This window comes from Hoplias malabaricus, chromosome 13 (genome assembly GCF_029633855.1).
Source record: "Hoplias malabaricus isolate fHopMal1 chromosome 13, fHopMal1.hap1, whole genome shotgun sequence".
Taxonomy (NCBI): domain Eukaryota; kingdom Metazoa; phylum Chordata; class Actinopteri; order Characiformes; family Erythrinidae; genus Hoplias; species Hoplias malabaricus.
The window spans coordinates 24,449,728-24,521,816 of record NC_089812.1 but is presented as its reverse complement, the minus strand read 5'-3'; the positions used below and the strand labels follow the sequence as shown (position 1 = coordinate 24,521,816).

The window sequence follows — 72,089 nt, the reverse complement described above, 5'->3', positions numbered from 1 at the left end:
ATGGTTTGATTAAACAGAACCCTTGTGTGAATGCTGTGATCTGATGTTAATGCTGTGAAGCTTCAGTTATTAGTTCTGCTGCAAACTCGCTTCTTATGGTTCAGTGATGATGACGGAGAGGGAGAGAGACACAGCTCTACTCTGTTCACTGTTTCAAAGCTTTAAGCTTTACTTAACATTAGTAAGTGTTATTTTTTTAATGTTTTACATCTGAGAAATATACTCTCACAATTCTTCTATAGTCATTGCAGATTTAGTTATACTTCATTAAATGTTTGAATCTGAGTGTAATAGACTCACAGTTCCACGGAGGGACTCCAGGTCGCAGGTCAGGGCCTGGATCTGTCTGCGATAATCATTGGCCTCCTGCTTCGCTTGCCTCAGAGCTTCTGCGTTTCGATTGGCTGCGTCTGTCAGATCTGCAAACTTGAGTGAGAGTCATAATTACTGGGATTGACAGCGTCACAAAACAGAACAGAAAAGAAGTGCGCCAGAGAAAACAGGACAAACCGATGGCACCAATAAAAGACTCCAGGCTTTGTAAAGTGCTTTTTCACAGACACTCAGAGTCCCATTTGTTTAAAAAAACAAACCGACTAAAACCATTCTTCTTGGATTATTGAGATTAAAATTGAGGAATACTGTTTAAAAGGTTTATATGAAACATATGGAACATTGCAGTATTACATATAAATGCTGACATATGTACATATACTAAATGACCAAAGGTTTTTAGACACCACCCCATCCAACATTTCTTCTAAAATGAAGGGCTTAAATACAGTTAGAGCTTCTACTCTGGGAAGGCTTTACAGTAGATGTTAGAATACTATTGTGTGGATTTGACTGCATTCAGTTGTAACAGTTTTGGTGAGGACAGGCTCTGATTTGTTCTGAATCACAAACAGTACTCAAACAAGTCTAAAAAGTACCGGATAGAAATCCATCACTCTAGAGAATATGGTTCCACTGCTCCATTGGCAAGTAGCCCTTCAGCTCAAACCTGGCGTTTGGAACGGTGACCTTAGGCTCATTATTTCTATTACAGGAGTGCCTACAATTGTGTACTAAATATGTTACATATGCATGACCTTGTGTCCAGAAAAGCTACATCAATATTTATATGTTTATGGGTGTATACCTTTGAACGGTACCACTCCTCAGTCTCCTGCATGTTGGATGAGGCCATGGATTCGTACTGAACTCGTATCTCCCTCAGAGCAGCGGTCAGGTCCGGCTTAGAAACATCCACGTCCACATGGACCTGCTGAGCTCTCAACTGCTCCTGGAGCTCCCTCAACTCCTACAGAGACAAAGAGAGAGAGAAAAGGGGGGTGATTATTTAGCACTGTGAAAAAGTGTTGCAGATGGACTGAGAGAATGTAAATGAATGGGGAAGGGGTGACAAGACAGAGACAGTGTACCTCCTCATGGACTTTCTTCAGGAAGTTTATCTCATCCTGTAGAGCTTCAATCTTCCTCTCCAACTGCACCCTGTTTAGAGCCGCCTCATCCACATCCTGAGAGAGACAGACACAGAGACAGAGAGAGAGAGAATGAGAGAGATTCACAGATCCAAGGATTATATTCTGCATAGTTCATATGTGTACGTGTGTGTGTGTGGGGGGGGGGGGTAGTATCAGTGTCACTCACTTGTTTGAAAGCATTCAGGTTGTTGTCAGCCTCTTGTCTCAACGCAATCTCATCTTGAAGTCTGTAATACAGTAGTAAACAATCCTGTTTACACCCTCTACTTGACATGCGTAAACATTACCTAAACAATATTAATTACATCATCTCCTGCATGGCTTTTTAATAGAAATGGGAAAATGACTTGGAAAAGCAGTGATCTGAAAATGGGCTGTTTTTACAGCTTGGTTTCCACATGTGAACTGCTAAAGCTGAGAAGTACACAGGCCTCTTTGAAATAGTCTTATTACAATAATCACAATTTTCAACTGGAAAAATATGACTAAATCAATTTTCCATGATGTCCATGTTCTGTAATGTTACCATTTTGTTTAAATGCACATTATACCACAAGATACAGCCTTATGCTGTTATAATTTATAATTATAATAAACTAAGAGCTTCCTGTCATTTTGTGCTGTATTTGACATTCTGTTAAAACGTATAAAAAACTAAATTTCAATAATTCTTACTGAGGCCACATTTTCTATTCAATTGTATTTAAATGAAAAAGTGTAGAAGTGTGCTCTGTGAAGACGACAAATGCTTAGTTTCACTTGGAAAACGCCCAAGCTGTTGCACACAACTGTAAAGACAGTTCCTCTCAAACAAACACTCAGCATTGATTCCACATGTGTTAAATCAACAGGTTTTGGGGTGTGTGTGTGTGTGTGTGTGTGTGTGTTTGTGTAAGAACCTGATGTGTGTTAATGGCTGGTGTGAGGAGCAGGTGCAGAACAGCGTTCTGATGTGAGAAGATTAGTGTGTGTGTGTGTGTGTCAGATTGAATGAGACATTAGCACATCATTAGTCCTCCACTCTCACACAGTGAGTCACCACTGCCGCCAGTGTTCTCCAGAGGATGATGTATGGAGTACACACCTTCTCACACACACTATACACAAGTAAACACACTTTTATACATTGGAACGCAACACTTTTTTTGAAACTGATTAATCTGATCAGGAAATAAGCAAAACAGGCTTAGGTATACTTTCGCAAACATTCAAGGCATTTCCCTAGAGCCACTACTGGCTCAAACGTGTAACATGTATTCGTCTATGCTGCCTTTCTTCATAGTCTTGTGTTTATTTCTGTAACATGGCAAAGAAGTGCCTGCTTTGCCAGAAAAGTTTAGCGTTAACAAGGGGGCAGATTACACCCACTGCCCAGAAGTGCACACACACAGGCAGAGATGAGGAAACCCAATCAGAATGGAACTAATGACATACTAACACATGTCCAAGCAAGCAGCAGAATAAGATGCTCTGGAGCAGCAGCTCAAAAGCCTAAGGCCACTTCATTCATTCTCTGTAACCACTTATATAGTTCACGGTAGCAGTGGGTCCGGAGCCAACCCAGAATCAATGGGCACAAGGCAGGAACACACCCTGGAGGGGGCACCAGTCCTTCAAAGGCCGACACACACTCACATATTCATTGACACCTACAGACACTTTTGAGTCGCCAATCTACCTACCAACGTGTGTTTTTGGACTGTGGGAGGAAACCGGAGCACCCGGAGGAAACCCACACAGACACAGGGAGAACACACCAACTCCTCACAGACAGTCACCCGGAGCGGGACTCGAACGCACAACCTCCAGGTCCCTGGAGCTGTGTGACTGCGACACTAACCTGCTGCACCATGGTGCCTCCACTACAGCTGTGTAAACCTCAAACACAAAGCACACTGTGGTAGATTCACCTCATTTGTGGCTATGGGAGAAAATATGTATTTATTTTGAGGCAAAATATTGCTTTATTTAGTGCAGAGAAGGATAGCCACCATAAATGAAGCCTAAAACATCTTTGTGTTCTTCTGCATCTTCCGTGTCGAGCGTGAGAACATTTTAAGAGATGGTTGGAGTGTGTGGCTAACGCTAATACACCCACTGTGAGTCAGCGGTGGCAATTGTTTGGGAGTCATTTGCCTAAAATATGGGATGTGTTGCCGGGACAACAAGACATCTGCAAGGTGGGGGTTTGGGGGGCTTTGTTGAGGGGCTATTGTGTCCTCTCACTACCCCCACAGTACCCACCTCTGGAATGAGGAGGGGCAAAGTTTCAGACTCAGGCTTGAAAATGTAAAATGAATCAATAAATTAATGAATGAATAAACGGACAGATGAAAACTTCTCAAGTGCAATTACTTAGTTATAAATCCACACAGACTTTCTCAGAGCATCCAGATTTACTGCTGAACTTAAATCCAGCCTATACACTGCTGCTCTCAAAGCAGCGTTACCCTGGCAACTTCTAACCTATTCACTGAGCTGGGTTTGAATAGATGCATTTCTGTGGCCTCACTGCTAAAGGATTCTTTAGTGATCCTCCCATCTGTCCACTCCTCTGGTGCTTCGAGGTCCTGCAACTGCACTCTTTACTTGTTAAACTGCTCTCGAAATTTTACCACAAGCTATTTGTACTAAAGCATACAGTTTCTCTAAATATGTACACAATGTGACTACATTTTGTTATTAACTGTGGAGGCTGCTGCCCAACAGTTTACTGTATCAAATACTGTATGGTTCTGTATAAAAGAACTAAGCTTAGTTTCTTTTCCAGAAGTGAGTGGTGTACTGTAGTCCACATAGCAGTTAATTCACCATTATTTACCAGTTGATTCTCATCCTTATTCTGCAGTTTCTTCCTCTCTTCTTCTTTCTTCTTTTAAGCAGGTGTTCAGAATGATTTAAAATGGTATTTGGAAGTGGTATTAGAAGCACAGCTCGGGATACTGCATTGTTGCCCCCATTCTAACACCTTACACAATTATCTTGTGCTAAAACCTAATCCGAAACCTTTCATATTTCTTTAATATAAAAGCTCTAAAGATGTCTGGTTCCTATCACAATCACAGTGAACATTTCTGACTTGGTACTTTCACTAGGACTGAGCTTTTCACACCAAACCATCGTGGATGGCTGTGTTTAATGAATGCTTCCTTAATTTTCTTGTGTCGAGCAGAAAAATTCTATTCTGCAAAGTTTATTTTACTTTAACTTTTTTTGAAATTTACAGTGAGAAAGAAATAGTGTTCTTTTCATTGCCAGGCCTTAACAAATCTCTGAATAAGATCTGAGCGAGTTGAGAGAAGAGCTGGAGATTAATTTATGGAAAAATATAAACCACTAACAGTTTTTCGCAGTCTATTTCTAAAATGGCAGATTGGAAAGCATTGGAAGTAAGAAGAAATGTTTGCTATAGTACTGACGAATTAGTACATTTTTGATACTATGTGGCTCTCTAGTCTCAACACTAACTAATCCGCTAACAATCATCAGTTTTAACAAAGACAACGCTACAATGTGGATCAGAGAGGGGAGTGGGCGTTATCCAATACTCTGTCCTCACCTCTGTTTGACTGTGGCAAGGTCAGTGGCGAGGTTGTCTCTCTCAATCTCGAGCCGGGCCTTGCCTGCATTGAGGCCATCCACCTGTCTGCGCAGCTCTCGCAGCTCGTCCTGGTAGATGTCACCCAGGCGGCTGGGCTCTTTGCCCCGGAGCTGGTTGAGCTCAGCCACCAGCAGCTTGTTCTGCTGCTCCAGGAAGCGCACCTTCTCGATGTAGCTGGCGAAGCGGTCGTTCAGCCCCATCATCTCCACCTTTTCGTTGGTGCGGGTCTCACGGTACTGAGCCTTCAGCAGCGAGTCAGTCGAGAAGTCCAGGGACAGGCGAGAAGGAGACGGGGCGCTGGTGGTGGACATGGTCAGGAGACGTGGTGCACTGTGAAGGGACATTCGTCCTCCACTCAATCGGCTGGACAACTGCACTGGAGACCCCCCGGACCCCTGAGGGCCAAAGCGCCTTCGGTATGAGGAGACGACCCTCTGGCTTTCCATGATCAGAGTGCAGAGAAATGAGGTGGACAAGAGGGGATGGGGGGGCTTTTATAGATTTGGAGAGAGCGAGAGGGCGTGTGTGAAGGGAGGAGTAGAAGGGGTAGAGAACTGGGAGAGGGCAGAGGGAGAGAGAGAGAAAGAGTGGGATGGAGGGGGGAAAAGAGACACGACAGAGAGAGAGAAAAGTGGGTGTAAAAAGTAGGTGGGGGAGAGAGAGACTAAGCAAGTGTGGGACAGTGAGAGATAAGAAAAACTGAGAGTCAGTGGGTACAGGGCAGTAAGAGAGGGCAGAGAGAAAGTTCAGAGGAAGGACTGAGCGTTAGGAACAAGAGACTGTGTGGGACAGAGAGAGAGTGAGAGAGAGAAAGTGTGTTGAACAGGGTGTGTGTGTGCAACAAACTGTGCTGGGAATAGTTCTCCAGTCTGGTTTAATATTAATTTTTGTATGAACTGAGACATAGTGTGAATTTATCAGCATTTTCGCATAAGTCAGTGTTAACTGGTGGAATGTGAGCTGATAGCATTAATAAAGTTCAGTTAAAAGCTCTCTCTCTCTCTGGGCGGTGAACTGGGGGCTACATTCAGTCACTAAAATTTCTATTCATCTCTGGAAGAAAGCAAAAAAGAGGCAGACAAAGAGGGAGAGAGAGGGAGGGGGGGAGAGAGAGAATGCCAGTTGTATTTGTCTCTACGTACCTCCTGCTGCTTAGCTCCATCACTACAAAATGAGAGAGAGAGAGAGAGAGAGAGAGAGAGAGAGAGAGACAGAAAGAGAGAGAGAGAGAGAGAGAGAGAGACAGAGAGAGAGAGAGTGTGCGTTTTTAGCTCCGTCTAATTTGTGTTGTTGGGGGAGGGGGTGTTTTCACTACTGTCTGGGTTTTACAGCAGTTTTTTCTCACTCTGGGACTTTAATGATGTCACGGAGCACTGGTGCGATTACGTAACGTGTTGATTAAAAAGAGAGAGGGAGTTTGGCCGGTTGCGAGTCTGAGTCCCTCTTCAATCACACAGAGGAATAAGTGCTGCTGAGTTACTGCACTCACAACAGGTCTGGAAGCCCTATTATGAAAACACGCCTGTTACTTTGACACCAAGATGAATTGTTTATCTTTTTTTGGGGGGTGGATTTTGGTTGCAGCTAATGCTCATTAATGAGTAGATTCATGTGCAGGCAAAACATGATAATACAGGCCAGTACAAATCAGGTGAAGCATTAAGTTCTTTAAAACTTCAACAAATTGAACATCACTGATGAGTTCAACACACTAGCAGCCAATTCTCGTGAGTTAAAAAAAAAAAAAAAGATGCAAATATTGGCTGGCATTGCAGATTGTGGGAGAAGGAAGACCATTCTACACAAAAAAATGTAGACAATAACTAGGACATTTCCATGTCCCAAGATAAAAAATTGCAATCTCCAGACAAAAGGGCTAGTAGCATTATTTATTTTAATAAACTGCTAAATAGAAAATACCATTTATTTGGTGTATTTTACATTTGATTAGCTAATGAATCTATTATGTCCAAAATGTTATTGCCAACTCTATCACAACCCTATGAAGAACCACATAAAAAGTTCCTAGTGTAGTTACAAAACAGTAACAAATTCCCACCTGCCTCATTAGGGAAAAAAAAACAGCTGGCAGAGCAGAATGCAGCCCTAATTCTTAGAAACTGCACTGCAGTTGTGCCAGGTGTCCATAAAAAGTTATTTCTCTTGTAGAATGCAAAATGGCAGTCTCCATTCATCACCTGCCACCAGGATGGGTTACTGAGCAGGGCATTGAGGCATTTTCCTGAGGATTTTTAAGGCCAGGCTTCCAAGGGCCAGTAGGTCAAAGCAAGTGCATGCTGAGCTCTGCTCTCCAAACAGCAGTGTTGAAGAAACCAAGAAATGGCTAGGGCTCAATTAGTAAAATGGATAAAAACAACAGGATTTCAACTCTCAATGCACTGGTCCTGTCATCAGGAGATTATGAGATCGATACCCTGTGATGCCTTAGCTTTCTGGGGCCCAGAGTCCAAGAGCACAACTCATTCTGCCTGGATGGAAAGGACAACCCTGCATTTCCCTTTAATTCAACATAATTCATCAAGATACTAAACAATCCAGCTGTCTGTTAGCTATCAGAACAGAGCTGAGCAGTGCTCCCCTCATAGTGCGTTGATCTCTAGTGGCACTGTTCTAGCAGCTGTCAATAAGGAAAATGTGTCTGACTTCACACACCTCACAGGAAGACAACTACTCACTAATGCTGTTGTGCCCAAACGCAATAAAATCCTCAGAGAAATGTTCCAACATCTAGTGTAAAGTCTTCCCAGAAAAACTAAATGTTTCTGCAGCAGCGAAGGACAAATATTCCTGATAAACATGATTACAGGAATGTTGGCTGAGCTGATATCTGAAAAACCTTGGGCCATGTAGTGTACTTGCTACCGTTTACAGTGTTGTGATGAAAGACTGTAGCAAAGCAGACTGCGAAGGTGACATTCAGAGAGCTGGGTGATCCACCAGACTGAACGCATCACACACCCTGCTATCATTGTCTGGGCAGATTTATGGGAAATGAGGTCACCAAAGGGCAATGCGGATGGCCTGAAAACTGGATGTGCTTAGAGGCTCTGTTGTCCATAAAACTTAGGGCAGTGGTTCTCAAAATGTGGTGCGTGAATGAAGCATCCTGAGGTGGTGCACCAGGTGACATCTGAAAGTTTAAAACATTCACGAAAAAGGATTCACAGAATAATTGAAAGTCTAAAGTTTTCTTGTGTAAATTTCACAACCTCTTTCAGATTTTTCACAATTCTATTTAAATGAAATTAATTTGTGTGGTGCCTGGAGAATTTGGTTTGAGAATAGGTGATACCTGGTCTAGAAATTTTGATAAAAACTGGCTTAGGGTTTTGACCACAGAGGTGTGAGGAGAAATGAATACAGCACATTCAGAGCACAATTACATATGCATGAGGTAACAATAAAAACTAATGACCAATATAGATAATGTAATATAGAAATATATACATAATGAAGGTTGGGTGGCAGGTAGTGTCGCAGTCAAACAGCTCCAGGGACCTGGAGGTTGTGGGTTCGTTTCCCGTTCTGTGAGGGGTTGGTGTGTTCTCCCCGTGTCCGTGTGGGTTTCCTCCGGGTGCTCCGGTTTCCTCCCTCCCACAGTCCAAAAACACACGTTGGTAGGTGGATTGGCGACTTGTCCGTAGGTGTGAGTGTGTGAGTGAATGTGTGTGTGTCTGTGTTGCCCTGTGAAGGACTGGCGCCCCCTCCAGGGTGTATTCCCGCCTTGCGCCCAATGATTCCAGGTAGGCTCTGGAACCACCGCGACCCTGAATTGGATAATCACTTACAGATAATGAATGAATGAATGAATAATGAAGGTTGAGTAATTTTCTATGGAGCACAGGCTCCATATGTTAACTTCAATTGTCAGCATAAGACAATTGAACACAATTCTAGGGTCTTAATGAAACACAAGTGATATGCTTTAGTCAAAACACCAAAAGGATCAAATACCACAATAGCATTCTCCCTGTCTAAACAGCCCTGTTCAGAACGGTCAATTTCAGTACACTAAACACCTCAGTCAGTGACCCAAGGTGGGGTTTGAACCCACAACCCCAGGAACTTGGAGTTATGTTCAGGGATTAAAGAAAACGTATTCTATATTCACATGTGTTCAGGTCAAAAATGCAGAGGCAGTGTGTTTTTATTTCATCATATTGTAAAACCAGACATGACAACAATGACTTTAAACACTGCTAACAGCCGCAGTATTAAATAACTTTGCTACACCTGATACCTGTTTCAGGGTTTCTACAGGTTCTAGCGGCTATGACTCCAGAAGTGGAGGATGAGGAGGTATCAGAAAGAAGAGGCTGTGATTTCTCACTAGAAGCCCCGAGCACCGATCACAAAAACATGTTTTGCACTGCATTGATATCCAGAAAAACCTCATTCATGATTTTCCCCAGAATTTACGCTTTTATAAATTAGGATCTGTAAATCCTTGATAGTTTCTCCTGCGTTTCAAAAGTTTAATTCTCTTTTTCCAAATGTTCGCTTGTTCTAATACTCTGTTATTCAAACGCACATTCAAGGTGAAGTTCACCATTGTAATCAAACACTTTATAAAAGTCAGAGGATGTTTTCTCATCATGTGCTGCTCACCTGTCTGCTTGCATGCTTGAAACCTGCCAAATATTTTTACTAAGGCCTTGTGTCAATAAATGGTTAAAAAAAAAAATTAAATTAAATTAATTTAAAATAAATTAAAAACAAAAGTGTCTCATGGCAGAGAAAAGGCATCTGGAGATTTTTTAGACAAAGGAGACAACTCCAAACGTTGAAAAGCACCAACCGAGATGAGGATATTGCTCTATTCCTGCTCCACAGGTGTATTGGAATATACCACAGGGAATATTGACATATTATTGCTGTTTCGATTTACAGCAATGTGGAAATGTTTCCGAATTCAAGAGTCCATTACTGCAAAGTGCAAAGGTTAAAACTTCAGCCACCAACAAACAACAGTGATGTTTTCCCCTAAAATATACCATTCCACCTTAAAACATGTGGAGCTTCTGCATGTAAACAAACCAGAGAGAACAGGGTATCCTCACAATCATAGGCATTGCCTTTAAGATATCTAAACACACACCACGTCATCAACAGTCAACTTGACGTCCCTGATCCGGGAATGGCTGACTTTGACCCGTGTCTGACAGCAAGAACGTGCGACCCTGACCGAGGATTTCTATTCTAAAAATATAATTGCTCACTGCAAAAAAAAACAAAAACAAAAAAAAACACAATACCCACAGATATCTTGTGCAAGCAATAATGGCAAGCTGTAGATGTGGGAGGGAGTGGTGAGACCTTGAATACAATTCTCATTGGTTTCCCCATCAGCTTAAATGGGGCCTGAAAATAGGAGTGGTCAGAGAGCATTAGGGTGAACATTGGTGTGAGGAGAAGGCTAAAAGCGCCTGTGGAGTGATGGAGTGTCTCCACTGTACGTCCGGCCTTGATGTGTGAACTGTTTGGAGTTATAGAGCCAGGACTAGTGTGCTACCATCATCAATAAGAAACACCTCACACCTCTGAGTGGAATCCTGCAGGAGACAGCGTGGTTGCCTTAGAGGCTGTAACTGAGGGAATTCTTTTCAGAGAGTAAACATTTAAAGAGAAAGACTGAGAGTGAGAGAAAGAGGAAAAAAGAAAGAAAAAGAGAGGTTGTCTAAGTCTAGAGTCAAAAGTTTAAAGCCGCAAGTCAACCCAGTACAGTACGACCATTTTCCAAAACAAACTCTCTCTGCTAACTCCTTCCAGCTCCCAGTTTTCTGTTCTCAAATAACCTTCATTCTCTCTCCTTTCATTTTGTTTTCTCTTTCTTTTCACTCCTTCAGAAGTCACTGAGCTCAGATGTAGTGTCTGATGTGTGAATGAATGCTGAGAACATTTACTGAATGCTAATGCTACATCTACCGAGTGATCACTAGCCAAGGCAAAGCCACAGCCAGACTACCAGACTACTCTTAGCACAATTACTCTCACACAGTACTAGTACATAAATATGGTCAAACTTTTGTGGACACCTGCTCATTAAAACATTTCTTCTAAAATGAAAGGCAATATTCCTCTTTGCTAAAGCAACTAATCATCTATAAATGCTCTAGTGTAGATACTGGAGCATTGTTGTGAGTTTTCATTGCCATTCAGCCAAAAGAGCACTTATTTTGGAGCATTACGGATGATGGATTATCAATTCTGCATCACAAACACCACTCCAACTCATCACAAAAGGTGTTAAGTAGTGGAATCAACACTTCACAGAACCTCCACACACCAATGCTGGAAGCATCATACCCCTCTAGACAATGCTAGGCATTGAGCGTGAGGGCCTGAGGTATCAGGTCATGTTGAGTTAAATAAACTCATAGAGACAGTAACGCTGCAGGCCAGCAGTGGAAGGGTGAGTGTAGACAGAGGCAGGGACAAATTGCATAGATTCAAAGATCCACACATAACTGGATGTAACTTTGTATTAAAAACAAAACACTTCATATAAAATTCAGATGATGTTTCCTCACCATTTGCTGGTGGTCTAATGTGTTTGCGAGGCCCCAGTGTCTGTAAATGAGTAAAAAACAAACTGTCTTGGCCCAGAATGCTAGGCTTTTTCTCAATCTCTGCGCATGGCAGAGGTATTTGGGGTTTTTTAGACAATGAGAAGAACTCCAAACACTGAAAAGCACACACAGAGATGACGATAGTGCTCTATTTCTACTCCATAGGTGGGTAATATTGACTTATTATTGCTGAATAAATTTACAGACAAGTTAATCTTCAGCCACATACAAACAACAGTCATTATTCCCCTCAGACATACTGTTCCACCTTAAAAGATACATGGCTTAGAACTGCGTTTCCCCACAATTGTAAAATTGAGGTTTTTGTTTGGCTGATTTTGGAAATAACCTCAAAACCTGTAATTCTGATGAACAGGAATGAGTTTTTAGAGGACATTCAAAGTCCAGAGGAGGACTTTAACACATGTATAATGAGTAATGAGTATTCCTTTAATCTTCTCTAAAATACCTAGGAAACCTGGATGCAGTTTTGACGTGGTGTGATCTAAGGCCTTTCACTCAGACGAATGGGAGTCAGTGCTGGTAGACTGTGGGGGAATGGAATGACTCAGCACTGGATCTTCCAAGCTCTAGTCCACTCACAAAGCAGTAGACAGACCCCCTGGCCTGCCTCAATACCCTGCCTAATGCTGAGGAAGAACTGGCCTGCTCCAGTTAAACAGGGCCTAGAAAAACATCTACACAGCCCCGATTACGATACTGTATAAGACAGAAAAGAAAAAATGCTATTAAATATATTTTTACATGTGTCTTTTAAGCTGATAAAACACACAAGTAAATGGAGACTAATACCTTCGGTGTGCTAAACTGGCCTCATTGTCAGGATTCTGCTAGTTGCATTCTGACTGGCTCTCTGTACATCTGCGTATATATATCTGTGTATTGATTTGTACTGGTCCAATGTGTACACGTCACGCTAAAACAGACTTCTGATTGGTCCTTTGCGTGCAAGTCAAATTTCTTTTCCTGCAGCAGTAGTTCGTGAACACATTAAAAAACAAAAAAGTACCCGACTCTCCCTTGAGAGATGCTAAATAATGAAAAACAAGCATAAGTGTGGAGATACGTGTACTAAATAAATATGGAGAAAGAAATAAAGAAACCAAGTGAGAACCAAGTGAAAGTGACTAAAACCTATGTTCCTGCTTCTCACTACTGGGTTTCTCGCATGTGGTTTAGAGAGGCTTGTTCTTAACAGGGACTGAAATTGTTTGTTCTAAACAGAGATGCTGTTTGATCCTTCTGGTATTTTGACCAATGTAGGTCAGAGATATTTAATAAAGAAACCAGAACTGCCTAAACTTGTGGAAAGGGGTAATGATTACACTTGCCTCAACTCATAACAGGATTGATCCCTTTTTAAATTTCCAAATATTTTGCCATTTATCTTTAGGTATTGATTTATACAAACAGTCCAGATTTTCATGCTTCGGTTTTGAGATGCACAATGGCATCGTAGTTGTGTTGTCATCAACAGATACACTCACTATACAGCCAAAAGTTCTGGACATCTATTCATTTGTTTCTTCTAAAAGGATTTATCAGTGCTTCATCGCGGCAAAGGATGCAGTTGCACTTCTCCACTTAGTGTTTTATACCCCTCTTGGTCAGCCCTGTTCTATGGGAATTAAAAAAAGTGGGTGCAACTGAACTCAGTGTTAGCACTGGAAGCACCTACAAATAGTTGATGTTGCTATATATATATATATATATATATATATATATATATATATATATATATATATATATATATATATATATATATATATATATATATATATATATATATATACACACACACACAAACCAAATACATTACATCAACATCAGTGTGAATTAAATGGAGTCCACGGCTCTGGAGAACAGCAGTCTTTTCTCGCAAACTCCCAGGAGCCATCAGACTGTATCTGGATCAAAAAACAGAGCAATAAAGCAGCAATAGCAAAGCCATTAGGCCGTTTACACCAGTCACGTAAAGGAACCTTTGTGTGGGTCTCCTACCATCTGAGGTTAATGTGTCTCTCTTTCACTCCATCTACCCTTTTATTTCTGCAAGAAAAACGGAGGAAAAAAGACATCAACTGAGCAGCTTCTTTACGAGAGACACAATAGAGTCTATTCATAAAGTCACTCAGTTATTTAGTGCTTCTGCAGCTTTACACTGACTCCAACATGAACAGAGACAGAGATGGCCCTGCCAAGCAACTCAGCAACTTACTGTCAAACAGGATACAACACACACACACACACTCACACAGAGCATAAACACTGGGAAGAACAAGAAAATAGGACAGTGATTTGAGTAATCAACCAACTGTACATGGAGGTAAATAAAAAACCCTAACCCACACCAACACAATAATTTCAGACTTTTTTTTTTTTTTTTTTTTTTTTTTTAAAGGCCTTGAAAAAGACATTATTTACAGCAATTGTGTGTCTGGCAATGTATCATTGGTGAAGCTTTTCCAACACAAACAACAACACCACCCTCACTGAGCATACAGTTATTTTATTAAAAGTAAATAACTTTGATACATTGGACTTTGCACTGCAAGTCCCACGTCAAGATACATATTCGTATATATTTAACCTATTGGTCCATAATCTTTTGCTTACCCCAGGGTTTTACAAAATTCACAGAAATAAAGAAACTAAAATTTTCTGACTCTCCATTAAGGCCGGATCTGTAAGACTGGTTCAAGACCATTTCCTAGCTGCCCAAAACACGTAGCAGCCATTTTACATCTCACCCGATCCCTTAATAATTCTTTGTAGGAGGTCAAAATAACTTTCAGAATAATAAGAGTTTGGCAGAAAAAAACAAAACAAAATAAAACAAAAGCAGACACTGCTTGGGCAGAGCATGTTTGTGCCCGTGAGATGGGCACCTGTCACTCAAACCCTGAGCTAAACAAAGTCGTCGAGCTGAGTGGAACGCTGTTCTCTGGGGCTGACCAGCTCTTTTACATGAGCATCAGCTCTTTGTCTCACTCCATCTCATAGCACTTTCACACAATACACCAAGTCCCCACTTTTAACATTATACAACCTCATTCCAAAGCAGGTACAAAACATCCCAAAACCTTCTGAATCTCTCTCTCTCTCTCTCTAGTCTGCATTAGGCTACTATACAACATGTAGCAGTCAACAATTTCAATATTCTATCTGAAAAACTAATTCTCTAAACAGTGTATGGAGACGTATGGAGTTTGCTGTCAAATGACTTTTTGAATTCATCCCATCAGAGTAAATTTGGAGGAGAGGGAGATCTGCTATGTGCCTTTTCCTTAAGTAACTGTAAGGCTTTATATTTCACAATGAATTACTGAACTACAGAAATAATCTGTTATAGCCTAAAACATAACTGCTGTCAGGGTCAGGTTCCATTTCTAACCAACAGTCAAACAGGACACATGCACAAGAATAAGCACACACACACACACACACACACACATATAACAGGTTCCGGCTGGGCTCAGATCAGAGACAGGTGAAGCCGCCAGAGTCAGTTTTTCCACTCAGAAAAGAAATACGCTGTAAAATCTCTGCAAAACCAGCTGCTTACATGATTTCATTTCTTTTTTTTTTTTCCTTTCGGTTTCTAACTTGTCTCAGATTTCATATTCCAAAAGACATCAATCCATTTCAAATAGTCTAGAGTCCATATATAAAAATATATATTTGTACATGAATATTTGTGTATATAAAAAGATGGCAGAGCACTAGGATATAAATAAAAATTTCACATTATGACAAATTTGGTAAAATATGAAAAATTTGGTAAATACAACAACATTCATTTTACAAAAGTGCATCTGATCCAAGAGAGTTCAAAACACCGCCTCATCAGGCACAACACTTTTATACACTTTTCCAAAATCTCTTTCAAATGGTTTTCAGAAAGACAAAAAAAAATAAAAAATAGATTGTAATCCTAATGTGCTTTAAACCTCCTTAGCCAAACCATACAGTATATAATCTGGCAAGTAACATGTCTACAGTCCTTTCATGTTATTTGGCTTATTCTCACACGTAGTAGCTGCTTCTAAAGCACTCTGATGGTGCCCTCTACAGGAGCCAACACAATGCAGTGTAGCTTAACTCTAAAAAAGAGTAAAAAAACAAATGTCTTGATCAACATTAAATTTGTTCTTTTGTTTAGTTTTTCTGAAGTCTGAAAACATCTTCATGTATCAATTCTCAGGTACTTTGGAAAAAGAAGAAGACAGGCATTTACTGTCTGTGCTAAATCTACATACCCTGTCACAGAGAGCATTTAGTCAAACAACAGCCTTTAAGTTTAAAGGCTGTGCTGTAAAATCTGAAACGCAGCCAGAGTATGCTGTATCGTGCAGCAGACAACAAATGGCTGAACAGATAAGTAAGCCAGTGCTGGCATGACCCCAAAAAGGAGTTTCATCTTAGGTCTCTTTCACATGTACTACCCCTGTGTGTGGCATGAGCAATGTGGCATTGTTACTGCAGATACAGATATGCATGCCATACATGGTAGGCTTCCAATCGTAAGTGCTTGAAATTGATTCTACCAAGGAAGAATATCTGGAAACTGGTTTTGGTTTAGCAACTGATACAAAGCTAACAGCAATCTATTACTGGAGTTTTTAGAATTTTAAGGTATGTAAGTGCATTCTAATTGCAATATGACATGTGTTTGGAAATATTTCAGTGTTTGTGATAAGGATGTAAAAAAATGTAGTCTGGAATAGAATAGAAACCACTCCCAGGTGCGAAGAACTACTTGCACAAGAAATTTTGTTTACATACTAGCTCAGATTTTCACTGCTTACTTTTTCCTATATTCTGTAAAACCATACATTACTCACAGTCGTTTTTCAGCAAAATACTACTGTCATAAACCAGTCAAACAGAATCATTTATGAAAACTGACCAATAAAACTGTTACTGAAGTTCTTCTCATTGGTTTAAAAAAATGTGCTGTTCTAACGCACATATCTTCAGTCAGCTATTTCCACTTCTCATAACAATTTAAAAAGCCAGCTTGACTGTAAAAGAGGGTTTTTTTAATATACAAATAATTGTTTCAGCATATTCTTTTCTATCTAAATGGTAACACCATTAGTTCAGAATGGTCGCACCATTAGTTAAGAGCATTATCAGAGTAGTTTTAAAGAGTAATGTTATTTAAATTTCAGCTTAAATGTGGGTAATAAGTAGTACGGGAAGTGCTAATGGATTCATGCATTTTTTGGAAAAAAACATTATACAACTCATGTCACTGCAGTTCATTTAGGTTTACTGTAGTCTTTACAGTATTTTTGAGATTGTGCTACAAATAAAAAATATATAGGCACATGTCACTTCATGGAGGCTGTGCTGTTCATAGTGAGTATGAACACTCTAATCTAGTTGTTCCATGTGCAAAATATAAAGCAAGTGATGCCACAGAGAGGTAGCAAGTGTGAAACAGGCCTTACAGTCCCATGAATTCTTTGAAGAAACTAGCACAACCAAGAGAGCACACAAGAATATTACTCCAACTCACTAAAATGCAAGACTTTGGCAGAGGTACAGATACAACACTGGCAGCTTAAGAGGAAGTCTCTAGGTCCCACAACAGATCCTGGAGGTCATGACTTTGAATAAAATTAAACTCAAATCATAAATCATTTACCTTCCAATTTGTATAAACTACATAAAAAAAAACATTCATGGGGTATGATGTTTTGTTGCTTGCATGCCCTTCCACGGCTGTCTGAATGTTAAGCAAACCGCATTAACCTTGTGTTTAAGAGTTGAAGCTTTAGCACCCTGGATTCTTAAGGCACTTTACAAAGTACAGTCTAGTAAAAAACAGTTCAAATTATCTACCATTTTGTCGCCACTCACCACTGACTTGCCTGTTATAGCACTTGATTGTCCTTTGTTGCCCACTGCTGTCATAGAGTGAACATGGAAAGATTGCCCTCTACAGACAGATTTAGGAAGGAAATTTGTTTGCTGCTGACTGGATGATGGCAGGTCAGATGTTTTATTCATGATGAGGTACAGACTGTCTTCGGAGCCATGGTTTGTGATCATTACTTGAGTTTTTGGACAGATAGCACTCCATACAAGAGTTACTTTGGGAAAGTGTATTCATTAGCAGAGGATCTGAGAGAAAGGGTGTCTGAGCAGCTCCTCTGCACTGGGCCTATGCTTGGCCTCCACAAAGATGCGGCGGATGAAGTCTCGAGTCTGCTCCGAGATGTAGGAGGGCAACACGGGATTAGTGGGTTGAGTGGCTATTTTAAAGATAGCCGCCATGGCCTCATATTCCGCCCAAGGGGGCTTCTCCGTCAGCATCTCTACAACAGTGCAGCCGAGGCTCCTTAACACAGAAAACACACATTACACACACAAACAAAGACAAAAATGTCATCACACAGTATCACATGCATTTGACTTCATTCCAGATGAAAATGCTTTCAGTTAAACTTTGCAGTTAAATAAAGCAATACGTCACGAGAGGCCATGCAGGTGTTTTTGGTACAATGAGAAGCAAAAGTGGCTAAAACATCTTTCAACATGGTAAGACCGGTGTAACGTTGAGTCGCTTATTGCATTTATAAAATGGTAGTCAATATAAAATATTGTAAAATACATCTATATTCAATTAAATAAAAATAAAAATATTCACAATAAACTATTCTTACACCACACAATGCAGTCCATTAACAGGGAGCAATAATGCTAGGCGACATGAACACGAAAGTTTAATATTGCACAGCCAGTCCTCTGAAGGCTTTGAAGAGGAGTTGAAAAACATTGCTTTTGTCCTCTTTCTGAAGGGCCACGCTGTTCAGGAAGAACTGACTAATTCTGACTATGTTTAATAAAGTGTCATATTATGATATTCAGATGTGGTGAGGTGGTCATATATGAGTGTGTATATCGTGTATTTTACAACAGATTCAGTTCAGTTCAGTCCATCCAATCAGATTTAAGGATAGGAACTAAATGTTTTATGAGCTCCCTTTTAAGGTAGTAAAAGTCAGTGAGAATATATGGGTAATTTTTTGGAGCAGCATTATGCGTAAAAACTTATCGATAATGGATCAATCCCATGTGACTGATACCTGAACCATTTACTATAGTCAGTAAGGGTGTGCACACTGATCCAGCATATTGGATTGGTGCTATCTGCTAATATACTTGCACGCAAGTCAACAAGGCAAAGAAACACTAACTAAATCCATTGTGAGTTCATCGTAAGTACTTCTTAGCTTCTTTACTGGGGTGAAAGGAAGAACAATGGCAGACAAAGCTGTTCATACATACACAGGTCAGATCCACAGGGCCTATCAAATGGCTGCCTATAAGACAGCGGAGGCTGCACAGGAATGTTTTGGTGGAAACTTTCCCCTACAGAGCTGTTGACAATTAAGGGGTGTTTTTGCTGGCTGAAGCACTGAACACTAATAGAACGAGAGAGAGAGCTCTGTATATGTGCAAGTTTGAGATGAAGCGAGCGGGAGAATATGTATGCTTAAGACTGTTTGTGTGTATGTGTGTGTGTGTGTGATTAATTCAAGCTATCGTTCCCTAAAAAGACCCCTTGACACACTAACAACCCGGAACATTCCGGACCACTGTTATATGCCCACTGGCTGGCTCTTGGCCAGCCATGTCCTTCAGCTGGTGGGTCACATGACATTGTGAAGGAGAATCCCTTGACCGCAGGTAACTCCTCCTACTTAGAGTTTGTGTGAAAGTATGGCCCTGTAGTTTATTCCCATCATTAAAAATACACTACTCCCTTTCCCCTTTAGACATCTTTATTTGAATCGTTAAATTTATTACTTTACCCTTTAACAAGTGTCTTTTTTCTTTAAAATTCCCACCTTTCACTTTCCATTTTACCTCTCATAGTTATGTTGGCTGCTTAACCATAAAATGTGTTATTACGTCAGATCATGCTTATGACTAATGCTCATTTTCATTCCTCACTCAGATAAGTGGAACTGTTCCACTGTTTCTGTATTAAATGCACACTTACATAGGCATCAAACACTGCTCGTTCACCCTTTATGGAGAGGTATGTTCAAACAGACACATTTAAAGTTCCCTAGATTAGTTTTAATTAGTTCCCCTTTGTTCACCCTTTCATTCTCAGTGATTAAAGTAGAATACAGAATTTTAAAGCACTACTGGAGCTGGATTTGTTTTTCCCATAATATAATTTTACGGGACATGACAGGCTGATTGGTAAGAGAAAAAGTATTTGTGAAATGTCACACAAGTCCCAGAGAGAGTTTAGATGTTCATGTTAGGGTTATACAAATGAACACACTCGGTAACAATAAAAACACACAGGTTTTTGTTATTCCATTGCTATGAGATGAATTGGAAAAATAATTTAAAGACAATTACTGAGGGACTTTCAGGTCCTGCCATTTGGAGGACAACTTGCTCCATAATTATTAGGCTGCTGTCAGACTGAAAAACACTACACACACACTTTACACAGGAATGTGAGGGAAATTTTTGTTGGTAACCACTTAAATTACACAAGCTTCTCAGGCAAACTCCAGCTCCATTAAACGTGTTAACTGATTAGTACAGCTTAACTCTGGACTTACCATACATCAGCTTTACGGCCATAACCATCCCCACTTATAACTTCTGGGCTCATCCAGTAAGGGGTCCCTGTGACTGAGCGAACTCCTGTACTGGACATGCAGATGGTCTGTAGGCGCTTGCTGGCCCCAAAGTCTCCAAGTTTCACGTTGCCTGCAGAATCTCTCAAGATGTTGGCACCTAAACAAAGCACAAAACACAACAGCACGAGAGAGGACACAATATTAAACATTTGCATATCAAGGTATTTCAGCTTTATTATAAGCAAAATAAGTTCATTGTCCATCCTTATTGTAAGAATGAATGGTGGTTAAAAAAAAAAAGTTACAACGTTAATGTTCTCCAAATTCCCAGGTCTTTGCAAAAACCTAAGACTTTTTATTCAGCAAAATAACTGCAAACAGTTGGAGACCCCAAGTTACCGTATTAAGAGATTGGAATACCGGACCTGTCAGCAGTTAAATCTTTTTCAACACAAGAATGATTCAAATATGTGAAAGACTGGACTACATAGTACCTTTGATATCCCTGTGGACAATCATATTACTGTGCAGGTAGGACATGCCCTCCAGGATCTGCCTGGTGTATTTGCGAGTCACATTCTCTGTCAGGGCCCCATAGGCCTTCAGCTGGTCTTTAACTGAGCCCTGTGTGGAAAAATGTGGTAGAAATGATTCACAAAATATCAAAATAAATCAAAACTGACTACTGTTCTTTTGGGACAGAAGGTAATCAAAGTTGCATTACCTAACTTACAAAAAAAAACCTTAAGTGGAGAGACATATACAACTTTTGTTCTCCAATATGTTTCTCATTAATGCACATGCAAAAAAGGCATTTCTGACTGGTAATTTACTCTTCTCACCAGATTTGTAGTGTTATTTTAAGTTTTAAATTGATATTAAAATAGCATGGTTTATCAAACCAAAAGCTGAAAAATAGTTTTTTGTCTCGATATCTGCATTCACAAAATTCACAAAAACCTTCAGGCTCAAAGAAACCTTCAGTTCTAAATACTAATCTGCCCTGCTTAGGCCAACGAGGATGTGAACAATCATCAAATATTCAGGAAACAAACAAATATTCAGGAAACAAAAGGTTTAGTGGAACTATCACCAGGATCGGTTAAAATAGGGTTAAGCTGCAGAACCCACCCCGGGCATGTACTCCATAAAGATAGTGAGGGTCTTCTCATTGTGGTCTCGAAGGCAACCATAGTACTGCACAATGCGCTCATGGTGAAGATTCTTCAACAGCTGAATCTCGCACTCCAGAGTGCTGACCTCCTGCAGGGAGACAGCAGGAAAAGAGGAAGATATGGTGGACTTCAGTAGAAAACAGAGTTCAACCTCAGGCTTTTGGGGTAAAGAGAGACAAAGTTCTGAGCACAGTGCACAAGTGGATTAAAGGATGATAAACACCAAAAGGTGACCCTGTAACATAAACCTGCCATTATTTTTGTGTATCAAGGGAAAAACAAGACCCTGAATAAATGTGTTTAAGTGTGCATGAACACCACAGAAGTTAAATAAACAATGAATACATCTAATTCTCCCTGATTCCAATCCCAACCCCCTCTCACAAACATACACACTCTCACAGATACAGGAAGTGACAGTGCGTGTTTTTGCTGTGGCAGACAGGAAAAGATTTAAGAGAGTGGGGGAAAAGCAAACAGGAGAATGATATGGGGACAGAAAACTGAAAATAATTAAAAAGAACAAAAAAATAATAAAAATAAAATAAATACTACTATAGTCTTTTAATAACTAATAATAGCTAAAAACTGTTACACAACTGCTGCTTCGGAAGAATATTGATCAGTTTTGTGCAGTAACTACTAACTGCAGATAATGTGTTTGTACACTGTATTTCTTTTATTCTACATATGGACAGTGCCAGACCAATGACCTCCGGGGAACATTGTGCAGAGGTTCATCAAAAACATGTTTTAGCTTTAGGACAAATGGAAAATTCTGTCAGCGGTGTGTTTAAATGTTACATACCTTGCTGGTTTCAGGGCTGGCTGGGTCAAACTGGACCTGTTTGGCAGCAAGTTCCCGGCCTGTGTCGACGTCATAACAGAGATAAACTCTACCAAATGCTCCCTGCCCCAAGAGTTTCCCTCTCCGCCATGTCACTGGTGCCGTGGGGGCTGGGGACACAAACATTTCAGATAAAACACACAATAGACACAAACAATAAACAATGTAATGACGTTAAGCAGAGGCAGCATGTAACAGCATCGCATAATGCATATTATGCCCACAATCCACACACACACACACACACACACACACACACACACACACACACACACACACACACACACACACACACACACACACACAACCCTATGTTATACATCAGCCATTCTTTCTGTTCACGTCTAACATCAAGTACAACAGAGCCTGTTTGTCAAATGCTCAACCAGCTGCTTTAGGAGTTTTGGGAAAATCCAAACTTGAGAGCAAACCGGGATTCATAAGCTTGGACCAGCCACAGATAATATCTAATTTATTAGGTATTTGAAGCATGGTTTTCAGTTTCATATATTAAGTCTCAGTACCTTGCAGTTATAAAATAACTACTAAATTATGAGGTTAAGCCTGTTTCCTTTCTCTCTTTTGTGGAAAATGAAATACAATCTGTCTGGAGTAGACTGAACACTTAGGATGAGTTTTAGGATTCTCTTACACTTATGAGGAACAGGGCGTTCCTGTGGACGGAGTCGGGACTGGGCATCCATCAGCTGCCATGTGCCCAGACTTTCCTCACTGCCGTTGAGAGATCGGCGAGACGGCACTAGTGTGAATAGGTTTCCCTGAGGGCGCCGTATCCGGGGAAATGTGCGCCGACCTGAGAACGCAAAGGCACAGGAAAACACAAATTAGGTTAAAGGCAGGAGACTGTGTCTGTTTGTTTTTTCAAAGCATCTGTAACTGTCTCTCGCTACCTTCACTGTGGTCTTTGTGATGCAGGGAGACATGATATCTCCGTGGGTACGTTCCTCCTTTCCCAACGACCTTGTCATATACATGGTTTTCCCGATCTGGGACATTAGAACAGAGAAGACATCAAACACATATGTACAAGTTCTACTAGTACAGAAGCTACATGAACAAAGTATTGGTACTGATATTATATTGCTACATATTGCTTCCATTCTTTTCGCTTGAAATATATTAAAACCAATAGTTTGCAAATGTTCTTTTGCTGAGTTTCACAGATATCTTCAATCAGTCTTCTGCAGGATTATTGAAATAGTCAACTCTACGATAAAGATTAGTAAACACCATACAGTGCAGCACTAGCACAAGACATGAGCATGATAATGAATAAGAAGGAAATTGAACTCTGAATTACTGGCAATGGCGATGTCTATGCACTCACCTGCACAGTCCTGTCTGTTGTCAGGATAACTCCTGGCTCTGTGCATGCGGGATTTCCTGAGTGAGGGACTAATGAGAGACAAGATCCAACATGTGAATCGGTCTATCGCTGATTTAATTCTAACACTGTGTGTGAAAACATTGCGTATTCTGACCTGTCTGAGTTGCTATCAAGGGACTGGCAGCTACCAGACACAGAGTTTTCTGCACTGCTCCATGGATCCAGGACCTGAGGACACAGCAAATTTTATTCATCTACTAGTTTTTCAAATATTTTTGTAAGTAAAAGTATTAATTTATGTCTACAAACTTCTAAATAATATATATGAAAAAGAAAATATTAATTATAAAAGTATCATTTTTGAGTTTTGTAACAAGAAAAGCTTGCAAGCTTTAAAATATGCTGCAATTAAAAGATCTTTTATTCTATTTAAAATTAATATTTGCAGAAAATGATGTTGGCAATATTTTGCTTCAGACACCGTATTTCTTTGCAGCAGTACCAGGGTGCATAAATGTATTAGATTCAATTTATTGTCACATACAAAGTTATACAAGTACAACTTGTATACGTCTGTCCACTCGCCGAAAAGGGGTTAGGTCTGCGCAACAGACGCGACGGCAGCAGATGCACCGCGCCATCTTGTATGTGTGTGTGTGTGTGTGTGTGTGTGTATGCAGGGTCACTCACTAACTGGTCGCTGGTCTCAGGTATGAACTCCCCCTCACTGTTGATGCTGGTGTAGGATCCCTGGCGTGCAATTCGCTGCTGTCGCTCTGGAACATAGCCAGGAGGTGGAGAGCTTCGCCCAGTGTTCTGGGAGCCTTAGAGAGCACAGAAGGTTTGTTACAGATTCACCCATCACAGAGTGGTATCGCATGTCTTCCACTTGCATGATTATATACCACATGACATAACATAACGAGCAAGAACAAAGGCTGCACAATTTATAAGTTATTGCTGTTAAACTGGCTGTGAGAATAAAGTAAGGCAAAAATATACAAAGCAGTCTCTGACATGTCATACTTTTAACAGTCTGCTCTGAGCATCTCAAATAATCACAGATTATCCACAGGAAACAATAATGTAAACAAGTTTCTTAAAAAGGGCCATATTATGAAAAATCCCTTGCTCAGTCCATTAGCACTTTAATTTGGGGATCTGGAGCCTACCAACCCAGAAGCTGTGAAACAAGCCCACCCAGTCAGAGGCAAGTTGCCCAGGTCATAAATCAGGATTAAACAATTCATTCTGATTTTGCTCTGCTTCAACTGCAGAGCCTTTGGATTTGTCCCACCTGCTCATCTGAGTCTCTCCAATCACAATGGAGCCATATTTTTAATGTTTAAACTGGGCAAAACAACAAACGAGCGCAGAGAAATTAGAGTATTAATTAAATATGAAGAAAATGAGAGCAAAGAAAAATACCTTATGCAATCTTGGGCTCTTGTGCTCATTTAAAAGGAAGAGACTTTGAAACATGCCTTTCTGAACAGGGCTGTTTAAATGGGGAGAATTTTGCTGGGTTTGAATTTTGTGGTATTCTGATCAAAGCATGTCACGGACAGTTCATTGAGACCCCACAACAGTAGACTATATCGCCTTATATTTATAATCAGATTTGCTGTGTCATGATACAGAAGGTATAGAGTTAAAAAAAATTTAAAATACATAAATACAACTTGACAATATCCTTTATACTACAAAAATACTACACCCTGGAGGGGGCGCCAGTCCTTCACAGGGCAACAGACACACATTCACTCACTCACACCTACAGACACTTTTTTGAGTCGCCAATCCACCTACCAATGTGTGTTTTTGGACTGTGGGAGGAAACCGGAGCACCCGGAGAAAACCCACATGGACACAGGGAGAACACACCAACTCCTCACAGACAGTCACCCGGAGTGGGAATCGAACCCACAACCTCCAGGCCCCTGGAGCTGTGTGACGACGACACTACCTGCTAAAGTTAACATTATTAATGTATTTTTCAAATATTGCAAAACATTCTTCAAACAGACATCAGAAAAAGTATCCAGTATCGCCCACTGAACGTCTGTTGCTCAAGTGTTCTGGAAACATCTAGCAGACTAAACAAAATTCAAACCAACTGGAAAAATATCATTATCTCTGACTTTTGTGGGGTTTCAGACTGTGTGAGACATAATGCCTCACTCTACTTAACCATGAAGGCCAGGTCTGAAAGAGGCTTTATTCTGACCAGCTGAAGAATGATGTAACAAATCTGTATTCAGTGAAAGAGCTGAAACAGAGCTCATGAAGAATATATCAGCATGAAAACAGCCTGCATGAGTCCATGCAACAGATCCGCTGGGACAAGAGCAGAATTCAGCTATCAGAGAGCAGAGACGCTGAATCATTAGACTGCGCACAACCATAAACAAACGTCTCTTTCCTCCAGACACAGACCCTCTAAGAAATCCTGCTTCTTTCCAGGCCTCACAAGCTGAAGCAGCCTCCCCTTCCCCCAAAACACAATCTCCGAACAAGGCCAATGGCTCAACACGCTAATAGTGTCTCACAATCTGATTGGCTGGAGGCCAGCAGGCCATTGTGCAGCAGCTAGTGATGGTGGACAGGAAAAGGAAGAGGACCCAGTACTCACAGAGGAAGTCAAAGGAACAACAGAGAGGGAGAGAGAGCAAGAGAGAGAGAGAGAGAGAGAAAGAGAAGGAAAGGGAGAAAAGAAAGAGAGGAAAACGAATAAAAGAGAGAAAGTGAAAGACAGAAGATTAGTTTATAAAGAATAGAAATAAATAAGGAGAACCAGGCTGGGTCTGCGCATTAGAAAGAGAGAGCCATGACGCAATATCAGAAAGTAATGCAAGCCACTTTGAACATCTTCCTGTTCCCCTAATTCCTCGTTACTCTTTCCTCTTTCTGTAAGCTGCTTGCCTACATTAGAGCTCTAGTGTCAACATGAGCCAAAGGAAAAACACAGAGCGAACACTACTTTAAGCACTACATGCAGACTTGTGAAATCAAGTTTCACTGTAAATTCTCTTTTAGTGCCACAGTGTCAAAAATTATTTTTTTATATATAATAACGCTAAAATTAGAATTAGAAATAAGGGAAGTAAATTAACCTATTTGAAGTGTATTGGTGTAACCTTACTCTAGTAGGCAATTCAGACAAAGCATCTGCATTTCTGTTAACTTGCATCACTGTAACATTTTAAACTTCAAAATCAGAAATGAACACTAAACCTGGACAACAGCTGATTCTTTCAACTATGTAAGAAAGAATAAGCTAAACATTGGTTTAAGATCAAAAATTTGAATTTTTTCAGGACTTCACCTAAATGTTATTGTTTCTAAAATGTTCATAAAATTATACATTTTATAATTATCATGTTTTTGCAATCACTAGAGAGCTAGTCAGATTTCCAGAACATACGGAACCCTGGTTTTGTAACTTACAGGGTTTTTTTTCCCCTGTGCACTTGTTAATCTGACCGTGTGTGTGTGTCTGTGTGTATACCCATGAGTAATGTATATAATGTAATAATGTTCCATATTTTATATGATATTTTATTTTATATGTTAAATCTAAATAAAGTACCATGTGTGTTGGTTTGTATGCACTCACTGGTTGAAGGATGGCGTCCCCGTGTCTCTGAAGACTGGTAGCTTGTGCTTACATCTCCTGTGGACTGAGAGGCTTTGATTCGAACCTGCTTACACCCAGAGTGATGAGACGGAGAAGACACCTGCAAGGCACAACATGCATCCCTCATTAACACACTGTTTGATGTCTTGAGTCTGTGCGTGTGCGTATGTGTGTGTGTCTAAAACTCACATTGCTGTGCTCCTGGGTAAGTAGCAGGATCTTTATGCTCTTCATATTAGAGCTGCGGTCCAGAAGATCAATGGCTTTGTCCAAGTCATCCTGACCATGAAGAGGGATGGACATCTGCATACAAACAGACACAGTTGCATAGTAAATGTGTTACATTATGTTAGGTCTGAAATATATATTTTATTCTGAACACACGCTAAAAAAAACAGACTGTAATAGAACAGAGTTCTTCTCTGCTCATCAATTCATTTTTTAAATCAGCTGTTTTCAATTTGGCAGGCTTATTATATCAGCTGTATGTTTAGAAATCCTCTTGTACTACCCTTCTGAATAATATTAGGAATAAATCTCATTTAATGAAGAATAATTGTCTGAGTGGATCAGTACCTCATTATTAATATAGTGCAAGTCCAGCTGTTGGCCAAAGGCAGTCTTGACCTTTTGCTGGACTTCCTCAAACTGCACAGGCCGACCAAACAGAATTATCCTACACATACAGGGAAGAGATTTTAACATACAGCTACAACTTCTTTAGATGTGTAACACAAAACTGCACACACATACATAAACACACACACGGGAGCTGAGAGTTGCAGTGCACACAGATTCCTGAAAGCACACCTAGCATAGTTGTGGTTTCTCCTGGCAGCCACAGTCAAACCACAGTCTTTTCCCTTTCCACTCACATACCAGTTTGAGAGCTGAGCTAGTGAATGTGTGTCAATGTGTGTGTGTGTGTATTTTGAAAGACTCTGTATAATCAAAAGAGTGTATATATTTAAAATACATAAACATACATTTACTTGAAGAAGCCAATTTCTCTCCGTTTGTAAACTTTGTTACTTTATAACAAATGTATATTTATATTCGTTCATATTTTTAATTTTTTACTTACATCATTTCAGTATAATCTTAACATACAAACACATCAAAATAGCTGTTATTGTTCTTCAAATATTCAATGTAAGCTTATATTATATCTTTATTGGTTATGTCCTTTAGATAATCTCTTCAGCTTCTGATCAGTTTTTTCACTGAGGTCCATTTGCCTGTGTATATGTAACCTACACAAATGTATGTCCTGAACAATGAGTAATTGTACTTGTGGCTATTTTGATCCGAAGCAGCAAATACACTACAGAAAGCACTAAACACACTAAACTCAACGTATAATTTACACTCTGCTTACCTTCTCTCACCACCAAACTCGAATTTAATTCTCACATCATCCTATATGTGAAGAGGCAGAAGGTCACTAGGAGGTCATACCATAGTAACAAAGGTGACAATCTACTATATTATCTAATACTTGGCACTCAATTCAGTGTGTGTTGGTGTGGTGGGGTGCCTGCTTTACCTGTCTGTTGGTCGTGCTGGCTGTGGTAACAGGTTTGGCTTTAGCCGTGTCGTAGACCGACATTGGCTGCCGCCTGGTCATCTGCAGAGCCACCAGGTCCTTCATTATAGAATGGAGAGCCTGTCTCTCGTCTACAGAAGAGGGCAGACGGCAAAAGTGAAACGTTGTCATTTAAATTAAAGTACAAAAAACCAATTGATGACCTGTGATGTAATCATAAGATGTTAAAAAACATTTTCTTGCCTATTCCTGGGGTGGGCAATATAAAATCACTGCAATACAGTTCTTTCCAGAATTTAAATTTCCATCAAATAAAACATATCATGGCTCTGGGATTCTGAGGGATACAGAAGTCTAATCAATGTCTCAACCACCTAAGGCCCAGAGTCCTAGCAAGCACAACAGGCCTTGCTCTCTGGGTTGTTAGAATGACGCCCCTCTCTCCATCACTGCTTATGGGGCTAGCAAGCACAGGCATCTGTCAGCTGATGTGACAGATAAGGACAGTTTGCGTTCTCCTCAGGCCTTTACACAGGCAACGGCAGCAGTTTGGGAAAAATAGCTGGACTGGCCTCACTTGTCTCAGGGGACATACGTGTTCACCAACACACTTGAGGGTGATATCAGTGTGTGCACTTTTTTAAATAAAAAAAATGTTCAATTTAATTATAAATGTATTTATAAACTCAAAAATGTAATAAACTGAAAGGAAAGAAAATTACACTTCACAAAAAATTCAAGATGAAATGTGTTCCTCAGTGTTTTATGCTCCAGAAAACCTTCTGTTCTTAGCACTGAAGGTACAGAGGAATCATTGTGTAACTCCTGTCTAAATAAGACTGTGCTTGATCACATACACACACTCAGTGAGCCATATGCCAGCGTAAAGGAGCATGAGAGAGCGATTGCCATGTTTTTGAGATCTTTGTTCTCATGTTTGAAGTTAGAGTGTGAGCTGTGTCTTGGCTTTGCTCACTCACGGAGGGAAAATATTCTCAGTGTGTAGCTTGGACAGACTTCACACACCTCCACACACACACACACACACATACACACACACACACACAGAGACAGAGAGAGACAGACAGACAGACAGAGAGAGAGAGACAGACAGACAGACAGAGACAGAGACAGCGAGAGACAGACAGACAGAGACAGAGACAGAGACAGCGAGAGACAGACAGACAGAGACAGAGACAGAGAGAGAGAGAGAGAGAGAGGAAGAGAATCGGAGAAGCTTCATCTAACTGGCAAACCTGCGACTGGGCACACACACTGCAGCCAACTGTGCATCAGATTTATCTCCCTCTCTTTTCACAGGCATTCTCACTGCTGCAAGGTGTTTTTAGATCAGCAGTACATATCATTCGAGTTATATGAATGCATTATTTGTTTTATCAGAATATCTAAATCAGAAAAATGCTGGGAGAGTTAAGGACACTTACTTGTGTCTAAAGTATACATAGTATTTTTTTTTTTACTCTCCACTAATAAGATCTGTACATTAACATTACATTCACTGCCATCTAGTATCTCCCTTCCCCTGCACCAGCAATGGTCCAGAGTACACTGATCTTACTAAGTATACAGAAGCACAAAAGAGGAACTTACTCATTTTTGCAGTGTGTTTGTCCTTTTCTGTATTCAGATTTAGAGTTTTCACACACTTGTACTTCTAGTACCACCCATCAACAGCCTGTGAATAAGAGTGGAGGTGTAAGAGTCATGGTCATCACTGTCAGCACATTGCCACTATTTTGTGGGGGAAAAACAAAACAAAACAAAAAGATGATACATTATTTACACCATTTATTGACCTTTATTAAATTATCCTCAAAGCTAGTTGTTTAAGGCTGTCTAGTATACTAAGCAGGGATTCATTTTGTTGTTGTAACAAACATGAAAACCCTTGATCAGATATTTCTCATTTTTATTTTATAAGATAAAATAATTACATTCTCTTAATGTTATTAATGTATTCTCTTAAACTTAAATAGTTTAAAATAATTTTAAAAGAAGGCGGCACGGTGGCGCAGCAGGTAGTGTCACAGTCACAAAGCTCCAGGGACCTGGAGGTTGTGGGTTTGAGTCCTGCTCCAGGTGACTTGTGAGTTGGTGTGTTCTCCCCGTGTCCGAGTGGGTTTCCTCCGGGTGCTCCGGTTTCCTCCCATAGTCCAAAAACACACGTTGGTAGGTGGATTGGCGACTCAAAAGTGTCAGTAGGTGTGGGTGAATGTGTGTGTTGCCCTGTGAAGGACTGGCACCCCCTCCAGTGTGTATTCCCGTCTTGCGCCCAAATATCCCAGGTAGGCTCTGGACCCACTGTGACCCTGAACTGGATACGCGGTTACAGATAATTAAAGAATCTTAAAAGAGAGTCTTAAATTTTACATGGAAAATGTTAGCAAAATATTTCAATGTGATTAATATACTGCAAAACCTAATATCTTGAGTGCCATAACTTTTTAGACACTTAGAAAATTTTACCAAAATTCTGCAACAGGTCTCCCCTTTATCTCCTAATTGGGCAAACCACTGTCAAAATCTAACATTCTTTTCTGTTATCATTGCACTCAATTTATGATCATTGATAACCTCAGATGAGTAACAAAGACTCAAATCTACTAAGTGATTAGTGCATGAGGTTGATATTATTCCTGAAGATATTTCGAAAAGTGAAATTATGTCAAATCACATTGTAAATCTTGGCCCAATTATTTGTCTCTCATAGTGAAATATAAGAGTCTGTGGAAGAAAAGTTCCTGATGAACTAAGACTCTAACCAACAATTACACGGACACTAACAGTGTGTTATGAAACTGGCCTGAAAGCAAACCAGAAAAACACATGTAATAAAAAAAAGAAAAAGGACATTTTTGTGAGAGGCATATGGTAGGATTTCCCTGTGTGAGCCTTACTGTAACAGCATTGGGAGAGTGCATGGCGTGCATGTGCGTGTGTGTGTTCGCACATAAGAGACTGGATCATCTGGGCTGCAAAAGAGTTGTAACTTCAGCTTTGCTGGCATGAAGAAACCTGGCACAATGCATCAAGTAAGAGAAAAATATTTGCCATTTAGAAAAGCTTTCAGGTTTCAGTTCCTCAGCCCTGTACAGCGATGTAGCCTTCCCAGAGCTATGGTATAATCTCCTGTAAATATTAAGAGGGTAATATTTTCATACTTCATATGATATCCTGTAGTAAACTGGACATCATAAATGCTCGATTAACATGCTGTAATTGGTGTCCAACAGTTTATTTTTATTTTAATGACTTTTGGGTCAATCCTGGCCCTCACCAGTTTATACACTGACCTTAAGGCTGAGACACACTCACTGCTATTCGCATAGCCAGAACAGGCTTCTGCTCAGGGCCATGTCATCCCATAATATTCACCACTGACTACACTATAAGGGTCACAGACACTGAAACTTTCAGTAAAAGCTACAGAGCAACAATCTAAGACTGCAGAAAAGGCAAGAGCAATCTTGTTAAAACAAATGAAAAAAAAAGAGGTAATAACCTCACCTGTATCCATGCAGAACAGGTTGATCTAAGGGTATGGCTGACTGAGTTGTTATTGATACTCTGCCACTCCACCAGGTCACTATCTCGTTTCTCTTAAAAAACCTCCACAGTATTCCCTGTAACAGACATATTTGCTAGAAATCTTATGACCAACATCAAGTCTAATCTTCTAAGTCAGTGGTTCTCAATCCTGGTCCTGGAGTACCACTGCCCTACATATTTAGAGAATCACTCGCTTCAAACACCAGCAAGTCATGAACTAATTACCAACCCCTTCCTGAGTTGAACTGTGAGTTTTAGAGCAGGGAGAACATTACACCATTCAGGTCAGTGGTACTTCAGGACCAGGATTGAGAAGCCCTGTTCTAAGCAATTGAGGCTGTTAAACCAGATCAAAGTAAAAATGAGTGCCACACAAGTGGACCAACTGAGACCATCCACATCCACAGGATTGTGTATAACAGCTTTGTGGTAATCCTGATAGTTGGACAACTTACTGAAATACATAGCACAGATGGCTATTCAGAAATAGCTACATCCGGCCCCAATCACACATGGTGGCAGACCTCGCCAAGTTTAAAGTTACCTCTGACAGAGAAGGCTATGCCCTTTGTGGTCAAAGCAGAAGCGGAAATTTTTAGCTACTTATGTGATGTAAACTATGTCCTTTTGTAGAGCACTGACTACATTACTTCCTCAGGCTCCAGAGCTTCTTTCCTAGACCCCTGTCATTTTCTCAGCCACATACTTTCACTTCTCTGTGCCAAACACATGCCAAAAGCATAAGCAATGTTTTTTTTTTTTTTTGTCACCATCATTCCTGACAGAGAAAAAAAATAAATAAAAAAATCACACTCAGTACTATTATCAAGTATTGGCACGCATAACATCATGTGAAATTAACACTGGCGTATCAAGGACAACTGAATCCAGTTTAGTTTTCTGGTGTTCTCCAAAAAAAGATAATCCTGTGACATTTAAAATTAATCCAAGCAATGAACAGCTTCCTTGTGGTTACTGGAAAAAAAAGGCCAACTGTACACAAATCTGCTGTAATGTTTTGAGAGAATAAACTAAATTAAAAAATGTAAATGTCATTCTTTTTTATATTTCCAACTATGCAACTACGAAAACAAAGCTACATTAAAATAGCAAAGCAAAACAGCAGAATGAACTCTTCAAGGGTAAATTTAAATGTGTTGTTGCTGGCTGTCAGTCAATAGAAAGCTCTTTAGACCACGTAAAGACAGTAATGGAAAGAAGTGGCTGTCCTTCATTTACAATATGCCATAGTAACCTAAAGTGCATTTTCCACAAAAATGTCCTGAAGAAGGGGCCCAACACAGGGATGGTTCACATGCAAAGCCTGCTGAAACTGAGAAGTAAAGAAAATGCCTTGCAGGCAGTAAGTAAACAGCATGTTAGCTAAATCATTTTGTAATTTCTCTTTTTATTTAGTTGAACTATTCATAGGAAAGAAAGTTAGGATTTGCTAATCAGTCCTTGTCCTAATTACTTCTTCACTTCATTTTGACTGTACTGTGCAGACCTTGTAGTGACAAAGCACTGAAATGTGACTGCCTGGTACTGTCCTTAATAAAGTATTAACTGATAATAAAATGTTCTCCCCGTGTCTGCGTGGGTTTCCTCCGGGTGCTCCGGTTTCCTCCCACAGTCCAAAAACACACGTTGCAGGTGGATTGGCGACTCAAAAGTGTCCGTAGGTGTGAGTGAATGTGTGTGTGTCTGTGTTGCCCTGTGAAGGACTGGCGTCCCCTCCAGGGTGTATTCCCGCCTTGCGCCCAATGATTCCAGGTAGGCTCTGGACCCACCACGACCCTAAATTGGATAAGCGGTTACAGATAATGGATGGATGGATGATAATAAAATATTGTAAATAAAATTTCTCAGAATAGCAAAAAGTGGATTTGTTAGACTAAAACTCTTACTTTCTCTTTCAGTGTCTGACCCCCACTTCATTCACACTCCTGCTCTCCTGATCTTAATTACCTTAATGTAACTATGTGTGGAATTTAAGAATTAGACCATCAGTAAACCTGGACCTATCAAACCCTCAACAGCTTTGTTTTGCCTGTATTCCCTCCCAAACACAAGCTGGAATCTCACAAATTTATCCTTGTTCTGCTCCTGCTTTCCCTCTGGCTCTCAGGTGTTTAGTCTAGAGCTGCTTTTCCCAGCAGTAACTGTGGCTTTGAGGCTGAGATCTACTGCATATGGTGGGGTTTAGAGTCCACTCAGAGCCTGGGGCTTAAAGAAATACCTGTTGGACTTCCCTAGGTCCTCAGGGAGCTCAACTAAAAGGTTCCTGTCAGCTCAAGGGTTCTGATGACCAAATCAACAGTCCTGCTAGACAACAGGAAAAGGCTTTTTTTGCCTTTTGAAAGGTTACAGTCTGCTCTAGCACAGATGGTGTGTTATGCAAAGCCATGGTGGGCTACATGTGTCTCTGGTTTAGGGTGGGGGCAAATGTCACATTCAAAATATGCAGATGCATGTATATGATCTAAGGATCTGACAAACACACAGGAAAAACAGATGACAATCCTGAATTTTCATGGTCAGTTTGCAGGATTTGTTGTCTGAGCAGTTTGTTCCTATGGTTTTTACATTCAGTTCTAGCTTTTAATACTGTGAGAACAAATTATTGTTATTTACATTTTGTCCTATGCTGAAAGGTTGGAATACTGGTTACAAATTTCAGTTGGTATGTTTTGTGATGGTTTAATTAAATTACATGGCTGTTGTGGGTTGGCCCCACACTTGGGAAAGGCCTTGTTTCAATCCATCTCAATGGTATACATCATAGAAGTTGAAATTGTACACCATAGAAGTTGTAGTCGTAGCAGTAATCTTAGAAAAAGTGCCATTACTGATAACAGTTTCAATGGAAACATCAAAATGTTCAGATCAAAAGTGTGTTTTCAATTTTGATTCCTTTCATTACCTTCATCAACAGCTACAGGGTTTCGTTATCTCATCATAGCACATTGATTGTTCAAGCTAAAAATTGCCAGATAAGCAATTTTTTTAGCACTGCATAATTTTTCCACCAGAGACCAGATAAATATCTGCTTGTGTGCAGTTCAACTGTCATATTGACATATCTAACAGTTTTGTTAGGAAACTAAACCATAAACACACCTGTTCACTCTGGATATAAAAAGATTAGCACTGGTGTGATGCAACAGAGTTAACAATAGTGGAATCATCAGGGGTTTCTAAATCATCAGCAGTAATGTGTAAAATGTGTAACATGTGTTAAATCTGAAATTACATAGACTCCACAGAGATCTGACTTCAATGAAAAAGTACACTTTGCACGCATGGTATATCATATTGTGATCAACCAATATACAAACGAAAACATTCACACGACTCAACTGCAGCTTGTAAAATTACAGTTTGGTCTTTTGAAGAGGTTCTAACGCTCCATGGATCGGTGGGCAATGGAAAATTCCAGTGAGAGGCAGACATGCAAAAAAATGAAAAAGTAAAAAAAATCCCCTGAATACACAACAAGTAAACAGCGCTCAACTTTACCATCGCCATTGCTGTGGTTTTCAAAGCCCTCTGTTCCCATTTTGTGACAACACCAACTACATATTGTGAGGAAGCTTTAGTATAGAAAAAGTGACAAGGGACCACGCAATGGAAACGCACCATCAGAAGTACATTTATCTTAGCCCTCAGGATTTGGGCTTGTATACAGCTGTTTAGTCTATGGAGCAAGAAAAGAAAACATATTGCTCATGTTTTCATGATTAAAATAAGCCACTTCTAGCAAAGACTCTCCATAGCATTTCTTCCCTGCAATCAGCTGTAAAGTTAAATTTGAATACAATAAAAAACTTGGGTTTGAAAAAATTCTTCAGTAAGCATCCATAAATGAATGAATGTATTGATCATGGTAAAAACAGACCAACATATAGGTGTATGTAACCTTTTCACACTGTGTGCTGTAGTCTTAACTACCTGTATAGGACATTCTGTTGGAAATCATTAGAGAGTGTTTCATAATCACTTTTCCTATTCCCTTAGGACAAAACATCCTAAATTAAATGTGACGGATTGTAATTTTCATAGTATTTTCAAATGGTACTGATGCTATTGCTTATATACTTTGCTCACCTGAACCAACAGTGCAATGTTCCCTCTTCAGTTTCTTGCCCTCAGCTTTGCAAAAAAAGAAAAAGTATCAAGAAATGGAAACTGGCTTAGTTCAGCAATGCTGTCCCCATAAATCCAGCTTCTCTGCACCTGGAGTAAAGCAGGTAAAGCAACTGTGCCATGGCTAAACTGCTGCCCCAGGCCTGGCCACCTGGGGGCAGCCACTCAAGCCCACAGTGTCCTGCACCACCATGGAGAAAGATTTAGTCCAGAAAAAGAAAGTAAAATACAATAGAGGTCTTCCCTACAGACCCACTGTCATATCATGATGTGATAGTAAAGGAAGACGCTCCAGGGACACAGACTTGTTCCAGCACTTTGTTGAAGCATGGAAGTCGCCGTCGTCTTCTCATTGTATCTATGGACACACCGAAAACAGAGTGCAAAAATAAATTAGGTACAACTATACCCATTTCTACATCTACAACTACATTCCTTTTAATTCGTAAAATAGAATGTATGCTGTTAGGTGTAATGACAAAAGTGTAAATCCTATTTCCATAAAAGTTGAGATGCTTTCTAAAAACGTAATGAAAACAAACTGACTTAAACTGACAATACAGACAAAAACATAAAAAGAATTTCAATATTTTCATTAAACAAACTGTATTTTGTAGATTTAACCATTTTAAGATTTGATGCCTAAAACACACTCCAAAAATATGATACATCAATTTAATTTTCATTACACTGTTGAATCACAAGAGAACTGAGAATACAAAGTGTTAAAGATATTGCAGTTTCTGTGCATTACTGCTTAAGACAAAACAATATGTGGTCACAGTTGCCTGATTCTTTTCTTCATGATGCGTTATTGGAAACAGATCTAGACCTTAGGCAGGTCACAAACTCTTTCTATGAAGCCATGTGGTTGTGGAATGTACAGAATGAGGCCTGTCATTAGTCTTGCTGAAATAACCATAACCTTCCCAGTAAAATTCTTGACAGCAGCAAATGTCTCTCTAAAAACCCATGTTTACCTCCTCGTCAATGGAAACCTTCACATATACAAAGTCCCCAATGACATGGTCACCCCCCACCCCCAATACCATGAGAGATGTTAGCTTTTGCACCTATCCCTGAGAATATTGGTTCCTTTTGCCAGTAGCACACAAAACTCAATAACCATTTTTAATGAAAACAAGCTGAAACGTGAACTCATCTGACCACAGCACGATTCTACCGTCTTTTAGACTATTTGAGATGAGCCTGGGCCCAGAGAACATGTTAGTAATTCAGCACAGAACTGATTTATGGAATTCTCCTTGTATAATATTTTCAGCTTGTGCTTCCTGATGCAGAGGCAGACTGTGTTTTGTTACAAGTGTTTTCCAAAGTACTCCAAAGTCTATGTGGCTGTATTTATCACAGTAGCATGGTGGTTCCTTATGCCATGCCTGTTCAATAATCATGAGCATACAGCAGTGTTGCCTGCCAGAATAAGATTTCTCCTAACTACGTCAAACTTATAATGTCAAACTTATAATACAATATTATGTACAGTATATTCTGAAAGATGTAAATTCCTTGCACTATTTGATAAATGGTCTTTTTGAAATGTTTGACAATTCTTTCACAAAATTTGCCCCACAGTGGCAAGCCACAACCCACAATGCTTGCAAATTTTTTTTTCCAGTAAATTCTTTGCTGGAATTTAATTTATACCCAATCATGATCCCCTCACCTGTTGCAAATTCACCTGCTTAGGAAAAATGTTTAGATTCAAAGTATCTTGAATATTCTAAAATCATTTCCCTCCTATTTTGCCTCTGTCCCAACCTTTTGAGAGTGCGTTGCAGGCATCAAATTCATAATGTGTCTATATATAATAGAGTTGATCTTTGAAAACACTATAAATGTTTTCTTTGTTCTTTTGTCAGATTTTCCACAGATTCAGGTTTTGATGACATTACAAAAATTTGGGTTTTGGTGAGACTAAAGTGAGTACACCTGTGATACTTCTTTCAATTGGGATTAACTAAACATAGCACAAAAAGTTAGGAAATTTGTGTTTGGTACATTATTTCTTTGTTGTAACAATGCTTCTTGGGAATAAATCTTATACTGTAGGAGACCTGTTAATTTCCCTTTTAAAATGGTGCCACATTTGTAAAATTTATCTGCCAATGCCAAACAGCTTATTTTGTGTGATGGTGTGGGGATGCATCTCCCTCACTGGAAAAACAAGTCATCATTGGAGTCAATCTCAGTGCAGAGAGATATTGAGATGAAATTCTGCAACCAGCGGCAATCCCATATCTCCACAGTCTGGGGCCGAACTCTATCCTCCAAGATGACAATGCTCACCCCCACAGAGCGGTGTTTATCAGAGACTACCTCCAGAATTTGGCAGTGGAGAGGATGGAATAATCTGCCAGCAGTCCTGACCAATAAGTCTTGTTTCTTCAAACTTCAATCATCCAGTCCACCAAACAAATCAATGGCAGAATAAGTCGTTTGGCATTGGCAGAGAGGATTTGGCAAATTTTTCATGGGTACAACCCACATATTCAGCTCTACTGCTCATCCCACAAATGCATGTCCCTTACTAATGTGGCACCATTTAAAGGGGAAATTAACAGGCTTTCTAACATTATAAGATTTATTGTCAAGAAGCATTGTGACAACAAAGAAATAATCTACCAAACAAAAATTGCCTTACTTTTTTTGCTATGTTTAGATAACCCAGAAAGTTGTGTGTGGAGGAAATGTCAAAATGCATAGACAAGGCTATGTTTTAAAAAACATCCATGTAAATGAGGACAAGGCATTAGACATTTTCACTTAAATATATAAGGCTGGTAGATTGCCTGTCTGTTTGCTTGACTGCGTGTTACATAGGTAAGCAAACCAAACGGTTAATGCCAGAGATTGTGGCCTTTTACAGGCTTTGTTAGTGCACTTGTAGGATTTGAAAATACAGGGTTTACAACAGAATGCTACAAAAACAAAAAAAAATTAATACATTAAAAGGTAGATTCCACTGATTTTTAAAAATACCTAGTTAACTGCATTGCTCAGATGTAAACAAAGAGAGTCAGTGTGGCTGGATGTAAAATGCACTGATGCACAGAGAAACATTAGTTTACAGTGGTTCTGATAAGAAGAGTTTCCTGCCTCTGAAGTCTTCTCACAGAAGGTTCCTAAATTAAATGGGTATGTGCACTGCCCTGATGCCTGGTACTTTTTATTAAAGAAAATGTTTATCCTAGGTCTATGCATTCTTACAGCAATTCATGATGAAGGGGTACATGTAAGATTTTCCCAAAGGTTTCCCAATGAACCCTATATAATTTTTTTCCAGGTTTACCCCCATTATAAGCATTTATAAAATTGCATTATATTGCATTTAAAAAATCTTTAGATGCAAGTAGTTAGACAGGTTATTTTGGACAATGTAAAAACTCCTATCACCATCACAGAAAAGATGTAAGAAACTGTTTCTTTACAGTAAGCTATTTCACATCAAGCCACTCTGGATGACTTCCTCAACAACTGAATTACACAGAAAATTTGAATAATATTTGGGGGTGATTTATAATTCAATTATATCAGTATAAAAAATTCCATACCTCACATATACGCTGCTAAACCTCTGAGTCTTCAAGGATTATACTGTATGTTGGTCAGAAAGATGTTAAGAGAAGATGGCATTCCTTTACATGTAATTAACAACATGTAAAAAGCAAGAAGTCAGCAGAGTATTATGATGATATAGGCTGATGAGAAAACATCATTTAAAGTTGTAAGTTAGGTGAAGGGGAGACATACACTAGAGTCAAGGTGCTGTTACAGGGAAGAGACTGAAAGGTACAGTGAAAAAGTTTGTTACAGTTTAGCAGGCTTAATATAATATGAAACGTAGGTAAATTAGATACAGTGAAGGGGGTTAAGTCAGAGTTTAGTAGCGATTACAGTGAGGAGCAGAAAGCTACAGTGAAAGAGCAGAAAGTTATAATGAAGAAGCTGAACGTTGCAGTGAAGCGGGGTATTTTACAGTGAAGTGGAGGGAGAGAAAAAAACGGACACCAAGCGATTTCCGCGAGACTGAAGTCTTCTTTTCCTGCTTAAGTTTGCAGTTTTTGCCCCTGCTGTAAGACCCGGGTCTCTACACGAGTTTAACTTTTCTTTTGTCCTAAGAAAAAGAAAAAAAGTCCGTTAATCACACAGCGAGCACTTTTGAAAACAGCTACAGAAAACTAATGTTAACATAAACACACTGACATTTCAAGCCATGTAAAGTGGATTTCGGCGATAAATAACAATAAACACGCTATTATTTAAGTTTGAAAGAGCTTCAGTCTCGTTTAATTTGTCAGAAAATAATAATTCACTGACGTTCTCGTCTGTTTTCCCATAAGAAAAACAATGAAACCGTTACCGTACCTGCACCCAGCGGTTAACGTTAAGCGAGCTGAAAGCTCGATAGCCTTTCCGCTGCTGTGGTGGTGGTGACAAAACACGGAAAAATTCCAAAAAAAAACAACACAAAACGAGTCTTTATCCCACTACAAACCTTCTACGTAGCAATAAAACAACAGTCTGAAGTGGTGTTTCACTGAACAACACGAGTTTAAACACAAGAAAATCGTGGAAACACTATTTAACGCTGAGTTTCCTGACAGAAAAAAACAGAGCAATTCGTCACCGGAACACAGTGGTTTTCTTTCTCCAAAAACGGCAGAAAAGTGTGTTTAAAAGAATAGATCCCGGCGCAGATGTAAATCTGAACTGCCCTGTGTGTTTAATTGTCCGTGTTCACAAACAGAAACAGCTCGCTGTTCTCTAACTGACATCCATTTCATGCAGCTTTACAAGCAACTAATGTCGTTGCAGTGATGTCCGATTCACTAACAAGTCAATTCGTTTGAGTCGACTCTTTTATTATATTTCACTAAACCGATTCCGAAGTGTTTGAATAGAATTGTTAGCAGCTACACATTCATGTTTTAATTAAATATTTTGTGGCAGTTGTTCCGTTTAACACTTTTTGAAGAAAAAAAATATTCTTTTTAATTATGTGTCAGTTCTGGACTAAAAATGTTCCAACTAAAAATATATATCCAACAGCATCCTGTGACCACCGATGAATAACTAGAGGATGACCAACATAAAACTGTACAGCAACAGATGAGCTACTGTCTCTGATCACTGCAGGCCTCATAATGAAGCACAACGCCTGCTCTGTGGTGGTCCTGTGTAGTAGCACTGAAAAACAAGATACAATTTTCACATCAGGTTGCTTTAATCTTCATAATTAAACTGCTGCCCCCTTCAGGGTGTGTTCCTGCCTTGCGCCCAGTGATTTCGGGTAGGCTCCGGACCCACCATGACCCAGAAGTGGACATGCGGTTACAGACAATGAATGAATTTAAACTGCTGCACATGCACTTATACCTACACATTCATAATCACAATCACACACATGTAACCACATGGACTACATGCAGGCCAGTCAAGCACATGTACTCGGTATCTATGAAGCCATGCTGCTGTGACTCATGTAGAATGAAGTCGGGCATTGCCCTGCTGAAATATACATGAATGTCTTGGAGAAAGATATTGCCTTGACGGGAGCCTGTGTCTCAAGAATACCAATAAAAAACACAGAATCAATGGTACCTTCACAAAATATGCAGAAGACCCCCATGCCATCACAGATGTTGGTTTAAGCACTTTTCATTGGTAAGAGTCTGGATTGTCTTTTTCATCCTTGGCATATAGAATCTAACAACCACTTTAAAACCCCATTTAAAAGCTGAAACGTGAACTTGTCTGGCCACAGAACACACTTCCATGGTCTTTCTGTCTATTTCAGATAATTTTGGGCCCAGATAACTCAACTATGTACATTTCTGCACAAACTTAATCACACAATTTAATTCAAAAGAATTACAGTTTCAGGTTGCATAGTAGACTGTTTAGTGACAGTGATCTTGCAAAATACTCCCAAGTCCTTGTGGTTCTGTCCACCATGATAGCATGATGATTTCTCAAACTCTGCCTGAGAACTCAAAGGTCACATATGTTTAGGATTGTTTTTCGCCCTTAGTCTTTACGCACCGATATTTCCTCTGATTCTCTGAATCTTTTCATGTCATGTTACGAAGTGCTGATTGTGAGATACGTAAATCCTTTGCAGTCTTACACTGAGAAACTTTGAACTGACTGGCAATTCCCTCACCTGGTAATTGTTTGACACAAAGTGGTGACCCACAAACCATCCTTGCTTGCAAAGACTAAGCCTTCTGTGGATGCTCCCTTTACACTTAATCTTGGTGATTTCGCCTGTTACCAGTTAAACTCCTAACTGTGGACCCTTTCAAAACAGTGTTACATATATTACATTTTTATAAGTTTTATCTTTCCTCTGTTCCTACATTGTAAGTGTGTTGTAAGCATCGTATTATATTTTTATAGCCATAGGATATTTTACATCTTATCTGGTGTATGATTATAAATTATATTTACATAATATAATTATAGTCATCTGTGAAAATATTGTTATATACATTTATCAGTTAAATAAAATTAAGATTCTGATTCTGGCATTGCATAAAAAAACTGTAAAATTAGAGAAAAGTATCAAAAACCCAATAACCTACCATTATACTTTTTTGAGACTTTAAATAATTACCCTTATAAAAACATTACACTGAAATGTATAATCAGAAAAACAGACTCTTTACAGCAGTTTCTGCTTTGTGCCTCAGAACCGTTTCATCTGGCGTTCGATCCCTCGAACCGGACAATTTGAAAGAATCGGTTCACTAAAGTGAATCAAAATTGACATCACTGTATTTTACCGTGAGGAAAGCAGCTCAAACAATTATTAGATCGTAGGGATAAATTAACGCTCTACTCTTCATGAGGCATTATTCTCTCTATCGCTCCTTGACACTCAGAGCATGTAAATCAGAACCTGGGGTGTAGTTTATGGGCACATGATTTGCGTTAACAAATAAATAGTTGTGGTTTATAAATCACTCAAGAGTTAGAAATGCCACAAATAAGTATATAATACTAACTACTACGGTGTTTTGCTACAAAACACAGGCACAACTGGAGATTCAGCACATTGTGTTTTTGTTTCCTGTCGAGCCCCAGGAACATCACAGGCTCAGGTCAAGTTTAATGACAGTTCTGGCTCTGCATCTGGGGCTTATCAGCTTTCAGGTGTTTGGTGGGGTGTAGACTGAAATATAGGGCTCTGTTGAGTAGGGTTTGTCATACTCTAATGGAAACGTTTGCAGCGCCTCTTACTGGACAAATGTCTTTACTACACCGACTGACTAATCCTACAGGTTATTTGTTTTATTACAGATTGTTTATTCATGCATTCATTTTATTTTACCACTTCAGCAGTCGGCCCTGAGTCTCTTCCACGCCAAGGTGCAGACAACACAGAAAAAGTTTAGAACCTCAGAAATGCATACACGGTGTAATATATAATATTAACATGTTTTACCTTTAATACCATAAATACACACCATTTATTTTCTATATTGAAAATAATAAAAAGTGATTTTGCAAAAGTGGTGGCAAAGTGGCACAGCAGGTCGTGATGCTGTCACACTTCTCCAGGGCCCTGCTCCGGGTGACTATTTATGAGGAGTTTGGTGTGTTCTCCCCGTGTCTGGGTGGGTTTCCTCCCACAGTCCAAAAACAAACAAAAATAAAAAACACATTGGTAGGTGGATTAGCAACTGAAAAGTGAGTTGGCGTGAGTGTGTGTCACCCTGTGAAGGACTGGTGCCCCCTCCAGGGTGTGTGTGGACCAGGTCTGTTTTGTAACTTCCATATACTGTAGTTCCATTTAGAGCAATTTTCTTTCCTCCCTGTTGGGAACGGACTTACATGTGTGTGTGTAACTTTGATTTAAAAGACTAAAAAGAAGACCCCACATGTACACAACAAAATCAACACCAGCAAATTCTTTATTTCTTTTTGTCCAAAAGCGTGTACAAAAATGAAAACTAAAAAAGGGGAAGAAAGTGAGGACACAAGACTGCAAGTTCTTCGGAGGGGAGAGAAAAAAAAAATAAATAAAATAAAGAAATGTCAAATTTTGGTTCCGAGTTCAACAGAGTGCTGCTGAGGAGGGGGGAGATGAGAGAAGGGAAACCCATTAAAAAAAAGGTCTATAAAATAAAGCGCCACCTTAAAAAGCCAAAACATCCTGCTCTTTTAAGGCCACCAGTTTCACTCCACTCAAGTTTCAACAGAGAATAATCCACTTGGTTTACACACATACATCTCTCTCACTCTGACCACTCAAACCATGCTGACGGACATATAAAAAACGTATGAGATTTCTCAGTCCCACCCTAAATATTCCACACTTCTACTGAACATCCACATACAGACGATGCACAACTACGTTCAGGCAAAAAGACGACACATTTGGCTCTTCCCCTTCCCACATATCTGTTCTCTTTAAAGAAGAAAAAGAGGTAACAACATCTACCAGAGGTTTTCTCTAATATGTTGCACTGTTTGTACCCTTGGCCCACAGACATCTGGAGCATAAAACAGTGATTTGTGCGTGTGGAAAAATCAAAGTGAGCAAAAGACACACCGCACAGAAATCAAAGAGGAGTGGGAAAGATGCAGATATGAATTTGAAAAGTCTAAGAAAAAAAAAGGAGGTTAAGAGGTTTGAGGCGAAAACAATGCCCAAATTGCACAGTCTGTCCTTTACAGAATGTTTTGAAATGGATATTTGTTTTATTATTATTGTTATTATTATCATGTTTTTCTAAGGCTTAGTAAGAAAATATTGTTCTGGTTTATGTTGAATGTGTTCAATAACTGAAAACCTCACAGCGCATTTTATTTCACAGTAATCTTCAACATGTACAACACAAAGGGCCTCTGTGTCTTTTACAGTTGTTCCATCAGTTCAATGGCTTTGTACACGCCTTTCAGTCAAGTACAGGCAGGGTAAATACTGGCAGTGGCACACAGCCTGTCCAAGTGAACTGCGCTGTGCCTTCTGCCACCACCAGATGGGGCTCTGATCTAAGTCACAAACTCCTACACCAAATGCCCTGCTGAAAATGAGAGGTGGAACATGGAGCAGCTTGAAAAGTAGCCAATTCAGCTTCTCCATTTCAGCCTTCTCAGCACTAAATAGATCCAGAGCTGAACAGAGTGCAACAGACATATTCCACAGTCGGTACTTTGTGATGGATCACACCACCTCCCTCTACACAGGAGACTGGGGTTCATTTCCCACCTCAGGCAAGAACAGCAAGCCGTTCTTGGCCAGCACACTCAACATTTAACATACATCTGTACCATGATGAAAATTATCAATCGCTCGAGATAACAGTGTCTGCCAAAGGGAGCACATGTTAATATTCTTAGACCAGTGCTGAGTTTAAAAGACTTAAATCATAGTAACATAGTCACCGCAGCTACAACAATGACAAACTGGGACACTTGGCCAGACTGATGTGTACAGTGAGTTTAGTCACAGTTTTGCATGCATATAGAACTAAGGAAAGCAGCTTTTTAACTTTTAATCCAATCCACTTCACCTTTGATACCAGTAATTCAAATTAATATAGTTAAAATATGGATACAATTATTCAGAGGTGGTGAAATGAAGCAGATATCTGTAAAGCTGTATACCTGTAAAAGCTCCCTCACTTGCAGTACTTTCGAAGAATTTTTTTTTCCAACCTTACAACATATTAAATTTAATTAACTTAAAGTTAATAAGAAAATATTACAATTGACTTGTTTCAAGACCAATATCATGTACTGACCTATATTAAATCATTTAATTGTTCAGATTACATTTCCGATATCAGAAATTGGATTAAAAGTTACAAAAAGCTCGCCGAAGTGAACAGTACACACTGAGTAGAAGTAGAGTAGACGAAGTGTTCCTGCAGTAAATGCTAAAAGACAGCAGCCTTGCAGAACAGAGATCAAAACGAGTGAAAACTCCACACAGCCTGAGCATTACGGCCCCTTCTTATTCCTGAGCTGATGATTGAGGGCCCGTTGAGGCCCTCTTCACACACACAGAAACGGAGATGCTGACAGGAAGAGGGTGGAGTCACATGTGACGACAGGAAGTGTTTTTTTAGAGGATAAGCGACACACTGCGATGTGGGGCTCCTGCGAGACCAAATTAAATCCCTGCGACTGTTCTTGAGCCCCGTGTTGAGCAAGATTGGTCCCATGCAAAAATATGTGGACATCAGGACACTACAGTACATTCAAATATGGATTAACTACGATCATTTATGCCTTGGCAAACAACATAAAAATAAAATGTAGCTAAATTAAAACAAACTAAAACTCTAAAATGTCAAGATCTTGACAGACATGCAGATTACACACATTCCAGCCACTCAGGTGACCGGACAAATGTTGAGTAAAAAAGGAACAGCTTTAAAAAGTGTGAGACAAGTTGCCCACCAGAACACAAGTGGGTAGCAGAGAGAAATGCTAACAAAAACGCAAAAAGATGCCCAATACCACAGATAAACAACAGCTTGTTTGATTGCTTGACCATGAAATACAAATGAAAATGTCTATACAGAATTTCCAGTCTCAAACATTACAACATCATTGCAGCCATCTTCTTCAAAAGAAGGAAAAACTGCTCCAGAAATGCTTGGACAGTAAGCGCTATCTATCAGGAATGGACTCTGATATGATTTGATTTGAATGAAGCCCCAAGAGGCTCCTTTAAGTCTTGTGCACAAAAAAAGAGAGAAAAAGTGTGAGAAACAAGATGTGTAAAAGACATTTACAGTATCATGTACCCTGTAAGTTTCACAGATATACCCTGCAAACAAAATCAAAACAGATATTTAAGTTTTAAAATTATAAAACAGGCAGTATGGTTCATTTTTTTTTTTTTTTTGTGAATAACAACCCAGAATTAAACTCATTCTCTGGTTGTGAAAAACTGTAGTAGAATCACACAACTGCCCAGAACCTCTACCTGAGTGTATGGTCTAGAACTGTTGTCACTGAAGGACATCTCATGTTCCTAATAGTAAACAACTAGTTCTGCTGGACAAGAACAAGGTAAAAATAAGAACTACATTAAGAAGAGGACAGAAAAAAGAAAAAAATACAGAAATAATCATCCTCAGAGTCATGTAGACAGGGGGTGGAATTTTGGTCAAGAATAACTAGTAAATAAATTCCACAATAAAAAAAAAATTAAAAAATAAAACCATTCTCTAAAACTAAAATAAAATGAAAAAAAAAAAAGCTGGAATTTATAAAAACACTCTAGAAGGAGAGGTGCTGGCCCCATCGGCTTTATGGTTTGTGCACAAGAGAATGAGTGATGAAGATGTGTGTGTGTGCCGTGGCCAGGCGTGTTGAAGATAAAGGGTCAGAAGTCTGGGCTGTAGGCGAATAATGCTGAGGACAGGATGTTAGGCCGATTTGGTGACATTCTCGGTGTCCTTGGATGCCCAGAGCTCCTTGTGCTGCTTGCGCCCAAAGCCCTCATCGTAGTTGCCTTTGCTCTTGAAGAGCTGCTGGAAGTGCGGCTTGCAGTAGAACTCGCCCTGGAGAGCTGCGTATGTACCCAGGCTGCAAACACAAGGGAGGGGGTGGGGCAACACACAGAAAACCAAACAAAGTATTTAGAAGATTTAAAAATGTAAATACAATTTAACAGGACACTACTACTGAATATGCATTGCAATATATACACAAGATGCATTATTAAAGGAATTAGGTTCTGCTTCTGATTAAAGAACAGATGATACCAGCAGTTTTAATAAAAGGTCTTTTCTTTAAAATCACTTGTTTAATCTTAACATGTCTGTGTGGTGTTGTTTATGTGCTAGAAGAGGCATCATTGTGTGAAGTAAGCTGTGAACACCATGGCTGAGCATTTCTGCTTTAAATCTACAGCTCTCTAAAGACAGGCAGATTCACACAGACAAGGTTTCTTACATCACAAACCTAAGAAACAAATCCAGTCAATTTGTAGAGTTGGGCCAAAGGTAATATGAGCTAAAACTGCAAGCACTTGTGGTGTTTCATGGCACTTATTTTCAGTTTGTATATGATATTCAACTGAGTTTACATTTAAATCTGACTTATATTTTAAAAAAGGTTAAAGATGTTTCCAGAGAGATCTAATGATAGTGATCTGATGAGACGGGTTTGAATCAGGTTCACCAGCTAAGGGGTTTTTGTAAAAGGTTTGATGCTCCATATAATAAAAACCAATCACAACTGCCATAGTTTATAACTGGCTATTCTGCCCTCTTTTCTCTTTACAGGCTGCATCCAGATGCACAGTTATGATTATAGACTGTGGATCTGACAAACGATGAGAGTCAGAGGAGTGTACTACAGACGCATTTAATAAATAGTTGGATATAACTGAAAGGACTGAAACAAGACGAGACAACACACACACACATGGCTGAGCATTTCTGCTTTAAATCTACAGCTTTCTAAAGACAGGCAGATTCACACAGACAAGGTTTCTTACATCACAAACCTAAGAAACAAATCCAGTCAATTTGTAGAGTTGGGCCAAAGGTAATATGAGCTAAAACTGCAAGCATTTGGTGGGGGTGGATGGAAATTAGAAGCAGGCACTAATGCAGAGTCATAGATCTGCACGTACTGACAGAAGCCGAGTACCATGAAACCTACTTTTAAGGCATTTGAAGGATTTTTTTTTTACTTAGAAACGTCTTCCAAATCTGTAATTCTAATGAAGAGAGATGAGTATTTAGGGGTTTATTCGATGTCCTGAGGAGGACATAACTAATTAATTTTGAAAAACCTAGGGGTGAACTGGTTTTGTTGTGAAAGTTATATTTTATACTAATGTTAATAAATCTTATTAAGTAACAAAATGCCCCATTTTCTAAATTGTGCTTTGCATTTTCCTAATGTCTGAGAGCAGGAAAGAACTTGTGGGTGATATGGTTTCATGATGAAATTTGCATGTCTCTAACCTTAGTTTGGTGTTGCAGTGTTTGCAACAGAAGCACGACGCGTGGAAAATAAGGTTATTGGCCACCAGTTTCTCCATCGGATACACAGTCTTCTCACAGGATGCACAGACTTCATTCTGCGTCTTAAAACTGAAAGACTAAACACACACACGGAACAGTGGTGGACCATTTTGTTCACATCATAAATAATTCAAGCAAACCCCTGTAAGTAATTCAAGGCCAGGTAAGTTAATGCATGTTGAACTACTGATCACCCTACACTCAATTTAATGAGTTCAGGACCTTATGAGAAAGAATAGAAAAGGGACCAAACTGACAGAAAAATATAATTTTAATATAATAACTTTTACACATCTGGCATGCATTGGCCCTTGTGGTGTTTCATGGCACTTATTTTCAGTTTGTATATGATATTCAACTGAGTTTACATTTAAATCTGACTTATATTTTAAAAAAGGTTAAAGATGTTTCCAGAGAGATCTAATGATAGTGATCTGATGAGACGGGTTTGAATCAGGTTCACCAGCTAAGGGGTTTTTGTAAAAGGTTTGATGCTCCATATAATAAAAACCAATCACAACTGCCATAGTTTATAACTGGCTATTCTGCCCTCTTTTCTCTTTACAGGCTGCATCCAGATGCACAGTTATGATTATAGACTGTGGATCTGACAAAAGATGAGAGTCAGAGGAGTGTACTACAGACGCATTTAAATGCATTTAATAAATAGTTGGATATAACTGAAAGGACTGAAACAAGACGAGACAACACACACACACACCTTGGAGCGCTGAACAGGCTTCTCTTCTGAGGTGTTTCTGTTGTCCTGGAAACAAAGGAGAAAGACGATTGAATTGGGATGTAAACAGCTTTGTTACCCTGACAACATATAATGACGTGTTCCATAATAACAACAACAACAAAAACATCCCATAATACACTTATAGTCATTGGCCATATCTCACACTGTAAGGCTTTCTCCACATCCCGCAGCAGACTGTAACTTCTCTGTCACAAATACACCTCTCCGCACATGGAACATGCCTCCGCTTCCCTCCTCTTTCTCTGTACACTTCCACTCCAATACTTTTCGGTGTACACACACCTTTTACCAGTAATCTAGAGACACCAAGGCTTCTCACGAGTCTATTCAAACACTCCTTCATCCTCTTTATCCCTCCACACACATGACGCACAGCCCCACGCCACCTGTTTAACTACATCTTTTACCAAAATTCTACTGAGGGTACAACATCCAAGAACAGAGCAATGCTACAAAAATACTTGGAATTGGACTTCTTCACATTAACTTACATTAAAAGTAAGGAAGAAGTGCAGCAGAAACATGGCACTGCCAGTGCGTTTAATGTGGAATGAAACAGAGTGAGAAGCCGATGGACAACTTGAGCACAGCTGATACCGTGTCCAGGAAAATTGGTATAGACCAAATGCAAGACAACAGCCAAAATATTTTCATACACACCCACAGAGGTAATTTTCTTAAGGGGATACTGGTGTTTACAGCGAAAGCTCGGAGGCCCTGCAGTGAGCTCAATTAAAGAGAGATTGAGGCTCCTGAGAGCGGCACTCAGCGGATGTAATGTTTGGTCTGAGACTATCCAGTCTGTAAATATCAGTGAGAACCATCTGAAATAACTAGTGACTCAGTAACAATACATTTCAAATCAGACATCAGGGAAGCAAAAGCTAGAGCTAGGACAGAAATGTATTACTGAGATTATACACACAGTCTCTCAAAATCAAAAAGGTATTATCAGAGTTTGTTCCCTCACAGTAACAGGCCTCTACTCTTCTGGGAAGGCTTTATTGTAGAGATCTGAACATGGTTGTGAGGACTGGATAGCATTCAGCCAGAACAGCATCTCTACAAATGTGCCCCTAAAACTTTTTTCTTTTGCCTCAACTGTCTGTCACTTTCCGCACTGCCACATGTTTTTCACAGATATAGAACTTTCATTAGCTTTGAGAGGAAATGGCCCAGACAGACACTAGGCAGTGATTCTAAAGCGTCTCATGTGAGGCAGTCATTTCCCCACATTGGAGACTTGTATAATATCAGTCTTGCAATACAAACCCTCTCCAACAGACCCAGTTAATGACTTAATTTTTTTTAAGCAAGACAACAGTTCTCTATAGCAGGACTAAAGTGATACCCAAACAAAGTGAATTATTATTCACAAAGTTGATAATGGGAGTAATAGTCTTTCACCTGGGATAAGAGATGCATAAGCATAGGGGGTGACATAGGTTCTGTTTGCCAGCACCACAGATAAAGAAATCAGTTTGTGCATCAACACTTTCATAAGATGCCAGCAGCTCAATCCACATCCGTAGGTGGTTTGTCAGCCCTTATGTTTGAGTTTCTGTTCTGTGCTTTTAACCATACATTAGAAAACAAATCCTTACTTATGCAAGACCTGCTTTTCTTACCAAGGAAGAGCCTCGTGACGAACCTAAAAGCTTTGTGACAGGACAAAGGGAGAGGAAACTGCAGAACAGATTTAGTCAATGAGTAAAATAATACTTTAAATAATCTTCACCGATTTCAGAAATAATCTTGTAATCCTCTAATACTGCTGCTTACACTACAGTGAAATGTGGAGTGCACACTTCTGTGGAGTCCACCTCAACCCACTTCCCTTTCCTTTAACAACAGTGAGAAAACCTGCTGTTTATGAAGGGTTCCTTCTCTAACGTGACTTTATGAAACCGATTAAATACAGAAGAGAGGCTCAGAGTTGCGCCCTCGCTCACACAGGCCTTACACACACACACACACACACACACACACACTTGAGAGTGTTAAAGTGCATGTGACATTGACTGTAGTAAGTGTCTGTGGTAACCCCGGAAGTTGACTTCCTAGAGCTACACTTACAAGTCTGAGCTGCAATTCACACACAATTCACTGCAATTCTCTCACAATGTTAACGGTGACACATTATGAAAACGCACTTGGTCAGTGGATGTATACATTCATTTGGGGTTCTGGTGATCAAAAGAGATCCCTTTTTAAAAAAAGCTTAAGTTTAAACCTCCTTTTGCCTTTTCTTCACGCTACCAATGTCTTAGTTTCACTCAGAATTTTTAAAAAGCCTGTTGTCTGTAGTTCTTGTGGTTGGTTTATTATGAAAGAGATATGAGACAGTAACAAAAGCAGTTAAATCTTATGTATAGTTAAATCCACATCCTTACATGAGGTGTCACAGGAGCTGGCCCCGAATATTCGTACATTGGGTAAGAATTCAGTTTATAATTTTGAGATTCAGATATTTGTTTTGTTTTTGATAAATGTGGCTCGATAAAGGTAACCCTCCACTCCACATTTATTTAGCCTTGTAAACATAAAAGTCTTGTACAACTTGCTACAGCAACCTGTTTACAATGAAGCATGGCAAGCTACAGTTCATTTTGTCAGCTTTACACCTCAAATAAGAAGACCTCCACAAAGCTCAGGTTTTTCATGTACACTCTGTGCCCTTAGTGGCACTGTGTATGCACAAGTTACCCAACGACTCAGTGCAGCCTTAATTTTAAAACAGGCGCTGATTTTCTGAACAAAATGGCTGGCCCCAAGTATTCATGTATTCAGGTATTTGTTCGTTGGGTATGTATTCGGTTTCTAATTTTGAGATTAGGATATACAGTTTTTTTGGGATAAATGGGGCTATCGATAAAGACAGTGCTCCACCCAACCCACATTCAGGCTTCAGCAGTCAAAACAGTGCTCTCGCCACTTCCTGCATATTCAGGCTCATCAACATAAAAGTCTTTGTACAAGTGAAGCCTAAATCTGTCATATAAAAACAGCCTAATATGTTAAAACAACACACAACGAAGCAAGGCAACGGCACAGGTCATTTTGTCAGTTTTGTGAAATTAGAACACCTCCACTTATACTGATTATATTGTATATACTCTGTGCCCTTAGTTAGTGAGCTAGTTAGCAGGTTAGCGAGCACAGATAGGGAGTGAACCTGGAATGAGAGATATTAAAGCAGGTGTTGAAAACGAATTGTGTTAATGACAACAATATACACCATCCCACTCCCTGAATGTTCACTGAATATCCTGGTCGAAGCCCTAAAAATGGTATTTGGGACAGCCCTAGGTGTCACCCTCAAAGGTTTCCAGCATTCAAGCCCCATTTGGCCCCACAGATCCCATGCGGAGAAGAAAATGCTGAATCATTATTAGTTACCACTATTTCTGCCACTTGTTCTTATCAAGAAAGATACTTTAAGGAATAGGAAAAGTGCTGAAGGATATATATATTCCGAAAGTTTAGCAATGATTTTTTTGTGATTAAAGACTTAACCCTATGATTTTATACTGAAAAATGTAATACAAACAGAAGTGTCCACGCAAACTGAACAGGGTATTAATCATAAAATAAAGCTGATTAATAAAGTCTGAAAAAGAATCAGGTAGAAAAAGAATAAGATCTCTTTATATATTCAGCCATTCATCCCCCTTTGTCCACTGCAGATACACTATGTAACGTTTGGAGGGGAGTAGGAAACTTCATTCCCAGACCCGTGCAGCCGAGCTTTATATTTCACTGTCACATACATAGCAATGAGCATGGTGAGCTTTGGCTCATGTGCAGCTTCAATTCACTTCATGCTTTTCTAAAAAGACTGCACAAGCTGCGTGTGCACAACTCTACCTTTGTGCTGACACGTGGATAAAATATGGTTTTCTCAAAAAGACAAGCGAATGACCACAGACCAGCTCTGTGCACTGCTTTATAGCATCAGTCTACTGCAATAAAGAGAGACAGGAAATGCAACAGAGGGCTTTTACTAGGTCAAAACCTCCAAAAAAACAAAGTTCCACTAGCATTCAAACAATGATGAAACAGGATTAAGAGAATAAGACACACAGAGAGAGAGAGAGAGAGAGAGAGATATGCACACATTTCATCTGGTGCCATCTGTCCCTTTTTGCCTTATTTGTACATAAAGCAACCCAAACACACACACAGCTACCAAACCATCTAGGCTGCTTCAGGAAGTCCTGATGACACATCAGTCTTCCTGCTCCGTGGTTTATGACAGCAGACCCCATCTGCCATCCCTGGAGACACCCAGAATCGGTCTGAGGTCACATGACCAGCACCCAGATCACATCTCAGGAAACCTTGCACATGTGTACACACAGTAGCAATTATACAAATTATGCCCATTACACTCATTACAGTGCTCATAAAATGGGGGCTGGCTATACTGGCTACATCTGTAATATTACAAAAACAAAACAGTTATCCAGGTTTAGCCCCAGAAACATTCTAAGATAGTTTTAAGACCAAGTATGGAGACTGTAGACATCTGCTTATCTGAGGTTTTATTGTAACTCAAAAATGTATTTAATGGGAGTCTGTCTTCCTTTTTATTACAGTAACTGCCTCTGCTCTTCTGGAAAAGATTTACGCTAAATGTTGGGGGAAATTGCTGTGGATATAACTGCTTAGTCAAGATTATTACTGAAGTTAGGTAATGATGTTGGACCACAGATATCATTCCTTTTCATGACCAAATGTAACGGACAGTGCTTCATCATTCCTCGGAAAAGACTTAAAATACTTTAAAAAAACCCAATCATCAATAAAACTTCAAAGTCAAGCAGGTAAATTTAAATTGATTGTTTTTAATCAGGAGATCAAGTTACAGTGACCTACCCACATTAAGAAGAGTTAAATGGATAGATTTAGCAAAGCAAATTATATTGCACGTTCTTAATGACTCTGTTTAATGATGGGCTAAACAGCAGCGAATTTCCCATAACTTCCAGAAACATAAGATGACTTTGCAATTCATGTGTTTCCCTGAAATGATTTCATGCTAAATTAAATATTCACATAAAATGTACGTTATAAGTGCCCACAGATCATTTACACTAAACAAGCAGTGCCTCCAACTGTGCATTTTAGAGTGACTATGTGAAAACACCATTTCCGCCACAAATGGGCAAAAGTGCTAAAAAAATACAGAGAAAAAATGCATCAGGAGAAAGTCTGCAGTTGGTCTAAAGAAGATAATGCAATCAAGTCTGCAAGCCCGCTTACAGTGTCCAAGCTTCATGTTATTTGACAGCGTTGCTATTTTAGGAACTGTTTGGATTCAAACAGACACAACACCAAATTTAGAATTAACCTCTTGCCTTTGCTCACTTTCACAGCAAGACCTTGGATTTTTCTAATACGTATAACATTACAATCAAGAACATACCAGAGATGAACAACAGTCATGAGCAAACAACAACAACAAAGAGCCAACAAAAATGCTGACCAGATGAAGCATTTAGGGGGTCATACAACCTTTTTCCACAAATTAACATATATATTAAAAACCAATATAAGATGCATGACAAGACATTCAACATGTAAATGTCCCCTGTAATCACTCACTGTATCTCCGTAATAAAGCCATCAGCTTATTTTAATAGTTTAACTGTGTGGTTTTATATCACTGTGAGATTTGACAAACTCCTTCCATCCACACTGTGATTTTCCCTCATTGTGTTTTTTATCTGGAGGTGGACATAACAATTTAAAAGGGAATTTTGGGGAATTTTGCAGAAGCTGAAGACAACCCACAAAGGTCAGCAGCAAGGGGCCAAACAACTTTATTTTTCTTTGGAAAATGTACCACTAAAGCCCCTTGATCTGGAAAACCCATATAAAACTGTACTGTAGATCTGATGTGCATAATTAAATGGGTGAAGACGATGGGCAAACTCAGATGGTCTCAGCACTTTATATTACTGCTAGGAAGTGCTATTCACTTCCCCAGCCAATTCTTGTCTTGGGATCATGAGCTTTTATAGGCATTTTCTGAAATGATTCAGTGCAGACAACAACCCCACTGTTATTTTTTAATTAAGTCAGATTTTTATGAACTCAAGTAGCTCATAGTTTGACACAGTGCTGAATAAAATATAAAAAACTTTTACAACTCCACTTGTTAGAAATTACCTATGATATACTTATCAACATGTAGTGTCACTGTCACAGAGTTCCTGGGGTTGTGGGTTAAAGGCCCGCTCTGGGGGAGTACTGTGAGGAGCTTGATGTGTTCTCACTGTGTCTGCATGGGTTTCCTGCCCACTGTCCAAAAACACACATTGGTAGGTGGATTGGCTAGTGATGATAGGAGTGAGTGATTGTAAGAGTGTGCGTCGCCCTGTGATGAACTTGCGCCCTGTCACAGGTGTGTCTCTAACTTGTGCCCAGTGATACTGAGTAGGCTCCGCCTCCACCCTGAACTGGATAAGGGGTTGTAGAATAAGAATGAATGAACACATTATTCATCATTCAAACATTAAGTGTAAAACCACAGCCCTACACGGTGAGGTTATATCTTTTTTCCATATCATACAGCACTACTTGGGGCTGTGACTCTGATTGGTTGATCTGGCTTATTGGCAGTTCAGGTGTTATTTTAACTCCTTTAATATGAAAACTGTACTCTTTCAAACTGCGACTATGATACAAAGAAAACTCTTTCCAGCAGTTTGTCTGAGAGGTTGTGTTTAATGCAGCATCATCTTTGACTTCTGATCTCTAAGTATGAGGTGTCCCTGCTGTCTGATCAAATTTCAGTGAGTCTGGCTGCATTAGAGACAAGCACTTAATCATCAAGCTCTGCATTGGAAAATCAGGAGCACTCACAGTACACCATTACAGGGGACAGAATTCATTATTTGTTTCCATACAAAAACAATACATTATCTGAAGACTTTTAAAAGACATAAATATATTCAATTTTCCAAAGCTTCAAAAGGTTGGAACAGTCAATCACCAAAAAACGCAGATCAAAATCTGCAAATATGTAGTTTAATTTGTGTATCATTTAGTACATTTATTCAGAACTAATTATGTTCTCTTTCTAACTGTTCTTTAAATGAAACTTGCACTCAAAACTGTGTTTGGATATTTGGATTCCCTTGGGTGGCTTTATATAAACTCATACAACACGTTTTCCATCAAAACCTCATTTCTCTCATTTTCAGCATTTTTTGGAGCCGTGTAAAGTCATGTTCTGACAGAGGACAGTTTGACAGCTAATAAAAAGTAAATAATTAATAAATAGCTCCATCTTCATACAGTCTTCCATTTAAGGTAAAATGTTACATATGAATTAGAAGCCAACATTAGCCATGTAATATATGGGCGAGAGAGAGAGAGAGAGAGAAAAGATTTCATTACGTGTATATATAAAAATACATTTAAAATAATAGAAAAATTAACCAGGTGCTTTGAGTCCGAGTGCATTACAATCCTTCATCACTGATTTGATTTGGCCTGCTCTCGACTTTCATGCTTGCTTGCTTCTTCATCCCACTCTCTTCCCCTTCCTCCATCCATCCATCAATCAATCCATCCATCCGTACCTCCCAATCACTCTCCATGAACCTGCCACCTCTCTGCTGAAGCAGAGGGTGATATGATGCCCTAATCTCATTAGCCCTACAAATCCCATCAGCTACTCCCCAAGGGCCCCTGTGTGTCCAGACAGGCAGGTCAACAGAAGGAGGGGGGTCTGGATCTCCCATCCAGCCCTCAAAGCGAGCAACCAAGAAGCAGTTGTTTATACAGAAAGGAAGGATCTATTTGACAAACTTTCAAAACAGCCAACAACAGTCTGTTATCTTTGAGTGACACGTTGAACAAAATGCAGAATGGTGCAACAACAAACAGACAACAAAGTGGAATGCCTTCACTTCCTCTCCACTGAACACTTACAAGCTTTATTTAGGAAAAATAAACTTAAACTTTTTGAAATATTTGAAATATGAAGAATGCTTTGAGGTGCTTGTCATTGATCCACAGACAACAACAATAAGTCAAACACTGTTAGAGAACCCTTTAATCAAATGAAAGCCTAAAATGTGAGGCAACAATAAGAGAACAAGACACGGCCTGCAGTCATTTCTTCACACATGGGGAAAGAACACTTCCCTATGGTTGACATGTTAGTGCTGTTGAGCGGCAGTGGACATTACTGTCAGTGAGTTTCTTAAGGTTCACTCACACCAACGCTGTTCAGGACCTCACGCATGCAGGCCTTCCTGAAATGTCCTTCTCTGTACAACACAAAAACAAAAGCAGGCAACTGGCCATCTGTGATGTGCTCAGGAAAGTTTACTGTAATTAAACAATCTCAGCAACAATAACATACTGTACCATCTTCCACCCTTAGTCCAAGATAACTCAGATGCGAATTTTGGCACAAAGAAATAGGGTTGGTGGTATAACAATAATACCACGTGGTACCGTACACCATGGTATGTTAAAATGTGGACGGTATCTTAAAATGGGGGTGGTATTTATGACGTGTGTGTGGTGTGTCAAATTTCGGTCTTTAACAGTTAGCTAAAATGTTCATGTGCATTTAAGAGAGCCACGGGGAGGGGGCGCTGTGGGAGCTCAATGACTGCTGATGTCAAGGTCTGAATTTTTTATTGACAGGGCAGTGCATGGCCTGAATGTGATAGCCTGAATGTGACTCCTCCCACAATTTGCAGCTATGTTAGGGCTGGACGATATGCCCAAAATTTATATCACAACATATTTCTACATTTCAGTCGATATGATACCATTCTGATAACGATATAAACAAAATAAAAGCCACGGAAATACTGCCCAATCAAACAGACAAGTAACATGTCATCACTGTCAAACAACAACCTCTTGGCTTTGTCAAGTGCCCCATAATGACCGTCAGTCAGTGACAGATGCTGTAAATAATGTACAATAAAATATTGAAAATGTGTATACAAGTCATATTTTATATTGCGATATATAATGATATTGAATTATTGTCCAGCCATAAGTTATGTTCAGTACAAACTAATATGTGCACTGCATGGACACAAGGATAGGGAACGTCTCCCATAGAGCAAACAAAACAATCCAAAAACACAGACATAAGTTACTTAACATCAAGTAGTCAAATAACTCAACAAGTATAAGCAGGATTCTTCATTCCGGAGTTGATTTGATCCCCACAAAATGGGGCATGTCTGAATGAGAATAAATAAAACAGATCTGATATGGAGATATGAGGCAGCTAAAGGCCTCTGAGCTAAATGGCTGCCCTGGTCTTTGGCTGCTGTCTGCTGAGGAAAGACTGCACAGATCATCTTCTGTGAGGTCCACGTAGATACAAAGACAAATTACACTTGGGCAGTCACCATTAGGTACGTCCCGTATCAATCATGAGATGTGCCGTATTTGCCTTGTTGTCATCTTACAGAATGAATGTAGTATATTTCTCATTCACAGGCTTGTAAACAGGAGCCCACTCTCTGTGATGTAAAAGCGAGACACTTAACACGTACAGAAACAGAGCATGAGGAGTAAATAAACACTGGGCTGGGGAGAACACAATGACATCTGTGCGAGACAAAAGCAGGACATGTAGAGGGGAGAAAGAGTTTTAAAGCTTAGCAGTTTTATAAAGGAAAATATCAGATTTGACAAAATGAAAAGAAGATTAATCAATCCCCGGAAGTTATCCTGGAGGTTAATTCAATTATATTGTAGTATCAATATTTTTGTAAACATTTGGTGTTAGGAAAGAAATACGCAGCATCCGAGAAACTGTAGAACTGCTTTGTTGTTTATTAAGAAATTAAATTAAGTAAATTAAGGACCTTTTTTTTCACACCTGCATTGATTCAGTTATGAAAACTCCCTGTGTCATTCTCCTAGGTAGAAAGCCACTACACTGAAGCACACGCACATACACACACACACAGATGTGAAATCTCAGAGGCTGAGAAATGTAAGAAGGCCTTTATGGCTCATGAGAGAGGTTAAGGAACCAGTATGGGGAGCTGCGTTTTCATTTACCGTCAGTACATGCCTGTAACCATGGATACGTGAGGAGTGCAAAATTTCACATCTCCACCACGTCCATTAGCTGTTTTTAGCCTATAGCCTACTCCAACCCAATACCAAGGACACACAACACTGAACAACCTCACGGCCTGAATGTTGTTTCACAAAGCGGTGGGATAACTTAAGCCTCTTTCCGGACAGGTGTGACTTTGTGCTTATGTTATCTGCCTAATTGAGAAATCCTTCATTGTGAAACACACCAGGTTTTTCTATGTGGGTGATATGGCAAGAAAAAAAAAACCCACACACTTGTTACTGTGCACTTATTATACATTACTTGTCGTTTATGGCCTCTCTATAACAGCCATTTGTGTTTATAACACAGGTATTAAAAACTCTATTGCTAATGCACTTTGAAAAGTGTTTCACAATATATCGCCCTTTAAATAATATATGATCATACTGCCCGCTCCTACTCTCAATTACGAAACTCAATGAGCTTCTGAAGTGTTGTGAGGGTGCAGAAACAGAGCTAGAGGCAGGTAAACCTGGTAAACCCCCCAAAAAAATAAATAAATAAAGTAAACCCCTGCTTTCGGCCAGTTGTGATTGGGACATGTTGAAACACAGATAGCAAACTCAAGTGAGGAACGTCAGGCATCCAGCAACCAGCATGCAGCAACATTGGCCTGCGTGCTTTTGATGTTATCACAAAGAGAGGCATGTGTTACACAATCACAGTCCATAGGCAACACTGCAGACCCAAAGCAACAAGTTCCATCCGGCCTGGATGGTTTGAATGGAATTTAACACAAGAGACTGACACATTCTGAGACACTTCCCTTCTAACTCTACAGTCCGTTAGAATGAACATGCGGCATGATGGATGCTACTATTGCATTTATACTGTTAGCCTATAATCTTTCTAATTCAAAAAATTGCAATCTTGAAATATAATAATAAGCAGGGCTGCTTCTCAGGGCTGAGCTATAGGGTGCTTCACAAAAATCATGATATTGACATAGATATTAATGAAAGACAATTTTTACATAAATCCTATTTTAGATTTTTTTTAATTCACTGTTTATCTCCTTTCCTGATGACAGCGAATTAATAATTAATAAATATCAACAATAATTTTAAATTAACACGATACACCTAGTTTCTCAAAATAAATTCAAAACAGCTCTGAAAAAAGCGACTTTGTCATTCATGTGCCACTTTTAAAGACTGGCTTTTTAGTGTCATACCATCATTTGGAGGGTAAAAACACATTGACCACTTTTTTGTATATAACACACACACACACACACACACACACACACACACACACGACTCTAGTAAGTTGACATATAAACAAAGCCCACGGTTTCTGTTAAAAATGGTGTTTTGTGATGTCACCAGATACATTTCAAGGGGGAGTTGTGATAGTAGAAAACATACCAGGTACCAGGTGCCAAAAAGTGAGCAGAGCTGAGCTGTGGAGGTATCATGCACTGAAAAAGTGCCAATCATACAGAAAGACATACCCAGATTACAGCATCTGGGCATCAGACAATGACAGCTTCAGGTCCCTGTTTTGTTCCCACAAGAACCCTACTAATGCCAATGTTCCTTTAGATACTCTTTATCAAGCAATAATCTCAAGAGAATCTCTCATACCCCACATGAACTGACAAAGGCAAGTGGCATTTTAAAATACTGCCACATCAAGCCACAGTCACCATACCAGAAATAGTTTTGTTTCCACGAGTTAAGCACCATTTTGAAGGACTATTAATTCTCCTGTGCGTACAAACGTTCTAGCACCTGTGCGTTGAACATCTTTTGAACTGTCCAGGCAAACGGTATGAAGAACATAATGTTGATTTGCATAGCAAAGCTGACAAACCTGTTTCATTTAACTCTACAACACACATGTCCACCAACAGAGCACAAATCTAGAAGTAATCAGTAGATCAGTGATTACCACAGAATTTTATCTTTGATATTTTAAATGTTTCTTTTGTTCAGATTAATGTCACTGGCCACATGCACTAAGTTCTCTGTGGTTGAGAAAATAAAGGAAATGTACTGTGACAGTCACTGAGATATGGGCTTAACTGCTGTTTCAGTGGAATCCATTAAAAAAGGGTACTACTCCAGAGGCGCCATTCTGTCTCTCTCCCTCCATATATGGGTTTTTTTTGCAAAATAAATAAAAATTATGTGCCATTATCAGCCTGCACAGGCTGTCCCAGAGTCCTGACTGGCATAATTTCATTAGTAAGGGGCTCTAAGAATAGTCAGGAGAGAGAACACCAGAGCTTACATAACAGAGCCTCAGTATAAACTCTGTAGACACTTTATTAGAAACCTCTGCCATGCAGCTCATCCTTTCTGGTGTACATTTAGAGGCAGGTTGTTTTAGCCGTCCTTTTGATCAGAGGTCAGTTTCTGACCAGCTAGTACTGGATGAATACTTTTACACCTCACTTAATCTAATAGGGGGCCCGTCTGATTTATGCATTAGGTTCTATAGATCTACAGAACCTATATAGGTTCTGTAGATACTTTAAAAGGAAAGAGCAGTTTGACAAAGATCACACACACACACACACACACACACACACACACACACGTTTTGTGTCATTCAAAGGGAATGGTGATTAGTGCTGCCACAAAAATAAACCCATGGGTAACAAATGGGTATGTACTGGAAAAACAAGAGCTTAAATAAAAGCTCTTGAATCATTTTTAAAGATGTGATACTGTGAACTTTTTTTTTTTAAACCAACCAGTGATTATCTAACCCTAGCAGCTGTTTTTGCAAATAGTCGTTTCCTATTGAAATACTAAAACCCACTACAAGGAAGTTCTGTTCAGAATGGGGCTCCATGCAAAATGCAATTTGTCCGGTACTATTTGCATGATACCCAATCAACAGTGGTCCTGTGGTAAGAAACTGGCAGTGATGAATGGGGTGAATGTTAGGACAATAAATTGCAGAACAACAAATGGATCAATTGCACCTGGACCTATAAAAAGTTGGTTGGAAGAATAGCATGAAGCATAAGACTGTGGGTTATAATAAAGTGAATGAGGGTTGAATGATGCTTAGCTACTCCTTCCATAGGCTGAATAAGCAGACAGTATTTTCTGTATATAGCACAAGTGGGGTGGAGAAAAAAAAACATGAACTGCTCACATTACCAGAATGTGCTGTCAAGACAAAGGCCTGATGACACAGTGGTTACGAAATTTTTCCTGCAACAACTTAAACAAGCAGGATTCAAAAGAGGCCATTACAGAAAAACAATGAAAGATGTATCATCTTTTCTTGCACTCAGAAGTTGAAGACATAAAGGGCTTTTCTGGACTGGAAGACATGAAGGCTCCTTTGTCTCTGAAGAAGGAAAACGCTCTGCGCTGTGGTTTGTAGCGTTGCCGCTTCCACATTCAACTCTTTGCACACCTCAAGCAGTTTCACCGCTGGACTATGCCAACCACGTGCTTGGAGCCAATGTTGGCCATCCGACAATTTATTTCATCTTGACTAATCTGCATGAAAGCCAAACGTCAATCAACACTGAGCTTTTTAAATTTGTCAGTTCAAGTGCCTGGCTGTGGTATGGCGATCCTGCAGTTAGTGTCACTGCCACACAGCTTCAAGGTCCTGGACTTTTCTGTGTTCCAACCAAGGCTGTGTGTTTTGTGGTTTCCTCTTATGGACTGGCGTCTTGTCAAAGGTGTGTTCCTCCCTTGCGCACAATGACTGCATGTAGGCACCATACCCACCACCACCCTGGAGCAACTACAGAAGATGAATAGATGTTCCTAGCCATCCTGTTCATGTTGATTATGATACAACATATCAAATATCATGCAAAAAGAAATAACGTGTTTTCCCACAATTTAGTATCAGCACACAATGACTTTTTCCTACCTCCGATTACATCACTGCGCACCAGCAAACAGGGAGGGCTAATATTAACACAATATCATGTTTCACCCTCCACTCCCATGGCACCCACATATCACTGAAAACACAAACCATCCAAATAAACATTCATGGTGGTGCACCTCTAATTTTCTTAGCATCTCTAGACACAAACACTCTAAACTGAGTTAAATTTGATAGAATACAGCCATGGGAGGATTCATTCTTGATCAGAAACACCACTCTAGCTCATCCCAGTAAACTCCAGAAAACACAGTTCTACCGCTTCACAGCCCAACACTAGTCAATGTACCACCAATTGGCATTGAGTTTGCAGGTCTTAGATTCACGTGCAGCTGCTCTATAGCAACCTATTTCATATCATGCTTTCCTATGGAGATTATGAAAGCTCTGTATGCAATATTAAATGTGTACAATGGGTGCATATTGAAATAGCAGATATATATATTTTTTTGTTAATCTGTTCACAGCTAAGTATTTTGAAAACATGGAAAGGCTATACACAGTTTGACATTGCTTCACTGAATCTGCATAACATTACACCTTGAATACTTCAGTGGGAAAACTGAGCAATTCGTATCCAGTTTCTATTGGTGCAGATTAAATACAAACATTTCAGCTAATCCATGTAAAAATTAGATTGGAGGAATCTGTCAGGATACTTGGTTGTCTCTCACTCTCTCTCGATGCCTCAGGCAATAATAAAGCTCCCCTTAGATCCACTGCCTGTGTACACCAGATCATCAGAGTAAAGAGTGAATGGCTTATTCTCTGACAACGAGTAGAGGAAATAGTTTTGGAAGTTGTTGAATTCTACAGGCTCTGGTGGCACATCTTTGCTTTAGCTACTTGTGCTAAAAGCCACACAAAAACACTCACAAAACACCCTCTGAGCTCAGTGTTTGGTGAAGACTTTACACTGGTGCTGATGACAGTGCTGATGATGGCCCAGTGGAGCCAATTTAGAGCTCTCAGTGTACATATGTTTGTTCAGACATTCTGCTGCCAGATGGCCATTTCTGACTCACACAAAGCAGTCGTCTTTGTCGACGAAGCGCTAACAACGCGTCCCATAAAAGAACTGCTCCATCTGAAGGGCTTTTAAACACATTCACTGCAACATCCCTTAATTAGTCCTAAATGCTTCATTAAGGGACTGAGATGGAACAGAAGTCAAAGCAGGGTCTGGGAAGCGGGGATGCAAGTGTTTGGCTCTGGATAAAATCATTACAATTATGGAACACATCTACAGTTTTACACACTCAGGCAAATTTCCATGTAATAACTATATGTCACTTATGATGAAGTTGTCATATCTGAGAAATTAAAAGAAACTAAGCAAAGAAATACAGCTCATTTGATAGTCATTCAAAATTAAGTAAAAAAAAATATTATATATATATATATATATATATATATATATAATAAAATAAAAAACAACACATTTGAATTCAGCCACCTATCTAACCTACAGCAGTTTAGCTCTATCCTGTCATGTTAGTTATAGACTGCTTTTTGAATGAGGTGCAGTACTGGAAAGCCAATCGCAACTCATTTACATTCATCAGTCTTAAAGGCACAGCTCCTAAACAGTCTTTTTAATTATATAACAGACAAAGAGAAAATGGAAAATTATCATGTTAAAATTATTTAGAACCAAGTTTGGCAAATGAACACCTCAAACCGACTTCATAACTCAAGAAAAATGAAGGTTGTGTACCATTATGGAGAGGTTTGCCAGCAGTATGAAAAAGTTAAGTGAATTTCATGGTTAGCTGAGGGCTGATTAACGAATGGCACAGTTTCAGTTCATCACCTCTTTCTCCTTCCTTCCTCCCTCTCTCTTTCTCTATTTTATGTTATCCAGCAGAGGCTGATGCAAATTTAACTAGAATGATTCAAGTTCCTCTGCAGTCGTCAATTAAACCCCCTACAAACCTCTCCACTGCTCATTTGTATCTTAAAAAGATTGGTTTGTAAGGTCCATCATGTCAGAAACGCTGGCTGTCTAAATTTGTCTTTTTTGAGACTTTGGGACACTAGACACTTCACAGACCATGGTACACAGAACTGAACACTGCAAAGCTCACCGTTTTAACCAGCTGACCAATTTAATCCAGCTTCTCATCATCCCATTTTTAACTTTTGTAAAGGTGGTTCATTTTGTCTATCAAAATACCGCGATAACTACAGTAGAATGTGTTTCGAGTATCGCGATACTGATTTTTGCTTTACTGCCCACCTCTACCGTTACTATTAATTAATCTAAACCGCTTAGCTGCTGATAATGTTTATCCAGAGCTTATTGTTTTAATTAACGTTATTAGAGATTTGCTTCCACTGAAAACTCACAAATGTACATACAGCCCGTTTAGAGAAGGCTTGAAGTTTTAAAGAAAGCCCCTTCCTGGAAATGAATGGTGCAGATGACTGAAAAAAAAATAAGATTCGCAGACCTTAATTTCTTTAAAAGGCACAAAGAAATTAAACCAACCAGCACAAACCGTACTAACAACACAAAGCTGAAGCTGCTTTTATATTCGCCCGGTTCTCATACCAATGTTCCGTTCCACCTTAAATTCAACGGCTCTAATGCACAAATTAAGGTGGAAAGAATCATTTGAAAAAGAACCGGGCGAATAAGGCACAACTTCAAGCCTCGGTTAGCTTTTTAGCAAGACCTCGACCACAACAGAAAAGGATGGACTGGGGCTGAATTTTACAAACGAGAGAATGAGCTGAAAACACGGAGTAAATATAAGACTCACCATCTGTGTATGTGTATCTTTATCGCAGAAAGGGGTTAAGTCAAATAAGAGAAGTTCAGCTGCTCTTAGGTTTCTCCGTGTTTCTGTGCGGTTGCTTTTAAAAGCTCAGTTTAAAACGACGAGCCGCTTAATGATGTTGAGGTTTTTTCCAGCCTCTTTTATTCAGCACAACGGTGTTGTGTTTTTTTTCCCACACATTTTCAGACACGTCCCGCCTCTGCATGCTGTGATTGGCTAACGCTCCATCCATACTTCACTCTGATTAGCTTTCATGCAGCTCACTACTAGCGCTATGAAAAAACAGCCAATGGCAATACAGGAAAGGCGGGACTTGTCGCTAAATGGGTGCAAAATAGATTTTTTTTGCGATTGGTTAGGATTTCTGAGACCGCCTCATTCAGCATGTGGTCATTGAGGGCAAAGTCATTGAAACCGAAAAAAAAAAGCTTTTCATCATACTTATGAATATTAGTGTGATTTTTTAAAAATGTTTCGCTCACAAATTTTCCCATTTTGACAGCGTTTTTGCCAATAAAATGAAAAGTTATTTCATGCTTCATATTTCACTTTCTTGCCCATGTCTATGACTAGGCCTCTTTTCTCTATGAGGACAACAAATACGGTTTTTAATTTTGGGGCCAGGCTACTTATTGGAATTATCATAAAAAGATGTTAATGTTAATTAAAATATAAAGCTATGCGTTTTTTAATTCAATAATTTCTTATTTGTTCATAATAAAATATAGTGGCATTAAGTAAATGCATATAAACATTTTTAAAACACATTAAATATTTAATGTGGCACAGTTGGGCAACACGTAGATTTGCAGGCACATAGCTCCAGGGCCATATGGATTTGGTGTGTTAGTAAGTAAGTAAGTAAGTAAAGTTTATTTATAAAGCACTTTTAAAACAACTTGCGTTGATCAAAGTGCTGTACATTTAAACATCACATAAAATACGATACAAACATCACATCAATCAACAAAAAAACACAAACCTACATGTCTACATTTTCCACTGTTCATTGTGTTGCTTGTGTCTGTGTGTTTCCTCCCACAGTCCAAAACATGGACACATGGAGTACATGGAGCTGTTTGTGTGTAACACCCTGCTCATGGTGTGCTCTTGCCTTTTACTGAATTAATTAATTTAAAATATCTAATAAATTTAGAAAATGTATTATTTGAGAATGACAAGCCTTTACATGTTCAGTGATTAAGGTGACATTTAATTCAAGTAACTTATTATGATTTCTAGCATGACAAAATAGTCTGGTAAAATAGTTTATCATATTAATTCAATGAGCTCCTTGAAAACATGTTCCACCAAAGATTTGTTGCAACAGGTTGTTTTGAATTTGTCTTCAGACATCTGTGCTGTGTTATGCAACATCTAAGGTATGGTAATAACTTAATATAAAAATAAAACATCTGCAAAAACCTCTGCAAAAAAAAAATATATATAGATACTGAATGTGTTCTGAAAGTGTACTAACTTGTTATTTGGAGCCAGGGATCATGATCTCTACACTACGAATACAGCCATTTAATTTACCATCCAAAATTGATCTATGTGCATCAATTTTTTAAAAGTTTTGTATTTAATGATGACAATGTTTAAATAGTGCTAAACCAGAAAATATATTTTACAGTGGTACCTCCACATTTTACATATACATCACCATGTAAAAATACATAATAAAACGACAGGGCCTCTGACCATAAAGTATTAAACTTTGTGAGAAGGCACGAAGAGGCAGTGAACTACTCACTACTTTTACTTTTTAATGAATCAATTATACAGAATTCCTTTAAAAATAAATGGTATTCCTTTTACAGTGTGGTTGTCATCACTGCTCAGCAGTAAAAAGCCCTGCACAGGTCCAGCTCTTCAGGAAGCCTTCCAACAGTCCTAAGTCCAGGCCCTGACCACTTGCCAGAGAGTGCTTTACAAGGAGACCAGGCTATATTTCTTCTGCATGCCATGCAGTATAAGATGTAGAAAGAAAATCCCCTATACACTAGAATGGCTCTAATAACAGAGCATTAAACTGCAGGGCCAATTTCTACTCTCCAAGCCATGTTTACGAGCGTCACAGCTGACATCTCTACCAAATATTAAAATAACAATCTGCAAAGGCCATAACATGCTTTGTGGGAAATAGTATGACTTGTCATCTCAGGGCTATGGTGATGTTAGGGAACGGAAAGAAATTAATAAAGGTGGAAACTGTCTACTTTGACAGTTGTAAATACACCACAGGTCAAAAAGAGAGAATGCTAAAGCATGATCAAACAAGAAAGAACAAGACCTTAGGTGAGACAAAAGCGCAAGTTAAAAAGATGGAGAGAAGCACCTCATGCTGTCTACATTAGTTCCTGACCTCCATAAACAAAATCCAAATTGCTGACCCCAACCCTCATTGGAAACAGATGTTTGAGACATGAAAGTAAATGAACGGAATAATGAAAGACATCTACCCTCTGCTGGAAGTTTACAAGCACTGCAATCCAAGATGGAGAATTAAGTTTATCCTTTCAGAGTTTCATTCACAAGACAGTTCTTGATACTAGAAAGTACAATGCCTTTGATTTGATGCATTGAATAGTCATTGTGGATCAGTTCATAGATAAGTCAATAGCTAGTTCATAGGTCTTTTACTGAAGAATTGGCCAGGACCCTGAAGGTAGGTTTTCTTGAATTTTGAGATTGCACCTAACGAAAATAATCCCAACCACAGTGCTAACCCAGCACAAGAAATGAGGCACAGCTGAAATTTGGCATTGACTGAGGGCAAGTCTGGCTCTGCAGCTCAGCCACAGGTCAACCTTGTGGGCAAATGTTGACATCTGGCCCGTATATGTACAATAGAGGAACTCAAACCTGGCTCTTGCCATTTGTTCATGCATTGGCCATCCTGATCAACTCAAGGGTCTTTAGGTCAGTGTCTTGTGAACTTATTTTTTCCCCCACAATAAGTATTTTTTACTTGTGCAAAAAAAAAAAAAAAAAAAAAAGTAGACGGGGGTTGGGGACACTTTGCACAATGGTGTAAAACTAAATTGGGCAGGGGATGATTTGAGAAAGTATCCAAAAATGTGTACTCATTGATAATCAAGGAACCAAGACCAAACAGGTTCTGGTGTTGAACTGGAATTATGGGTTCATGGCACTATTCTGATAAGGCCCCAAGGGGTACTTTATAACCATGCCAGCCAGATTTGTACCAAATGTCTCGCCTCACCAACTAGACAGATTAAATCAGTGTAAAATGCACATTGAAAGAACACAAGATACATTTTTATTAAAGTCCATTTATTTGTATAAAGACATCATAAATCTTCCTTAACAGTGAAGGGACCAAGGGTTACTTCTTTGATGTACAGGTCTGCAAAAGAGATGACAGTTCAGACAGCCAACAAGAACATGTCAAATGAAACAGTCCCATTTTTAATTCCTCATTTCTGCCCTTTACCAAATCATGCCATTGTGAGCTGAGCAAGACATGGGGGACCTTCAAGAATCACTAGACAGTGGTCAGTATTCTTTACCTTCACTTGACAGATCTCTTCCTTTCCTGGAGGCCATGTCACAGCTGGAGTCACAACAGCTACACAGCTGGTTACCACCATACATTGCAGCCCACCTGTATAGACAAGGCAGTGAAGCTGTAAGAGCCAGGTCCAATGAAAACTAAGACACTGCAGTCCACAGATACATACCCATTGTTAGAGAAGGAACAAGCCTTGTGTTCAGCATCAACAGGGGAGGATGCTGCATTTACTTTCAGTTGACAAGTAATGTAGATCTGCAGAGAAAACAGTTTAAGAGTTCTGACCAATATCTAGGCTAGTTTATGAAACTGTCCTTGAAGGCAGCGCCAAGTCATTTGTTCTGAACAGCAAAACAATAACTTTCCAGTTTGACTCTAGCCATTGCAATTTCCTTTATCTGAACATCCAACTTCAGCTAGTCAATGTGTTTCATAGTTTGCTCCTTTTCTGTGGCTAATACCTTAGAGGCTAAATGAGCAAATACAACCAGTCTGACCACACAAGTCAGGCTTGGTCACCTAACTTGGTGTAAGCACTTTGTCTAAAGCCCAACTTACAAAACCACTGGTGTCTTCATGAAACAAGAATGCCTCGAGCTGAAACTGCAGCCTGTCAGCTTGAGTCTGAGGCAAGTACTGAGACTTTGAGCCTGTAAGCTTAGCATCCAGCATACACCTGGAAGAAAGATGTCTCAGGTTAGAGCTTAACCATCCCAATTAGAACTTTCCAGATAAAAACTGAAGGGGTATAAAGGAGTAACTTACCCATAATTGTCAATAAAAGGGTATCTGGGGACTGCATTTACATCAGGGACAGCAGTGGCCACACAACGGTCCACAAATAAACGAAGGGGCACATGGTAGTACTGCATTACAGATGCCTCAATATTGATGAGATCACCAAGATAATACTGGTTAGATGGCCTCTCATATACCCAGTCATCTACAAGATGAAATCCCAATAGAAAACTGCGAATTAATTTAAAATCCAACCAGAATTGGTCCTACATGCTCTGACTGGATCTTGTATGGGGACCAGCAGGCTTAAAGTAATAGGCTACATATGGACCTGCACTTATTACAAGATTCCACCTGTCCCCAAACAGCTACTATAATACAAACCCATCATGAGCCTCAGGGAGAAGACAAGATGTTCCTGCCCAAACTCAGTAGAAGCATATGGTATCCAAGCAGGCAGCAAAGCATTGCTGCTCACATTGTGGAGCCTGTATTGAAGATACAGAGATGCTGGATTACTTAACCAAGCCATTTCAGGCAAGTCTACAGATATTGTATTGACAATACCTTGGGTAGTGACACTCAAGGCTAACAGCAGCACTAGAAGTTCTTGCAATGGGAACACCAGGAGAAATGGGCATTGACGCATAGGCAAGAGTGAAGCTATAC

The 72,089-nt window shown here is 39.5% G+C and overlaps 4 protein-coding genes across 12 annotated transcripts in view; all 4 read right to left on the bottom strand.

The window, feature by feature from the left end:
• gfap (glial fibrillary acidic protein) overlaps nucleotides 1-5,570 on the bottom strand; it is a 10,389-nt gene extending 4,819 nt beyond the window's left edge. Inside the window, exons 1-5 of the mRNA XM_066642092.1 lie at nucleotides 5,047-5,570; nucleotides 1,654-1,714; nucleotides 1,425-1,520; nucleotides 1,142-1,303; nucleotides 301-426 (exon numbers count right to left, since the gene is read on the bottom strand). Coding sequence (XP_066498189.1) covers nucleotides 301-426; nucleotides 1,142-1,303; nucleotides 1,425-1,520; nucleotides 1,654-1,714; nucleotides 5,047-5,534 — 933 coding nt within the window. The 5' untranslated portion in view covers nucleotides 5,535-5,570. The remainder of the gene's footprint in view (nucleotides 1-300; nucleotides 427-1,141; nucleotides 1,304-1,424; nucleotides 1,521-1,653; nucleotides 1,715-5,046) is intronic.
• Nucleotides 5,571-14,187: 8,617 nt separating this feature from the next.
• On the bottom strand, nucleotides 14,188-41,420 carry map3k3 (mitogen-activated protein kinase kinase kinase 3). Of its 8 annotated transcripts, XM_066641876.1 has the most exons (21): nucleotides 40,976-41,420; nucleotides 40,162-40,724; nucleotides 36,846-36,947; nucleotides 36,551-36,679; nucleotides 32,402-32,517; nucleotides 30,485-30,569; nucleotides 28,874-29,004; nucleotides 28,706-28,746; nucleotides 27,904-28,003; nucleotides 27,517-27,630; nucleotides 27,307-27,427; nucleotides 24,381-24,514; nucleotides 23,845-23,918; nucleotides 23,691-23,758; nucleotides 23,254-23,349; nucleotides 22,995-23,156; nucleotides 22,304-22,452; nucleotides 21,452-21,583; nucleotides 20,815-20,944; nucleotides 20,300-20,477; nucleotides 14,188-18,048 (listed from the first exon to the last, which is right to left on the bottom strand). In XM_066641876.1, the coding sequence occupies exons 6-21, from the start codon at nucleotides 30,486-30,488 to the stop codon at nucleotides 17,820-17,822; spliced, it is 1,863 nt and encodes a 620-aa protein (XP_066497973.1). In that variant the 5' UTR covers nucleotides 30,489-30,569; nucleotides 32,402-32,517; nucleotides 36,551-36,679; nucleotides 36,846-36,947; nucleotides 40,162-40,724; nucleotides 40,976-41,420; the 3' UTR covers nucleotides 14,188-17,819. The 8 variants fall into 8 exon arrangements, with proteins under 8 accessions (XP_066497973.1, XP_066497975.1, XP_066497974.1 ...); XM_066641878.1 differs by lacking the exon at nucleotides 32,402-32,517 and having other exon boundaries at nucleotides 36,551-36,595; XM_066641877.1 differs by lacking the exon at nucleotides 32,402-32,517 and having other exon boundaries at nucleotides 36,551-36,947; nucleotides 40,162-40,245; nucleotides 40,587-40,724.
• Nucleotides 41,421-44,503: 3,083 nt separating this feature from the next.
• limd2 (LIM domain containing 2) lies at nucleotides 44,504-67,263 on the bottom strand. Its single transcript, XM_066643010.1, has 4 exons — nucleotides 67,127-67,263; nucleotides 50,333-50,377; nucleotides 49,552-49,688; nucleotides 44,504-48,160 (listed from the first exon to the last, which is right to left on the bottom strand). Exons 1-4 carry the CDS (start codon nucleotides 67,127-67,129, stop codon nucleotides 48,001-48,003), a joined length of 345 nt encoding a protein of 114 aa, XP_066499107.1. The 5' UTR covers nucleotides 67,130-67,263; the 3' UTR covers nucleotides 44,504-48,000.
• Nucleotides 67,264-70,382: 3,119 nt separating this feature from the next.
• The window catches only part of zp3e (zona pellucida glycoprotein 3e), a 2,342-nt gene continuing 635 nt past the window's right edge, over nucleotides 70,383-72,089 (bottom strand). The window contains exons 2-8 of one of the 2 annotated variants that reach the window (XM_066641762.1): nucleotides 71,988-72,089; nucleotides 71,805-71,908; nucleotides 71,448-71,625; nucleotides 71,241-71,358; nucleotides 70,852-70,937; nucleotides 70,681-70,775; nucleotides 70,383-70,517 (exon numbers count right to left, since the gene is read on the bottom strand). The exon at nucleotides 71,988-72,089 is cut by the window's right edge and continues 20 nt beyond it. In XM_066641762.1, the coding sequence (XP_066497859.1) occupies nucleotides 70,462-70,517; nucleotides 70,681-70,775; nucleotides 70,852-70,937; nucleotides 71,241-71,358; nucleotides 71,448-71,625; nucleotides 71,805-71,908; nucleotides 71,988-72,089 (739 nt within the window). In that variant the 3' untranslated portion in view covers nucleotides 70,383-70,461. The remainder of the gene's footprint in view (nucleotides 70,518-70,680; nucleotides 70,776-70,851; nucleotides 70,938-71,240; nucleotides 71,359-71,447; nucleotides 71,626-71,804; nucleotides 71,909-71,987) is intronic. The other variant, XM_066641761.1, reaches the window with a different exon arrangement.

Coding starts and splice junctions, on each gene's coding strand:
- map3k3 (XM_066641875.1), bottom strand. Junction 23,350..23,690: donor CAACAGACAGGACTGTGCAG/GTGAGTGCATAG, acceptor CTAATGTCCCAG/ATCGGGAAAACCATGTATAT. Junction 20,945..21,451: donor TTATGGAGTACATGCCCGGG/GTGGGTTCTGCA, acceptor TTTTCCACACAG/GGCTCAGTTAAAGACCAGCT.
- limd2 (XM_066643010.1), bottom strand. Junction 49,689..50,332: donor AGCCTGTTCAGCGCTCCAAG/GTGTGTGTGTGT, acceptor GTGTGTGTTTAG/TCTTTCAGTTTTAAGACGCA. Junction 48,161..49,551: donor CACTGCAACACCAAACTAAG/GTTAGAGACATG, acceptor TTGTGTTTGCAG/CCTGGGTACATACGCAGCTC.